Source organism: Pinus tabuliformis, chromosome X (assembly GCF_031772625.1).
Source record: "Pinus tabuliformis cultivar Carrire ecotype Pingquan chromosome X, CPIR1, whole genome shotgun sequence".
NCBI classification, from domain to species: domain Eukaryota; kingdom Viridiplantae; phylum Streptophyta; class Pinopsida; order Pinales; family Pinaceae; genus Pinus; species Pinus tabuliformis.
In genome coordinates this window covers 1049555044-1049627132 of record NC_142308.1, presented here as the reverse complement: position 1 = coordinate 1049627132, position 72089 = coordinate 1049555044, and positions in this window count along the sequence as shown.

Here is a 72089-nt window from a genome sequence, read left to right as displayed (position 1 = left end):
AACCTCCTCCCATACCTACCCAAGTAACCGGCTAACCCAGGTAAACATGTGATGAGAAGTTACTATGATATTATTCGACCTCCTAATTCATGTTAAGCAAGTGGAATAGACGGAAACACACCATACGGACCTTCAACATTAGCAATAGGACTCCTAGGAACCATACAAACCTTTCTGCTAACTAGCCCCTGAGTCCCACTAATATTTTAAGCTATTAAACCTTTGGAAATTCTCATGCTATGGGCATGCCAACGTCTAGATAGCTCTAGACACTCCAACAAGCCTACATGCCTACATCTAGGGACTATTTTCAGCAAACCTATGCCAGAGTCTGGGGAATTTAAGGCACTTTTCAAGCCTAGAATTCTGGCCACTACCTAGAACTTGTTGTAACTTCCGGAATCCATTAAACACATGATGGCAAGTATAATAAACTAAAAACTAACTCTAGGACTAGGCCTAACCATCGCCAATTGTGATTGACATTATGTCAAACACTTGGCATCAATGCAATATATAGGTGTAAAAAATGAAAGTGAGCATAGGGGTCTCATACTTATCTGAGATTCACTATAAAGAATTGTTTCCTTATCACATTAGCTAAATTTTCATCTATTAAGGCATTGATACATTGTTCATACATTTACAAATATAAACATGATGAGAGCCATACATAGCCATTTTCATAATAACTATTCATAACCAACATAATAAAAACAAAATTACCAAGGAAACAACAACCATATAATCCACATATAAACCAGTATAATACTCATGAGATAACAGGGAGAAATAACCTCATATTAATGATAAAAAAGCCAACCCGATATGGGACTACCACGTTACACCCGACCATAGACATGGTTGAGCCAATTCTCTCTTGAGTCAGTCAACCCCATGCCATATTCCAAGCATGAATGTGGGATCTCATAAAAGACATCAATCAAAACCAACTAGGGCTTCTAAAGGCTAAACCACCTCAACCCATCAAACTGTGATTCCACCTCATAGTCGAACATCACAAAACCATCACGAGATTGGTCTCTACCCAAGCCTTCCAGGGCTCCAGAGAATTTGTTCCAACCTGGCTTCCAGAACTAGTAACTCAGCCCATGTCTATTGTCGGGCCAGAGTGTTTGTCCAACCAAGGCTCCAGGACTAGTAACTCAACCCGCAATTGTTGTCAAGCTCTAGAGCATTTGTCCAATCAAAGCTCCAGGACTAGTAACTCAACCCACCAAGGGCTCTAGAGCGTTTTTTCAACCAAGGCTCCAAGAGTAATAACTCAACCCAATTTGTTGCAGGGCTCTAGAGTGTTTGTGCAACCAAGGCACCCGGACTATTAACTCAACCCAAGTCATTACAGGGATTCCAAAGCATTTGTCCAAACAAGGTTGCAGTAACTAATAACTCAACCCAAGCTAAAGGAAACATGAGAGCCAACCACAACAAAACAAGGAAAAAAACCCACAATCTCCATGGCTATCCAGGAAATGGCAACACTAGGAAAAACCAATCTCAATCGAGGAAATCCTCCATGCTAATGATAACTCATAACCAAGAAACCACATGCATGTTCCATGCATGCCAAAAATAGTGAGGAAAACATACATGCAAGTCAATACCTGCAAGTAAAACCTGTTATAGATGTTGATCTTGATGTCCTCTTGTGCTTGCCTACTCTTCCTTTTCCTTCTTGCTCCAAAAATCAAAGTATGCCACTCTCTCCAAGTGTGCTCCAAGAAAACTCTAAGTGCCCAAGAGTATGAGAGAGAGAGAATAGAGAGAAAGCTGCAAGATTAAACTGACCAAGCTTACCCATTGATCTTTATAAGCATTTTTATTAATGAGGCCTCTATTTTCTTCAATTTCTATTATTTCCCTTTAATTTCCTCCTCAAATGCAACCTATGACATTTCACCTTCCTTTTTCTCCTAATTTCCATTATTTTCATAAATAAATGTGTCAAAATGCCACTTTTCCTTTCCAAAGCCTTTTCCATTGCCTTTACCAATTTCTTTAGCCATAATAACATAAATGAACACCCACTAGGATGTTTTTCCCACCATTAAGATTGGAATACATGTCCCATCACCATGGTCTTATATATTTATTTACATGAAATTTTTAACCATGGATGTTATAGAACCCTCCTTGTTGGGGGAACACCATCCTCGGCGTTCAACAACACCCATAACAACAAGACTGTTGAAAACAAAACATGTTTCCCATGGAGATTTATTACACAAATAGTTGTAGTATTTACAATGACCATCTACTAAAACAAGACGAACATACCGTTTACTGGAGCTTTATAACACAACTCATTATGGTATGTACAATCCACACATTTGCTTCAACCAACAAATAACCATATTGTCTATGGAGCGTTATAAACTAGCTTGATACAATATTTACAATAATATACACATATAAACATTTTCTCGACCAACAAATAAAAGGATACGATGTCTGCAACCATAACAAGGGAATGCAGAGGCTCACACCTCCACCCTCAAAGTAATACTAGGATTCACCTCCTTCTGAGGAAGTCCAAAATCCACTGTCAAATTCAAATCTGCATCCAATGTCCAATGTTATAATCCTGCGCCACTTGTCCTCTCAGTGAACAGTTACCAGCTCATTTTTCCAGCGCACACTCCCAGTGTGCATCTGATTTCGTCTAGCAATGCTAATGACCAAAACAAATATATCCTCATTCTTCCCTTCTCTGATACACAATCCCTCGGGCAATCTGGTCAGCCCCTTTTGTTTAGTCACTCACCTTCCAAGTTCCACTGCACCCCCATCCTGGGTAGTCCATCCCTTGGCAAGGCTTCCTCACATAAGAAGATACAAAAACCAAGGCATATCCTTGCCTTAAAACCATCATACTGGTCATAGCATGCTCATGGAAATCAGTGGACACTATTGGGTAGTAGTGTCCCACATTGGCCCTGCTCCTGAATACTTTACCAGCATATTGTTGCATTATCTAATTCCCTTTGTTGTTTCAAATTCTTGCAGTTGCTTTCAACCACCAAACCAGGCATTTCTGTGCTTCCTATACCAAGCACATAACTTCCATTAGATTTAAAATAAATTGAAATAACTTCAAATCATACCTCATTGGTAGCCCGTCAACAATGTGCACTTTCAATTTTTTGTTCGCTTCCTGTTACAACATGTCAAACTAGAAACTTTGACCAAATCATCATGTATAAACATATCACATCAGGTTAGCTCAAAACACAACCATCATAGATAAAAATCATAAATCACATGTAACCATCATGAACCATAATAAAAAAATCACATGTAATCATCATAAACAAGAATAAAAAATCACATGCATAATAAAACTGATATAAAATACTGATACTTATCCTTTGATCAATCCTTAGCTTCTAATTTTGTCCTTATTCAGTACGCACTCCAAATCGGTTGCCACACCCGAGAAACACCCAATGCCTTCTTTTCAACCATGTGCACATACACATAGTGTGCATTACAAACATACAACTACAAATGGCATACAACACCATGCAATACATGCACCTACACCTGACATACAACGCGTACACCTACACCCGATGTACAACATAATACATATACATACGCAAAGTACAATACCACGAATACACATGTCACGATACCACGACCACACAATGCACATACATAGTACCGCATGCCCTCAACACAATATGTATGACATGCACACAATACCACATGTACACTAGTACCATATGTAAAACATGTACACAATACCACTTGCACAACGGTTACACAACAACACATGTACACGACACGATCTGCAGAATACGTACACAACACCACATGTACATCATACCACCTGTACAATGTGTACAAAATTCCAGACGTACATAACACCACATGCACGACATGTACATGAAACCACATGTACACATCACCATATGCATGACATGTACAGAGTGCCACCTACACACAATGCCATATGTACAACATGTACATGGCACCACATGCTCGCACATCCACTTGTACAATCATGCATGCAACACCATATGTACATAGCATCATATGTATTATTGTAGCTTTTAACGGCATCTGCAGCACTAGTGCTATGGGAGACATAAAAATCTTCCTAGAGACAACCTCTGGGTTGATTTTAGACCAGTGCTTAGGACATCTTAAATAGAGGAGTGAATGGAAGATTATTTGTGAGGTTTTTTTTTGCAGCACTCCAATTGTCATGTAATAAAAGATAATAAGAGGGCTTGGTTCAATAGGCCTTCATTAAGGTAGACTCAAGCCAATACATGGATCCAAATGTGGGGGGTAGATCGGGGCAATCTCAAAGAGAAATGTCTTCTTCTGGTGGCTGACACACAACAATGAGACAACTTAATACTGAAATTGTAGTGAAGGTGGATAGGAGGAGAGGAAGAAGGGAAATAGATGTGTAGGGCTGTAAACAAACAAAATCCTCTGCAACAATGTTCTAGCAGAAATATGGAAGAGGGAGGAGGTGAAATGGTAGAAATAGCAGAGTTCTAATTAAGGTTTCATGCTAGATATAACATGGGTAACATTATCTGGAAACATCATGAGTAAATCTGCGCTAACACGGGTTAATCGAATAACACGAATAAATTTGTAATTATTATAGGTATCGTGGGCTATTGAATAACACAAGTAAATCTGTAATATAACGCAAGTATTGTTCTCTATTTATCATCCTAGATAAATCCATGAATTGGAGAGAAACCAACAACTTCATTACACTATTTTATAGAAGGCAAAACACAAATGAAATGAGATTTACAAAGAGAAAACATACTACACATTGATTTTCTTGGAATCACCAGGAAAGTTTCATTCATACTTAGAGGTTCCAAATAACCAATCCATAACATTCAACACAATATCAGTCAAGTCCCCCATGAATAAGGAAACAAAACCAAATGTGGCATCTTAGAACTCAGGCCCCTGTGGGTGCAAAATTCTGGAACCCTTGTTGAGTCTTTCTTCCCACTATTTATAAGAAGAGGAGGAGCTTGGGTTTCAGTTACAAAAATATATTTTCCACGGCTCTAGTTGTCTACTAGACTAGATGTCTCAGCATGCAAGGCTCTGTTTCCAAAAATTATTACAATTGCGATCTCGTCCCTTCTTGGAAATAAACAGAAATTACATAATAAATAGAAATCATGAAAACTGAAAGATGATGGAGGAGATATTCCTCTGCTGCTCCTGAGGAGGTCTCTTCCATGATGTGTCGGTCAGTTCACTTGTCACTTTCAGATTAACCGCTTCAGTATCTCATTCTACGGAGTCGGGAGTGGGTGGACTGTGAAAGCTTGTTGCAGAGTGGAAATGGAGCATGCCGCGGTATTCCTTTTCTGCATGATAGAGTGGAGCACCATGCTAAGGCACTAAGTCTTCCTGAGCCTCCCATACTATCATTTACTCACAGCAGTCGTGTAGTGAAGCCGTCGAATCCATTTTTGTGGCCTATGTAGCCCTTTGTTTCTTGCTGCAGGGGATTCTACAAGATTAGGCCATATCGGTATGCCACTGCACCATGTCTTCATTTAACACCTCAGCTGCCAACCCATCCACCCTTTAAAGATCTGTAAAATGCTATCGGAGCATTGCTGCATCAAGACCTTTACTCTAAAAGGTGCTGCATAACAGTGGGTTCTTGTGTTCCTTAGCCCCCCCTTGGTTTAGTCCCTGCCTACATTTCTTCTCATACAATTCGGGGATATGACCAGGTGCTTAGTCCTCGAGCGCTAGGGCCTTTGGACTGCCTTCCGGGGGGATTTTTCCTTTGTTAGTAAGAATATCACATACTGGCTATTTGTATTGCTTTGTCTACAGCATTCCCCTTGACCTTTGTGATCGTCGATCTGCGGGATCGGTCCCACCAAAGATATCACAATCGTAACACAGGAAATGGGGACCTTTTACCTCCTTTCATAGCGCTAGCCGATTATCTGGACGCGAACTTCTTATAAGATAGAACACATGAAATATCACATCCAGGAGGATCCCCCGCATATCGCAATACGAGAGAAGGAGAAAATTTACCTTCTTTCATAGCGCTGGCCGACAGTTCAGATGCGAAATCCCCCTAAGATGTAACACATAAAATATCACATCTGGGAAGTTCCCACATATCACAATCGCAAGCTGGAAGGGACTTCGGCGGAGGAGAAACTTTTACCTATGCGATCGCTGATTGCTGATTTGCGCCTTTAGTGCATGGCTCTTGGTTCTTCGCACCTTCGTGTGATCGTGGGCTAGCCCCCTTTTGAGAGCCCTTTTTACTGCAAATTGAAATCGCAAATCTGTAACTGGAGTTGCAACCTTTTACCTTTTCCAATCTTCAATCTGCGGATTAATGACGTCATCAGTGCCACGTGGCACCTCCTGAGTGGTGACACATGTCACTCAGATATGCCCCCATAGGACCCCTGAAAAAGCAGAATTTGCATGCCACGTGTCCTCCATACTTCTGCGTCATCTCCATACTACCACGTCATACTAACGTCAGCTACCCCATGGATCTTAGGACCAATAGGATTCTACCACGCGACCCCCTGGAGGAGAGAGAAAAGGGTCCATCCACCCTTGGTTTTTCCTCGAATTCTTGTTATGAAACCAGCTCAAGAAAAGATAGAAAAGATAGATCAACGCCTTAGAATTCAGCCTCTTCGAGGGGGCAACCTCCTTTACATTACATAATGAACAATTCTTCGATGATACAAATGAAAAGACCTCCTTTCTATATATAGGAGTCTAAGGGGTCATAACATAATCATAGCCGACATAACAATAATAATGTAAGGGCACAATAATAACAATAGTGGGCTTCTATGGGGCACAATAGTAACAATATGGGCACTACATGGGTACATCAATATAATAAGTGGGTTGTACTAATAACCATAAGGGGTTACACTAGTAGTATAGGGGCCTAACATGCCCCTCTCCTTCAAAAAGCGTTGTCCTCAACGCTTGAGTAGTTCTTGATGCTTCTGTATAAAATTCTTGTCCTCCCTTGTGGAATCTTCAGCGGGTAAGTTCTTCCACTTGATGAGAAACTCTGAAATTGATCGATTTCGTAGCTGTCAGGTTCTTGTTTCTGTGACTGCTCCAGGTTCCAATATGATTTTCCCTTCCTCTTCAATTTCTGGCAATATTGTTTGAATTGGGATCTTTTGCAACTTTTGAATAAGTGGCCATACTTCTTTGTCCTTCTTCCATTCATCCCTTGCTTCGTTTATCCAATCTGGTTGGATAATAGAAATAGCACAAAACAATGCTTCCACATCCTCATCCTTGAAGAGTCTTCCCATTCGGTAAGGTCACCATTTTTTAAGTGCATGTAGTATTGCCAACATTTCCTTCTCATAAATAGCTTGCTTGAGATGTAGCAATAAAAATACCCAATCACCTACATCAAAACATTTTTCACTACGATGTTGATCTACCTGTTGCTTCATTTTATTTTGCACCGAAGTGGTGTTATCCTTTAAAAGTTGGATAACTTCTTGTTGATGCTCGATGTGATCTTTCACTGCTTGAACCTTTTTCTTTTTGATATGTCCTTCTATCTCTAGAGTTTTAGGAGTGGCAATTTCTTCCAATCCTTTACACGATATGGTCGAATTCATTTCTTGATGCTCGTTGTGATCTTTCACTTCTTGAACATTTTTCTTCTTGATATGTCCTTCTATCTTGATAGTTTGAGGAGTGGTAATTTCGACCAATGAATTACAAGATATGGTTGGATTCATTTCTTCTTTCTCAATGTGATCTTTCACTTCTTGCACCTTTTTCTTCTTGATATGTCCTTCTATCTTGAGAGTTTGAGGAGTGGTAATTCTTGCCAATGCTTTACAAGATGTGGTCTGATTCATTTCTTCTTTCCCTGGGGTGGGGTCCTGGCGTAGATCCTCTTCTTTTGATGTTTTTTTATCCTTTTCTTCCTCCTCTTCATATTCTATGTAAAGTAATTTCTTCTCAGCACACTTATGACCTTTAGTGCATTTTATATCACAATTGTAACAAAGCCCCTTTTCTATTTTTTCTTCCAATTGTTGTGGTGTAACCCTTGTAGGTTGTGGAAGGCTAGGAGAAACAACACTTCCATCTTTACAGTTGTGAGGGGTATGCTTCCTGGTTTCCATAATTTTTCTTTCCACTATGTCACAAAGCCCTTTTACTCTTTCCAATTGTTGTGGTGTTGCTTTAAAGAAGGTGTTTCTCTTTGTATCCTCATAATGTGCTATCATTTCCTCCGTGAAAATTGACCACGTAACAAGTCGTTTACGAGAACAAAGCCCTTCATACCATAAAAATTGATCAGGTTCTAAATATGAAGATGCAATACATACCTTTTGTAACAGTGGTACACCATGTAGATCAAAATATTGCTCCATCTGAAGTATCCAATTTACCGGATCCTTGCCATCAAACTTCCTCATCTTGCTTTTTCTTGATTTTAGGAGCTCGATCTTGAAATGACTGTAACTCTGTACTTTCAGATCTTTAAGTTCTGAAATTGTGACTTGTAGTAGCCCTCTATGTCCTCTTTCCAATGCCACCAGTCTAATCCAAATTGGATTCTCCAAGAAAGAGTTATGTGAAATCTCCCATAGTGACTTGATTATAGACTAGTTCAGTAGAGCGAACTTGTACGACGTGCCACGAGTCACTGTTTCAACCTTTGGATCTGAAAAATTCATACAAGAAACTACAGTCCGTCCTCTTTCTGTACCTTCTTACAAAATTTGAATCCGATCCCGAGAGAGAAAGTTATGACGATTTTCCCCGGGTCACCTATTTGGAATGTAATTCAGGAGTCTGCAAAAAGACCAAATTCCTCAGATCATATCTCCGCAAATATAATGCGAAAAGCTCTGAAATTCGGACCCAAGGTTCAGCGCGATTATTCTCAAATGGGTTTTTTTTGCAACTTCTGAAACATCGCAGAAAACAAGTTATAGCGAAAATTCCACGATGACCTGTTTGGAGCAGCGAAACCCTAGAATCCAAAGCTTTGATACCAAATGTTATGAAACCAGCTCAAGAAAAGATAGAAAAGATAGATCAACGCCTTAGAATTCAGCCTCTTCAAGGGGGCAACCTCCTTTACATTACATAAATGAACAATTCTTCGCTGATACAAATGAAAAGACCTCCTTTCTATATATAGGAGTCTAAGGGGTCATAACATAATCATAGCCGACATAACAATAATAATGTAAGGGCACTATAATAACAATAGTGGGCTTCTATGGGGCACAATAGTAACAATATGGGCACTACATGGATACATCAATATAATATGTGGGTTGTACTAATAACCATAAGGGGTTACACTAGTAGTATAGGGGCCTAACAATTCTTTTGTTAAATAAAATCACCCCCCCTCAACGCTTTAACCCTAAAGCTCAAATTCTCAGTGATTTTGCACTATCGACTTATTTTTCCCCCGCACTTCCTTAAGGATGGCCCATCAGGTCTGTCGATCACCGATTTTCCGGTATCGTAGGGTCTGATATCGCGGGACTGCGAGATGTGGGATGCTGGATGTGATATGCGGGACCTGCGAAATGTGGGATTGCGAGATGCGGGACTGCCCACCACTGATCGCCAATTCACTATGCCTAGGGGGCTTGCTGATCAATGATATGCGGGACTATTCTACCTTAGACCCGCTAATAACCAATTTGTGATATCGGTGATTGGTTGATCACAGATTTCTTTGTGTCCTCCCCCTTTAAAGGCAAAAGAACCTTTGAACTTTAATAGTCCATATCTTATGATCCAGAAGTCCATTTTTAGACTTCCATATACCATTGCAAATATCATTCCGAGTAATATGCAATGGAGATGGTCTGATTTGGCTTTGAGTGCTTATGTTGCCAGGAATATGGCTTCAAACGTCACTTCGCTTTGGCAACTTTGATTAGCTGAAAACTCATAATGCAGTGAGTGACAACATTGGCTCCATTTAGGGAAAATTCCTTGCTGGAAAGGTGCTAAGAACCTATAGACTAGTATCCTTCACCAATGGGCATGGAGTCAAAAATATATGAACTTACATAAAATCTCCATGAAACTTTGTTTGCAGGGAGTCACTTCCTCCTCAAACTGAAATGTAGAAATAAAAATTCTAACCACTAGAAATTAAATGCTCATTGAGTGAGATTATTTATATACATTCCTACTTATGCATAGGGCTCAATTCACCTAAGTGAGTTCAACCCTCTAATGGAGCCAGACTAGCATTTGGGTGCTGGACCTAATGCCTTCATGTTGCTGAAATTTAAAAACAAAACAAGCATGCACCATGAAAAATCTACAAATAAGAAGCTTTGATGCATACTCTAGAAACAACCTTTGATGTTGGCAAAATAATATGCTCATGTACTTAGCTATAGGGTCATGGAATTGACAAGGAATGTTTGCAACTGCCTCTTTTTCACAAACAGTCTGTTGACCAATGTCTTCTTGGTCAGGGCAACCACACACACTATTTAGCTCCTCAGCCTTAGATTTTTCAAGAAAAACTTGTTGATCTTTTACTACCCATTCTTCAAAGGGCCAACCCTCTTGGAAATCTGCAATAGATTCTTCATTGTTAGAACTGTAAGAGTTGTAGATCGAAGAATCTACTGAGAGTTCCTGGTAGGAATCCTTCTGCAACAGGCAGTAACAGACTCTGCGTGGTCTTTCAACTTTGGGCTCTTCTTGAAAAACTTGTTATTGGGAGATTTCTCCCCACTTTCTGGTAAACAATTCCTTCTGAACTTCCGTAACCATCTCATCCTCCTCTAAATAATATGAATCGTAAATCAGAGGAGGATCTTGATCTTGTTCTCCAGCTAAAGGGTGTGCATTGTAGACTGGAGCCTCTTTCTTAACCTCTTGGTAGGCGTCCTCTTCTTGTACATCTTCCCATGACTGGGATTATGGTGGCTCTACATCACTTGACTCTCCATCAAAGTCATATACATCATAAGAAGGAGAAACATCCGACTCGACTAAATAAGATCTATGAGAGTTCATTTGCAGCTCGATGATGTTTCCTTCTTCTCTTTCTTGACCACTAGGTAATGCTTCCCGATGTGAGTGTATATCTTCTTGGAATGGAGTCTTGCAAACATCTTCATCATGATCATTACCCTCAAGGATATTTTCGACATTAAAATGTGTGCAAAAATCTTCAAACAGAGAATTTGGTGGATATGATCTTTTGCAATAAATATGGAATGCTTTATGAAAACATTTTAGGGAGGATATGTTGCCACGAGGTATTGTTCTATACCAAACTCTAAAATATTCTTCTAAAGAGTACATGAACAATTTCATTTGTGCATCTTCAAAAATAATACCCTGTTGCTCCATGAATTCATGAAAATCCTTAAGGTGTTGGTCTGACCTTCTATCTGTGTTTCCACTAAATCTAGGCAAATAGGTATTCCATTCATGAAATGAAGGGACATGATTGGGATAACCAGCAATAGAAGAAAAATTCAGTGGGGCAAATTGGTTGGCCAGAAATGCAGGAATGGCCATTTTGAAGACCCCCTAGGTGAGTGATCTTAGTTTTAAAGGTAGGGAGATCTTTCAGCTGCTGTAGCATCAGAGTGAGTATGAGGCTGCTTGAAAGCCAGAGCGATCAAATAGAGAAATGAACAGTGGAGTCGCTAGGATGTTTACCATAAAATTGAAACAATGGAGTCGCCAAGGTGAGATATCTTTAACCCACACTTCCCTTTCTCACCTAATAGAGGGAATGTAAAAAATTGTTGTACCCAGGGAAAAATAGTCTAATCCGTTTCCTGACAACAACACCAGAAAGATGTTGTGGATTTTTCTAGCACCACCAGCACAAGTGTTGTGGGAGACATAGAAAGCTTCGTAGAGACAACCTTTGGGTTGATTTTAGCCCAGTGCATAGGAAATCTTAAATAGAGGAGTGAATGGAAGATTATCTATGAGGGGTATTTTGCAACACTCCAATTGTCACATAATATAATATAGTAAAAGGGCTTGGTTCAATAGGCTTTCATTAAGGTAGACTCAAGCCAATACATGGATCCAAATGCGGGGGGTAGATCGGGGCAATCTCAAAGAGAAATGTTTTCTTTTGGTGGTTGACACACAACAATGAGACAACTTAATATTGAAGTTATAGTGAAGGTGGAGAGGAGGAGAGGAAGAAGGGAAATAGATGCATAGGGCTATAAACAAACAAAATCCTCTGAAACAATGTTCTAGTAGAAATATGGAAGAGGGAGGAGGTGAAATGGTAGAAATAGTGGGGTGCTAATTAAGGTTTCATGCCAAATATAACATGGGTATCATTATCTGCCAACAACATGAGTAAATCTGGGCTAACACAGGTACTGCAGGTTAATCGAATAACACAAATAAATTTGTAATTATTACAGGTATTGTGGGCTATTGAATAACACAAGTAAATCTATAATATAATGCATGTATTGTTCTCTATTTAGCAGCCTAGATAAATCCATGAATCAGAGAGAAACCAACAACTTCATTACACTATTTCAGAGAAGGGAAAACACAAATGAAATGAGATTTACAAAGAGGAAACATATTGCACATTGATCTTCTTGGAATCACCATGAAAGTTTCATTCATACTTAGAGGGTCCAAATAACCAGTCCATAACATTCATCACAACATCACTCAAGTCCCTCATGAATAAGAAAATAGAACCAAAAGTGGCATCTCAGAATTCAGGCCCCCACGGGTGCGAAATTCTGGAACCCTTGTTAAGTCTTTCTTCCCCATATTTATAAGAAGAGGGGGAGCTTGGGTTTCTGCTACAAAAATATCTTCGCTAGAGCTCCAGCTGTCTACTAGACTAGTTTTCTTGGCATGCAAGGCTCTGTTGCCAAAAATGATTACAATAGGGATATGGTCCCTTCTTTGAAATAAACGGAAATTACATAATAAATAGAAATCTAGAAAACTAAAAGATGATGGAGGATGTATCCCTATGTTGCTCCTGTGAAGGCCCCCTTGATCAAATCGTGTCTTTGCCATGATGTGCCGGTGAGTTAACTTGTCTCTTTCGGCTTAACTGCTTGAGTAGCTCGTTCTCCAGATTTGGGAGTGGGTCAACTGTGAAAGCCTCTCGCGGAGTGGAAATGGAGCATGTCGCGGTAGTCCTTTGTTGTGTGACGGAGTGGAGCACCATGCTAAGGCACTAAGTATTCCTGAGCCTCCCATACTGTCATTTACTCACAATAGTGATGCAGTGAAGCCATTGAATCCATTTCTGCGGCCTATGTAGTCCTTGGTTTCTTGTTGCAGGGGCATCTACAAGATTAGCCCATATTGGTATGCCACTACCCCATGTATTCATTCAATACCTCGACTGCCGACCCATCCGCCCTTTAAATCTCTTTACAATGCTATCAGAGCATTACCGCATCAGGACCTTTACTCTAAAAGGCATTGCAGAACGATGAGTTCTGGTGTTCCCTGGCCCCCCCTTGGTTTAGCCCCTACCTACATTTCTTCTCATATGACTGGGGGCTTTGACAAGGCGCTTAGTCCTCGAGTGTTAGGGCCTTTGGAATGCCTTTCGAGGGGCTTTTTCCTTTGTTACAAAGAATATCACATACCAACTATTTGTAGTGCTTTGTATGTGGCATTCTCCTTGACCCTTATGATCGCCAATCTGCCCACCAAATATATCACAATCACAACACAAGATAGGGGGACCATTTACCTCCTTTCATAGCGCTGGCCAATTTTCCAGATGCGAACTCCTTATAAGATAGAACACATGAAATAATGCATTTGAGAGGATCCCCCGAATATTGCAATATGGGAGAGGGAGACAATTTAGCTTCTTTCATAGCGCTAGCCGACAGTTCAGACGCGAAATCCCCGTAAGATGTAACACATAAAATATCGCATCCGAGAAGTTCCTTCATATTGCAACCGCAAGCCGGAAGGGACTTCGATGGAGGAGAAACTTTGACCTTTGTGATCGTTGATCGCCAATTTGCACATTTAGTGCATGGCCCTTGGTTCTTTGGACCTCTGTGTGATTGTGGGCCATCCCCCTTATCGGAGCCCTTTTTACTGCAAATCGCAATCGCAAATCTGTAACTAGAGTTGCAACATTTTACCTTTGTCGATCGCCAATCTGCGGGATATATGACGTCATCGGTTCCACATGGCACCACCTAAGTAGTGACACGTGTCACCCAAATATGCCCCCATAAGACCCCTAAAAAATCTGAATCTGTGTGCCATGTTTCCTTCATACTACTATGTCATCTCCATACTACCACGTCATGCTAACTTCAACTTCCCTATGGATTCTTAGCACCAATAGGATTCTGCCACGCGACTCCCTTGAGGAGAGAGAAAACAGTGCATCCACCCTTGGTTTTTCCATGAATTCTTTTGTTAAATAAAATTGGCCCCTCCCAGTGCTTTAACACTAAAGCCCAAATTCTCAGTGATTTTGCATTATCAGCATATTTCACCCCAACAATTCCTTAAGGATGGCCCATCGAGCTCGCTGATCGCCAATTTGTTGGTATTGTGGAGTTTGATATCGCAGGACTGTAGGATGCGGGATGCGATATGCGGGACCTGTGGGATGCAAGACTGCCCACCGCTGATCGTTGATTTACTGTGCATGGGACCTGTGGATCACCAATATATGGGACTGCTCTGCCTCAGACTCGTCGATAGCTGATTTTCAATATCGGCGATCGGCTGATCACAGATTTCATTGTGTCCTCCTTCTTTAAAGGTAAAAGAACCTCTAAACTTTAACAAACCATATCTTCTGACCCGGAAGTCCATTTGTTGGGTCCCTATAATACTAGTGATTCCCCCATTACTATTGTAGTTGTATCCCTTATTAATATTGTTGTGCCCCTATTGTCCCATATTGTTATTACTGTGCCCCACATAATCCCTCTATTGTTATTTGTGTGCCTTTATGTTATTATTTTTAGGTTGGCTTGGTTATATTGTGATCCCTTAGACTTCTATATATAGAAAGGAGGTTTTGTCATTTGAATCATCCAAGAATTGTTCATTTCTGTAATATAAAGGAGGTTGCCCCCTCGAAGAGGCTGAATTCTAAGGCGTTGATCTATCTTTTCTATCTTTTTGTGAGTTGGTTTCATAACATTTGGTATCAAAGCTTTGGATTCTAGGGTTTCGTTGCCCCAAATAGGTCATCATGGCATTTTCGCTATAACTTTTTTTTCTGTGACATTTCAGAAGCAAAAAAAAAAAACCCATTTGAGAAGAAATTTCGCTGAATCACAGGTCTGAATTTCAGAGCTTTTCGTGTTATATTTGCGAAGATATGATCTGAGGAAGTTGGTCTTTTTGCAGATTCCTGAATTACATTCCAAACAGGTGACCTTGGGAAAATCATCATAACTTTGTTTTGAGTATCAAATTGAAATTTCGTAAGAATTTATAGAAAGAGGACGGATTGTAGTTTCCTGTATATATTTTTTAGACCCAAAGGTGAAAACAGTGACACGTGGCACTTCATACAAGTTCACTCTTCTGAAAAGGTATATAATCAGGTGATCTTGGGAGATTGTGCATAAATTTTTCTTGGAGAATCTAAATTCGATCAGACTGGTGGCATTGGAAAGAGGACACAGAGGTCTATTGCAGGTCGCAATTTCAGAACTAGAAGATCCAAAATTACAGAGATACATCAGCTTCAATATTGAGTGCCTACAAAGTGAAAATGGTATGTATTTTTTTAAATATTTGCATAAGCTTGGTTTGAAAAATCAGTTTGAAGGAATTCAAAGGGAATAGTGAAGCATTATTATCGGTAATTGATGCCTTGAAGAAAGAAAATGGAAACACCTAGTAAACAACCTGAACGCTCTAGCATGACTCATGAAGAAGAGGAAGAAATGCTACATGATATATCAAAATTATGAGACCAAGTGCAAAAAATGTCACTCTCACAAAAGCTAACAGAAGCTAAGATAAATGGCGTGGAATCTAAGATAAAGGGCGTGGAAGCTAAGATGAATGGCGTGGAGGCTAAGATGAATGGCATGGAAGCCAAGATGAATGGTGTGGAAACTAAGATGGATAGCATGGAAGCTAAGATGGATGACATGGAAGCTAAGATGGAAGCTAAGATGGACGGCATGGAAGCTAAGATGGATGGTATGAAAACATTGTTACTAGAAAGGCTTCCTAATGGAGAAAAGGTAGGAGAGGAAACTCATAATGAGAACACAAGGAATGTTAATCATGACTTGAAGAATGACAACATGGAAGATTTGAAGAAAGACATTGAAGGATTGAAGGAAGGTTTGACAAAGTTGCTACAAGAAATGCTTCTTAATGGCGAAAATTTTGTAGAGGAAACTCATGATGAGAAAAAAATAAATGTAAATCATGATTTCATAGACTCTAACATTGGAACAAATACCCACCTTGTTCCAAAGATCGATATGAGGAAGTTTGAGGGTAAAGACCCCGTAACATGGATACTATAGATGGAGCAATTTTTCAATCTCCATAATGTGCAAAACACGCAAAAGGTACGCATTGCAACTTTATATTTGGAATCAGACTAGTTTGTATGGTATCGATGGCTTTGATCTCGTAAACAAATTGTGAATTGGGAAATTTTTACGGAAGAAATGACAGCACATTATGAGGATACGAAAAAAAACGCTTTTTTTAGCCAATTGATAAACCTCAAACAAAAGGGTTCAATGAGGGAGCACATTGAGGACTTCCAAAAATTGAATATAAGGGTAAAAAATATTCCAGAGGAGCATAGGATTGATATGTTCATAGGGACTTTAAAGGATAACATCCAACATGAGGTTCGCCTTTGGGAACTTGACTCATTGGAGAAGGCATTCAGGTTGGCAAGAAAAATGGAAAGAAAAATTATGGCAACAAGGAAGCCTACCACTCACAACTATAAGGATGGAAGTGTTGTTTCCCCCAACCATCCACAACCTACAAGGTTGACACCCCAACAATTGGAAGAAAAAAAAGCAAAAGGGCTTTGTTATAGTTGTGATAGCAAATACATTAAAGGTCATAAGTGTGCTGAGAAGAAATTATTTTACATAGATTGTGAATAGGAGGAATAAAATGAACAAGAAACACCAAAAGAAAAGGATATACACCAGGTACAAACCCTAGAGAAAGAAGAAATGAATCCAACCATATCTTGTAATGCATTGGCTGGAATTTCCACTCCTCAAACTATCAAGATAGAAGGACATATCAAGAAGAAAAAGGTAATGGTGTTGATTGATTCGGGAAGTACCCATAATTTTATTCATTTTAATATAGCCAAGGAATTGAATTTCTTCTTATATCCAGCACCAGAGTGTCAAGTGATGGTTGCAAGTGGAGGAACCATAAATTTCTCTGGAAAGTGCCATAATATCAAGCTATCCATGGGAGAATATGTATTGAATAGCCCAATTCTTTCCATTCCAATGGGAGGTGTTGATGTTGTACTAGGAGTCTAATGGCTACAATCCTTGGGTACAATAACTTTTAATTTTCAAGAACTTTTCATGAAATTTTCTGCGGATGGAAAGGAAGTTGAATTAAGGGGTATTGCAGGGAAACCAAGAAAGATAATAAGCTCTAAAGGTATGACAAAGCTTCTAAAAAAGGAACAACGAGGTGTAATTGCACAATTATGTTTGCTAGATGTTTCCACATCGAAATCACCTATTTCTCCAGATCTCCAAAACGTCTTGGACAATCATTCCAAGGTATTTGAGACTCCCAAAGGTCTCCCACCTATTCATGATTAAGATCATGCTATTCATTTAATTCCAGGAAGTGTTCCTCCAAACATCAAGCCGTACAGATATCCTTATGCCCAAAAGAGTGAAATTGAACGTATGGTTGCAGAAATGCTAGAGGCTGGTATAATTCAACCTAGTCAAAGTTCTTTCTCTGCTACAGTAGTATTGGTGCACAAGAGGGATGGATCATGGCGCATGTGTCTGGATTATAGGGAGCTCAACAACCTCACTATTAAAGATAAATTTTCCATTCTTGTCATTAATGAATTATTGGATGAATTGCATGGATCAATTTACTTCACCAAGTTTGATCTTCGTTCAAGATATCATCAAATCAGAATGAATATTGAAGACATTCTGAAAATAGAATTTAGAACTCACGAGGGTCATTATGAATTTTTGGTCATGCCTTTTGGCCTTACCAATGCACCTTCTACATTTCAAGGTTTGATGAATTCCATTTTCAAACCCTTCCTTAGAGAATGTGTGTTAGTATTTTTTGATGATATACTAATCTACAGCAAGTCTTGGAAGGATCATGTTTAACATGTTGACTGGGTGCGACAACTATTGGAGGAGAAACAATTATATGCAAAAAGCTCCAAATGTTTCTTTGGAGTACAAGAGGTGGAATATCTGGGTCATATTGTATCTCATGAAGGTGTTAAGGTATACCCTAGCAAAATTAAAGCCATTAAGGAATGGAAGATCCACACATCCATAAAGCATCTGCAGGGATTTCTCGGGTTGACAGGGTATTATCGCAAGTTTGTTAAGAATTATGGGAGAATAGCAGCACCTCTAACAACATTATTGAAGAAATATGCATTTTCATGGACTCCAAAAGCAACAAAGGCCTTCGAACATCTTAAAGAGGCAATGTGCCAAGCACCGGTCTTGGCTACACCGGACTTCACAAAAACCTTTATTGTGGAATGTGATGCTTCAGGAAATGGAATTGGTGTTGTTTTAATGAAAGATGAAAGACCCATTGCTTTCAAAAGTCGTCCAATCAAGGGAAAGTATTTAGACAAAGCTATTTATGAGAAGGAAATGTTGGCAATACTACATGCACTTAAGAAATGGCGACCCTACCTAATGGAAAGACACTTCAAGGTAAAAACGGATCATGATAGCCTTAAATACTTTCTAGAACAAAGATTATCCTCTGAAGAGCAAAAAAAATGGGTCACAAATATGTTGGGTTATGACTTTGAAATCATCTACAAAAAAGGGAAGAAAAATGTTGTGGCAGATGCACTCTCAAGAAAGGATGAGGATGTGGAAGCATTGTTGTGCGCAATTTCTATTATCCAACCAGATTGGATAAATGAAGCAAGGGAGGAATGGAAGAATGACGAAGAAGTGTGGGCACTTGTTCGAAAGTTACAACAAGATTCCTGTACATCTGATACATTTAGCTGGAAAAATGATTCGTTATGGTACAAAGATCACTTATACCTCTGTAATAATTCACAACTCAGACAAAAGATTCTTATGGAATCGCACACTTCTCCATATACCATTGGAAAGCTTGTCCCGAGCACTATGCAATGGAGAGGGTTTGATTTAGCGTTGAGTGCTTTTGTGGCTAGGAATATGGCTTCAAACTTCAGTTCTTTTTGGTAACTTTGATCAGCTGAAAACTCATAATGAAGTGAGTGACAACATGTACAAAACACCATATGTACATAAAATTGCATATACAACATGTACATATCACCCTATGTACACAACACTGCATAACCAACATGTGCACAACATCTTATGCACACAACATTGAATATCAATCATTCGTACAATACAATATGTACACAACACCACATATCCAACATGTGCACAACAATAATACCACACTATCTCTACCAAGCAACCTTGCTTCCAGTGTCTCTCCGACATCCATGCTTATCCTAGCATGTTGCAGACCACACTTCTTTCATTTCGCTGATTTATCCCTCGGTATACCCTATCCATAACCTAAACATGGGAATAATACAAGCATACAACATCAATCCACATGATACTAACCTCATATATTTGTCAGTACTGCTCTTCCCACTTGATTCCTCATAAACCAGGAACCTCTTCATGTCATTCTCCTATGTAACCAATCATTCCTCCACAAGAATGATCCCTGATGACCTTTTCGGACAGTGATATAGATACATGGATACATACATACATATACATAAACATTAGCATAAACAATCATGATCTTGTGAGACAACAATATGCATACATACACATACACACATATAAACATCAACATAAAATAATAATGATTTAGTCAGTCAATGACATACATACATACATATGTACATATAAACATTAGCATAAAATAATCATGATCCATGATGACCCTGTCAGACATGACATACATACATACATACATACAAGCATGTATACACATATAGAATAATCATAATCGTGATCACAACGTAATTACTAGATATCATAAGGTCAAGGTTAAGAGAACTCCCTTTATACATGCAACGCATGCGCAACATCGAGAACAACAGTTCCCAACATCGCCAAGGCATATGACACCTCAAATCCATTCACCTTACCTTTCTTGATTTCTCTTTCCCATCATTGTCCCGTCATCGTCTATTCACACAAATGGACCCAACCAGTCAAACTAGGTGTCATATTATTGCCTTCAACTTCCTTTATACATGCACCGACTTCATCTGAGTCTTACATTACCTAATGGATTTCATTCATCTCTCTCAAATATCCACTAACTTTCCTCTTTCCCAACCAATTCCCAATACTCAGAGCTTAAAAGGAAACCACAAGAAACAAACAAGAAGAAAACCATGAAAACCAATAACAATATGACACCACAAACAAAGTGGCATGATCATGCACTAGACATAACAAAACTGCAAATCAAGCGCGAGAAAATCACAAAAGACCAAAAGCACAAGACTACAAACAAATACCATGACACAATCCCCATGGTTCTTAGTCCTTCCAAAGGAAAGCTCAAACTAAGCCTTCTTCAAGATTTGATAGAAATCTCTTTTCCATGCAATCCCTTGCATCATATTTCCGTGAATGCATAACTCTTAGTGCATAAATAAACATAACAATATAGTGATTACCTTACCTTGTTGTGCCAAGCACATTGGTTGCAACTAAACACATCCATGCCATATCTCAAGGGACTCCAATTCCCTTGACAAATCCACCTGCAACTAGAGACTAGCTAATATACCAGTCAAATACATGTTCATGAATATAGCACATATCCACATAATGTCAGACAAAATCAAGGTTAAGAATACTTTCTATATTCAAAGCACTCATTTGTTTGTAATTAGGGTTTCCAAACATAGCTAAAGGAATTATTTCCCAATTCCTTTCTTCTACCTTTTACTTTGTTGGAATCAAGGCTTACTATGTGCTGTCACATCACCCAACTGTTAGTTATATAAACACATCAACTATTACCTTGTCATGCTAATACTAAGCATGTTTCCTGCAACTCTTGACACATGTCAACCACACATTCCAAATATCAAGACAACCATATTTATCAATTTGAAATCAACCCTTACCAAGACTAATAATCATGTCATGATCCATATCCTACTCATAGTCATTAGACATAATGCTAAAACTATCACCTACTACACTCAAGTACATATCAACTGTCTCAACACATGTATTAATACAATCATCTTAAAACAAGATCATTGGAACACATACTCATATTATGCAATTCATCAAATATTCAACCAACTTGCAAACATACCATGTTATATAAATCAACTAGACGACATAATATACACCAAAGACTCAAACACCAAGTAGATGTCATAATCAAACAGTCAAGCACAAAGTAGACGATATAAGCAAGTTCATACCTTAGTGTATATCAAGGGAGGAAATCTTGTCTGCAAAATCAATCCAAATTGGTATGATATAACTTCACAACATATAAACTCAACCACAAACAAGGTCATGATATCCACAATAGTCTCTAGCTAACATGTCCACATCATAAGCTCAAAAACATTTATCATTCATACATAATAATCACATCTTCACAGTGCGTGTAGATTAGTATGACATAATATAAAAAGATATTAAATCATACTTGACTGTCATAACCCTAACCATTCGCATAGATCAATCCAAATTACTATGATACATATAACATCAAGATCTTAATGTAATAACCCTAATCATCAAGTTACTAGCATATAAAAACAACAAGTTATATATCATGCTCATCAACAACATATAACCTAATCATCAAGCTAACTATCATATAACAAAAACAAGTTCACCTATAACATACTCATCAACAACTTATAACATAATCATCAAGTTATCTAACATAAAATAAAAATAGCAATGCATACAACCACTTGTTATTATCATTGATGACTATCTGACACATGTGCATATGGTTACACTAATCAAATAGTATCTATCATGTATGTAACCATAACATCAATAGAATTAAGGATACACACAATCATAATGCACATAACAATCCTTAGCCTACATACTTGCATACCCAACATACAAACTTGTATGACGACATGCTCTTGCCCCGAGGTCCAATGCTGGAAATTCACTTTGATGATCTGCATCTCCTGCTCTATCTCAACCAACACATTAGCATCATAACATACCAATATTATCATGATGACATAATTGCATATAATGACCTCATGCACAACAACCTTCACCACGACAATGCATGCATAATGACATATAGACACCAACATACGAAACAAATACATATACCACCGTACTTTCATGACGACACATCCCATAACAACACCATCAACCTTCACATGGTGACATCACTACAACTATGACCGAAACCATGCATATGCAATAAGCACATAGACCACAAGGATGATTAACACACATGCAACCAACATGAATGCATGACCAACACACACCACCCATCCAGTCTGAGGAGTGAACCATGCTCTTATACCACTCTGTAATGCCCTCCTCCCACATCTACCTAAGTAACTGGCCAACCAGGGTAAACATGTGATGAGAAGTTACTATGATATGGTTTGACCTCCTAAGTCACTTTAAGGAAGCAGAATAGGACTCCTAGGAACCATCCCAACCTTACTGCTAACCAACCCCTAATTCCCACTAAGCCTTTAAGCTATTAAACCTCTGGACGCTCCCATGTTATGGGCATGCCAACATCCAGATAGCTTTGGATGCTACTACAAGCCTGCATGCCTGTGTCCAAAGACTATTTCCAGCAAACCTGTGCCAGAGTCCAGGGAATTTAAGGCACTTTTCAAGCCTAGAATTCTGGCCACTACCTAGAACTTGTCATAAATTCTGGAATCCATTAAACACGTGATGAAAAGTCTAATAAACCAAAAACTAACTCCACGACGAGGCCTCACTATCCCCAATGAAGACTGACATTCTGTCAAACACTTGGCATTAATGTAATCTATAGGTGTAAACAACATATATGAGCATAGGGGTCTCATACTTATCTGAGATTCACTATGAAGCATTGTTTCCTTATCACATTAGTTGCAGTTTCATCCATTAAAGCACTCACACATTTTTCATTCATTTACAAGTAGAAACATGATGAGAGACATACATAGCCACTGTCATAATACATATTCATAACTAGGATAATAACAACATAATTACCAAGGAGAAACAACTATATAATCCACATATAAACCAATATAATATTCATGAGGTAACAGGGAGAAATAACCTCATATTAATGATGCAAAAGCCAACCTAGTATGAGACTACCACGTTCCACCTGACCGTAGACATGGTTGAGCCAAATCTCTCTTCAGTCAGTCACCCTTGTGCCATATTCCAAGCATGAATGTGGGATCTCATAAATCACATCAATTAAAACCATCCAGGGCTTCCAGAGGCCAAACCACCTCAACTCATCAAACAGTGATTCCACCTCATGGTCGAACATCAAAAAACCATCATTAGATTGGTCTCTACCCCAGCCTTTCAAGGCTCCAAATCATTTATTCCAACCTGCTTCAAGGACGAGTAACTCAACCCACAGCTATTGTCGGGATCCAAAGAATTTTTCCAACCAAGGCTCCGGGACTAGTAACTCAACCCACTAAGGTCTCTAGAGCATTTGTCGAACCAAGGCTCCAGGACTAATAACTCAACCCAAGTTGTTACAGGGATCCAGAGTGTTTGTCCAACCAAGGCTGCAAGACTAGTAACTCAACTCAAGCCATTACAGGGCTTCCAGAGCCTTTGTCCAACCAAGGCTCCAAGAACTAATAACTCAACCCAAGCTAAAGGAAACATGAGAGCCAACCACAACAAAACAAGGAAATAAACCCACAATTTACATGGTTATCTAGGAAATGGAAATTCTAGGAAAAGCCATTATCAATCCAGGCAATCCTCGATGCAAATGACATATCATAACCAAGAAACCACATGCATGTGCTATGCACACCAAAACTAGTGAGGAAAACACACATGCAACTTAGTACTTGCAAGTAAAACCTGCTGCAGTTGCTAATCCCGATGTCCTCTTGCGATTTCCTGCTCTTCCTTTTCCTTGCTCCAAAACTACAAGTATGCCACACTCTTCAGGTGTGTTCCAAGAAAACTCTAAGTGCCAAAGAGTATGAGAGAGAGAGAATAGAGAGAGAGCTCCAAAATTGAACTGACCAAGCTTACCCACTGATCCTTAGAAGCCTTTTTATCAACGAGGCCTCTATTTTCTTCAATTTCTGTTGTTTCCCTTCAATTTCCTCCTCACATGCAACCTGTGACCTTTCAACTTCTGTTTTCTCTTAGTTTCCATTATTTTCATAAATAAATAAATGTATTGTTTGCAGACTAGTTTGGGTACTTCACCTCTATTTTTAGTCTCTCTTAGGCTTGGATCCACTTGATTTGTCTCTTTAAGGAAGGAAAAATACCCCTAGGGTTTAGAGTACACCTTCACATTGTTAGGAAGAGATTTGCTAAGTGAGGAGTCTAGGGTTTTCAACGGTTTCAGCCACTAATTTTCAATGTCTGATCCATTACTTTTTAGATATTTTGGATAGGTTTCTTTTACCTTTTATCCCTTTAGAGTTTGGGTTTTCCTTTTCCCCCTTAGGAGCCCCTTGAGAATCTAGGTTGTAGAGCTTCACACCTATCCTTTGTAGCATTTTTCACCTCTGATTTTTTCTATTTGTCTACACCATTTATAGAAGATTAGTGCCTTTAGATCCCATTCCCTTGACATTAGATCTTTTAGGCCTCTTTATGTGTCTTTGAGTATCCATTTTTCCCTCTCTTTATTATCTTCTTAATAGCCCTTGTGGATGGGGTTCTATGTGCTTGATTGGTCGTTTACTTTCTGTCATTTCCATATTTATTTGTTTCAGATTTTTACTTTTAGCAGCACATGGCATCATGAAACATGCTTAATTAACTCATCCACTTGACAAATTATTTTTACACAGTCACACTCTAAGTGAACATGAGCTTGGTTAACACCACCAAGCCAAGACTTGGAACACAACATAAATCAAAGCACATAGATTAAGCCCACTTGGGCACCATGGCGAAGTAGGATCGATGGGATAGGCTTCCAATAACACCCATCAATCACTTTCATTGAGACATAGAGGTTGAAATATTAGGAAGCTTAAAATCCTCACCATCCCACTGTCCAAAGCCGGAGTGAGTCAGAAACCCTATTCAGAGGGGGTTAGGCTAGGTCATCGTGCGAGCGGTTCTCCTCAAGGCTACCCAACCCATGGCAAGGAATCTCTTGTGGTGGTTGACTACCAAAAAGCTCAAGACTCGGCCACACTCATGGGATGAAGGTAACCATAGTGACCAATCTTAGGAAAATACCCTATAGGATTGGTTGTGGGAAGTATTTAGTTCTCTACCATACCTTTCTCTAGATAACTCTACTTGCGGGGATGAGATTATGTTAAGTAATATGTTCTTTGGAAGGAAATCTGAAATAGTAGATCTAGGATTTTTTGAGGATTTATATCACCTATAGGTTAGAGGTATTTGTCTTTGATAGGGCGTGCTTGCTTGTATTAGAGTAATAGCATTAAAATAGTTAGTTTACACTTGGCACCACTGCAATAGGTATTTTCTTGTTGTTTGTTGCGCTTTTATTCCTATCATCACCCTTTAGTCCTTAGATCGTTATTTTCTAGACATAATCGAGCCCCCTAGGCATTTTTCGCATTTAAATCGAGGTATGGACCCTCAGTTCCCGCTAGGACATATTACGCCTCCCCGTCGAGTTAGATTTCATCCTCTCAATCCTCCTTCAAGTCATCATTCTGATTATGATTCTTTTGATTCATCCAGTTCATCCTTTGATTCTGCGTCTTCTCAACCCTGTATCACCACCATGTCAAAAACCAACGTGGGTGCGGGAAACTAGGGTGGTAACCCAGGTACCAACCAGGGTGCCCCCACTAGCAGAACCCCTATAGGTGTGGTCACTCCTACTCCCTTGCTTTCCTTTATGGTTGGTTTAAGTCTCCCCGATTTTAGCCAGCTTATCAATGATCCTCTTCTCCATGAACCCACTTTTGGCAACTATTCCTACTAAACTCCCTTTAGACATTCCAAATTTTGAAGGTAATCCTGGAGTAGATCTAACTAATCATGTTCGCTCCTTCCACATGTGGTGTTCATCAAATTCCATTACTGAAGACTCCATCCGTCTTCATTTGTTCCAATGTACGCTCACTGGAGCTACTGCTAAGTGGTATGTCGATTAGCCTAGAGCCACTCATTCCACTTTAGCGACTCTTGCCACATGTTTTCTGTCATATTTCCAGTTACCTCTCCGTTATGATACTGGTACCGAAATTTTGACTTCTTTCTGATAAACTTATGCCACTGTCATTCCCGACCATGTTCAAGAATGGTGTAGAAGGATGAGTATATATAGAGATCATGATTTCGAAGACCGAATCATAATGGATTGGTTCCTTAGATCGTTGTTGGCCCCTATTGCTAAATATGTCGCATCACACTTCCCCCAGCCTAAGGAAGAGGTACTCCAAATAGCCTTAAAATTTGATCGGATCTACACCTAGTCATATTATGTTTACACTATCATCCCCGATCTGCCTCGAATTGATGTTGTTAATGCACCAGGGACATTTCATGCTACGGATGGCATAGTTGGACCCATTTCACACCCTCAACCATATGCTCCACCTCAGGTGAGTTATGGTCGACCTCAGGGAGGGACCAGTTCCACTTACAATTATCCCTCCCCCAATCATCCACCAAGAAACCCTTATCCAGGTCCTAGCATGCAATATGCATATCCCCATTTGCATCAATAGATGCCAGGGCCAGCTATTGCACTGCATGTTTATCCCAATGTTTCTCCATCTTCGTATTATCAGTATGCAAAACAACCACCTCCTCAACAAGGACAAGTGTATGCTCAACATAGTGGACCCAATGCCCCTAACCCTAAGAAAAGGAGCAGGGGGAAGGGTAATCGAAACTAGGGTCCTCCACCCAATGTCCCTCAGGGTTCTCAACCTAATCTCATAACCCAGCAACAAGGCGGTCATCCCAAGCAAAACAAGGCTCTTTGTATGAACAAACCTTGTGCCTTTTGTGGTGTACATGTTCATTATACCCAATGACTGTCCTCTTTTACCTCAGATGCAATAATTATGGGAAGCTCAAGTAGCTTCTCGAGGATCGCAGCCCACCGCTACTCCTCCCCCACCTGCTTCATCTCAACTGGTGGGGCTTACCAATCCTTTCCCTCGCCAAGGATATATAGCTACCCAACTTACACAAAGTCAGGAAGCTCAACTAGCTCCATCATTTGGTCACCATGATTATCAGATTCTTATGATGAATTCTGGTGAGGTTAATATCGAAAAAGTCAACCTTCAGACTCGATCGCACCAATATGATAAGCCACCTGCTAAGCCTGTGATTGAGTCCCAACCCAAAGTTTCCACCGAGCCTCTATCGTAATCCAATGGTACCTCACAAATCCCTCAACCTAAGGTCGAGGTTATTCCCAATATCCCCAAAGGTTCGTTATGTCAAAATGTTGCTTCTGGCAAAGCCACCAATACATATATCATAGTAGATGGCTTGACGCAATCTTTTGCTGCCATGTCAATGTTGGAAGTCCTCTAAACATTCCCATCACAATGAAAATCTCTACTATCTGCCTTGCATGTGGTGGATCCTCAAGGCGATCAAATGATTGTCTTTCATGTTGAAAAGTCAGAAAATCCTCCTTTCCTTCATTCGTTTCATTTCAAATACCAGTCTCCATTAGAAACGCCACTATTCAGCAGTGTATCATTGATGAAGGTGACTCCACCTGTGTGATGGTTTCCAGTGTTTGTAAACAACTTGGTTCCCTTGAACTGTATCCATCCTCCATCACTCTTCGGGCATGGGATGGTCATCCCTCAAAGCCCCTTAGCTTATATCGCAACTACCAATCACAGTTTCTAGAAAGACTGTATGTATTGATATTCAAGTCATTGATGCTCCCCTAGACTATAACATCCTTTTGGGTCGTAGTTATACTTATGCCATGTCCATTGTCACATCTGTGGTTCATTGTAAGATGTGCATTACCCACAATGGAAAGATTGTTACCATTGGTCAATTGACATACTATGATCCCAAATCCTAGGCTTGACCTTAGTCCAACATTTCTTTCGTGGCTGACAATAAGACTGTCTCGTCTGTCTCTCTAGGAGTCTACAAATATTCCACTTTTCTTGGTGCTTACTATGGTCCACCACCTACCCCTTCTGAACCTAGCTCATCTAGTGTTTTCATGCTCCAAGAATCGTGGGCCACCCACAAACGGTCTAATATGCCCTCACAGTAGACCGTATCTCCACAACCTATTGTGCCTAACTAAAACCCATCTATCAGTACTACTCCTCAAGGATCATTTCCTTCTGTTGGTGTCTCTCCTAATCCATTTCCATCTAGAACCATTCCCCTAGGCCTTAACCATCTCGGAGCAGTTCCTTTAGGCCATTATCCTTCTAGTCAGATATCGTTCTTATTTCCACCTCCTAGAGTTTATTCTACACCTGTTATGGCTACGTTGATTTTACCCAACGTTACCTTAGGGATCCCAATCTGGTATATCGATACTCCCACAAACACTCCATCTAATCAACTTAAACCACACTTCTTTGAACCCAGTCCAACCTGTTGTTCCTACCCTTGCCTTTGCTTTAGCTCCACAACAACCTCAATAGGAACCTACTCCTATTGCAAAAGCATCTGGTAAGGGGGGGAAATCCTAGAAAAAGGGAACCAAATACAAGGCCCCCCTAGCAACTCCATCTCCACCTAAGCTGACAAAGCCTCTTCCTCCTTGTACTTCATGTGATGTTGCCCCTTGTGCTTTGTTTGATGTTGCTAGTCATGCCACCAATAACTGTCTTGAACTCCCTCATGTTAAATATGTGGTCACTGATACCTTCCCTGATTCTAACATTCCCGAGGTTCATGTCACCTTACTTGAGTCAACCAAGAAGAATAGATCATTAAGCACAAATCACCCATGTGATTTGTGTGATAATTATGGCCACTATTCTCGTCATTGTCCCTATCTCAAATATTTTTTTGATACACTTCAAGTGCTTCGCGAAGTAGAGTTTGCTCATAGTGATTCCACCTCTCGTCTACCTGTGGATTATGGTCCCACTCCTACACCGAAACAGGAAGTCTCTCAAACACCCATTGTGATCCCTCCCTCGGATGTCGAGATGACAAATAGTATCGCTCCTATTCTCTACCTATCGTCATCCTTGAGATTGATGCATTGGAATTCCCATGGTGTCTCCTATTTCGATTATGTTGAACCTTCTTCGACAAACACCCCAGTCTCAACATTGGTAGATATTCCATCTACTTGTAATATGTCCCCCAACCTTGACAATGCATATGCGAACCTTATCTCTCATGAAGATGCTTTAGGTAGCTCTTCGCCATCATGTGGTCCTTCTTCCTCCAGTCCACCCATCTTCCATTATAATGAAGACATCATGGAAGTTATAACCACCCCTGATTATCCTTGGGATGATATGCACCATCATGCATACTTCCTTCCGCAGCAAACCCATGACCTATATGTTTTGGAGTCCAAAGACTTCATTGACGGTGAAGTCGATTGGTTTAAAATTCCCATTCCTACACCGGTTGAAGAATGAAATACCGCTAACATTTCCCCTAACATCAAAATCAACATTTCAAACAAACCAGGGTCGAAGAAAACATTATCTTGGGGGCACAGTGCACCCCAGAAGAAATTGATGGTTACACCAAGTTATTCAAGGAATTCCGTGATGTTTTTGCCTAGTCTTATTCTGAAATTCCCGGACCTTGATCCCACCATTATTGAACATCGTATCGACACTTGGCCTGATGCCATACTTGTCTGCCAAAAACAAAGGCATATCCATCCTTCCAAACGTGAAGCTAACAAATCTTAAATCGATAAGCTCAAGAAGTTTGGTTTCATCTATCCCATTGAATACACCACATGGGTGTATAATCCTATTGTTGTTCTCAAGAAACAAGGCACCATCCGTGTCTACATTGACTTCCGTGATATAAACAAATCTTGTCCCAAAGACAACTTTCCCACACCCTTCATAGACCAGGTCATTGATGAGTGCGCAGGGCACAAGGTTTTATCCTTTATGGATGGATTCTCTAGATAGAACCAGATACGTATCCATTATGTCAATCAGTTGAAAATTGCTTTCACTAGTCCGTGGGTAATTTTTCTTACAAGGTCATGTATTTTAGTTTGAAGAATGTTGGGGCCACTTTTCAGCATGTCGTGTCCTACTTCTTTCACGACTTGGCTTATATTATCCTTGCATAACTCGATGATCTCACCGCTCGTTCCAAACTTTGGTCGTAACACCTTCATGATTTGCATACCATGTTTTTGCGATGTCACCAGTATAACATTCGCCTAAACCCCCTAAATTGTGTCTTTTGTGTTCCTACCAGACACCTTTTGGGATTCATTATATCCAAATATGGTATCACTCTTAACCCACTCAAAGTTCAAGACATTCTTGAACTTCCTCCTCCACGTACCCTTCACTAGTTACAAAGCCTCTAAGGAAAAGTTAACTTTCTTCGTCGGTTTGATCCTGAATATGCCACCACAGCTCATGGTTTAATTAGACTCCTTCTATCTACCATTCCATTTGTTTGGTATGAATAAGATCAATAGTCTTTCGATGTCTTCTCCCTTGATTGGTCCACCTAACTTTGAGAGGGATTTCATATTGTACATCTTTGCATCCACGCATTCGGTTGTTGGGGTCCTCATACAAGAGGATTCAACAGGTATTGAGCACATCATATACTATTTCAATAAGAATCTTAACGGCCCTTGTGTGTCCTACTCCCATGAAGAAAATTTAGCGCTGGTTGTCGTGTTCTCTATTCAGAAGCTTCGTCATTATATCCTTACGCGTACCACCAAAGTTGTGACCAATTCCAACCCCATGGATCCTTAGTGGGAAGTATGCCCATTGGACTGTTATCATTCAATAATTTGATCTCTAATTTGTCACGCCCAAGAGTAAGAAAGGTTTGGCCCTCGCTGAACTCATTTTTGAATTTCCCAGTGGTGACCCTAATCCATCGGTTAATGACGAATTTCCAAATGAACACTTACTCTTCATTACCTCCGATGATCCTTGGTATGGTGACATATTTACCTATTTGTGAACCCATAATTTCGGCCCCCACCTCACTCGTGATGATCGATGACGTATTCTACATCAATCCCCTCACTACCTCCTCATCGGTAATGATCTTTATCATTGCGGTGTTGATATTGTACTTCATCGTTGTCTCACCCATGTTGAAGCTAAGAAAGTCCTCAATACCTACCATGGCAAAGCTTGTGGTGGTCACCTCTCTGGAATGGCCACTTCCCATAAAATCATGTGTGCCAGGTACTTTTGGCCTTCTCTCTTTAGAGATTGTATTGAGGCAGTCAATCATTGTCCCAATTTCCAATTATGCACCCCTAAGGCGTGAGATCCTCCTATTACCCTTCATCCATTTGTCACAACCAATCCTTTCTGTAAATGAGCTATTGACTTTATGGAGTGTTGACCCCCATCCACTAATAAACACAAGTATATTATCATCATGGTTGACTATTTTACCAAATGGGTTGAAGCCATGCCCACATTTAATAACGTCGTGGCTATGACAACCCTCTTTTTCTTTAACCATGTTATCACTAGATTCGGGGTTCTGAAATAATTGGTCTTTGATCACGTCCAACACTTTGAAGATGATATATTGCATGAGATATCCTCTCTATTTGGCTTCGAACATCAATATTTGTCATCTTATTACCCCAAGGCAATGGCCAAGTTGAAGTTGTCAACAAGATCCTTAAGACTATGCCTCAGCGGATGGTGAATAAACACAAGACAAACTGGAATTTGATGCTCTTCCCCACTTTGTGGGCCTATAGAACTTTTGTAAAGACAACCACCAGATTCACTCCTTTTCACCTTGTTTTTTGGGAGGAGGTAGTTTTACCAATCGAGTGTGAAATCCCTTCCCTTCACCTTGTCGTCGAACTCCTCCCGGAAACCAAACCTTTAGAACAATAACTCAACATGCTTAAGTGCACCACTGAATACGGTCGTGTTGCATTGCAAACCATCGAAGTGGCCAAAAATTGCACCAAAGCTCAATATGATCACAAAGTCCACCCTCATACCTTCCATGTAGATGACCTTGTTCTTGTGTTTGACCAAGCTCATGATGTCCTGGGGTGTGGATTTGAACCATTATTTCTGGAGCATTATATCATTCATAAGTGTTTGGGCAATGTAGGTTTTAACCCTGTACAGAAATTAACGACATACGAATTCTAAAACACAGAAAATAAACAATGCAAGAGCATAACACATAAAACACATATACACAGAGATTTTCCCCTGGATCCCAAAACTGGGACTACTAGCTTGATTTTTCATTATGTTCCTTTCAATGTTATAATACATATTTATACATGCCAAAGCATCCAATACCATGGACCTAAAACCATCGTGTCCAATACAATGGACCGAAAACCATCGCGTCCAATACCATGGACCGAAAACCATCGCGTCCAAAAACATGTGTGAAAATCATGCAGAAAACCATAGGTGGGTCCGCCCATCCTAACATAGGGTCCAAAACCAAAATTTTCCGAGGCGTTGCCCTAGACCCCATAAAGTGGGGTTACGAGTACGCCTCAAACACCCTGTGACCCCCCCCCCGCTACACAATCAGCGCAATGAAGGGGGGCTCTGCCCCCCCTCTAACCCCCCGGTTAACTACGTGGGCTAGTCGTGGAAATAATATAACACAACCCAACATTTTCCCACTTGTTGTTTTCTTTCCATAGGGGGCCACAAGAGAGCTTAGTCATTTTTCCAGCCCTGAAACACCCATTGTCTCTCTACACCAAGAGAACTTCTTAGAGCTCACAGATTTTGTCAATGCATCTGCAATATTCTTCAAAGTGTCCACCTTTACCAACAACACCTTTTTGTCTTCTATCATATCCCTCACAAAGTGATACTAAACATCAATGTGCTTTGTCTTTGAATGATATGCGGGGTTCTTTGCCAAGAAAATTTCACTTTGGCTATCACAGTCTATCCTTATAGCTTCCTGTACTAACCCCATACTTGAACACAATCTTTGCAACCAAACTGCTTCCTTGATTGCATGAGTGGCTGCCATGTATTTTGCCTCTGTAGTTGATAGTGCCACTATAGATTGTTTCTTACTCATTCAACTGACTGCACCTCCAAATAGGTTAAACACATACCCACTTGTAGATCTTCTCTGATCCGGATCTCCAGCCCAGTCTGCATCAACAAAGCCACGAATATCTAACATTCTGTCCAATCCTAGTCTTCCTTGGTAGCACAGACCATAATCACTAGTGCCACGCAAATACCTGAAAACCCGCTTCACTGCTGTCCAGTGCTCCTTCCCTGGTTTTGACATAAACTTGCTCAGTACTCCCACTGCATGTGCAATGTCTAGTCTAGTACAGACCATTGCATACATTAGGCTACCGACTGCACTTGCATATGGAACATGAGACATATCCTCTTCCTCTTCTTGTGCCTTGGGACACTGTTCAGCAGATAACTTTACGCCTATAGGAATAGGAACCTTCACCGATTTACTATCCTACATATTAAACCTCTGCAATATTGTCTCAACATACTTCCTCTGGTTTAACCAGAGCTTCCTCTTTTCCCGATCTCTTTTAATTTCCCTGCCCAAAATATAGTTTGCAGCACCAAGATCTTTCATGTAAAATTTGGAGGACAATTGGGTCTTCAAATCCTTGATAATTTCTTTGTCATTTCCAACCAGCAACATATCATCCACATACAAGACCAGATAAATAACATAGTCACCAATTAATTTAAACAACGCACAGTGATATGCTTTGCTTCTAGTGAAGCCAAGTCCCTGTATAAATGTATCAAATTTCTGATACCACCTCCTTGGTGACTGTTTTAACCCATACAGATACTTCTTTAACTTGCATACCAGTTCTTTCTTACCCTTCATCGCAAAGCCTTTAGGTTGCTTCATGTAGATCTCCTCTTCCAGATCCCCGTGAAGAAATTTTGTCTTCACATCCATTTGTTCTACCTCAAAATCAAAAGCAGCAGCAACAGATAAAAGTAATCTAATAGAAGTTACCTTGGCAATAGGAGAAAAAATATCATCAAAATCAATTCCTGACACCTGGGAATAACCTTTTGCTACCAACTGAGCTTTGTATTTCTCCACCTTTCCTTCTGCATTTGTCTTCTTATTGAACACCCATTTGCTGCCAATGGGCTTCCTTCCAGCCGGCAACTCCACTAGATCCCAAGCCTCATTTTTATACAAAGATGCCATTTCATCAACCATGGCCTCCTTTTAGAGTTTTCCATCCTCTGAATCTATTGCTTCCTTCACAGTTCTGGGATCATCGTCAGTAATAGATAAAGAAAAAATTGAACAGAAAGCAGATGGACTATACCTTTCTAGCTGCCTTCTTTCTTGAACTGATCTTCTCACACTTGAAGTTTGTGGCTCTTCATCCTCTGATTCCTCCTCTACTGTAGAGTCTGATTCTTCCTGCTTAACCTCAAACTCTATCTTCTCAGGTTCCTTTGGTTGGACTTCATGTTTAATAACATCTTTTACCTCTCTGAACACCACATCTCGGTTGTACAGAACCTTCCGTGTGACTGGGTTCCAAAGCTTATACCCCTTTAAACCATCCTTATACCCAATAAAGATGCACTTTTCAGATTTATTATCCAACTTGGTTTGTTTCTCCTTTGGAACATGTACATATGCATCACATCCAAATACCCTCAGATGTGAAAGAGAGGGTTTCTTACTAGTCCATACCTCTTGTGGAGTCTTATCCTCCAACGCTGATGAAGGTGACCTGTTGACTAGGTAACATGCAGTATCCATCGCCTCTGCCCAGAATTCCTGTCCTAACTCAGCACCACTGAGCATGATTCTTGCCCTTTCCATCAACGTCTTATTCATTCTTTCTGCAAATCCATTTTTGCTGAGGTGTATATGGAGTAGTCTTCTATTGTGCTATACCACACTTCTTACAGAATTCTTCAAATTCCTTGCTGCAAAACTCTCCACCATTATCTTCCTTCAGCACCTTTATCTTCTTCTCTGTCTGATTTTCCACGAGAGCCTTAAATTCTTTAAACCTGTCAAAGGCTTCAAATTTATTCTTAAGGAAATATATCCATGTATTCCTTGAGAAGTCATCTATAAATGATACATAGTACACAGACTTACCCAGTGATGGAACTTTCACAAGTTCAAACACATCACTGTGCACAAGTTCTAATATCTGTTTCTCCCTCTTACTACCAGAGGGAAACTCACCCGATTCTGCTTCCCATACACACAATTTTCACAGAAATCAAAATCCAGAGAGCTATTACTCATACCTTCTACCATACCTTTACCATGAAGTATTCAAAGGCCCTTCTCTCCAATATGTCCAAGCCTTTGATGCCACAACATGGTCTTCTCTCCAGAGACCACTAGCTTTTTTGCTCCACTTTCAAGAACTACAGAACTATTGCACCCATCAATAATAGTGCTACCTTGTAGCTTGTACAGAGTTCCAATTCGAACTCCCGCATCAATATCAGTCCTCCTCGAACCATTTTGTAGGTATCCTTCTCGAACACCGTTTTTACACCTGCATCATCCAGCTTACTTACAGAAATTAGATTTCTGGCTAATGTAAGAATATGCAGAACACCCGGAAGTGTTCTAACCCTTCCGCCTTGCAACTTCAACTTTACTTTTTCGCCACCAATGATTCTAGCCTTCCTATCATCCCCTAAGAAGACATCACCACCATCGTATTTCTCATACTCGCAGAACCACTCTCTATGGGGAGTGAAGTGAAAGGATGCACCTCAGTCAATCAACCATGCCTCATGATCTACATGTGTACTTAAAGAAGCCAAGTACACATCCCCACCTTCATCTGAGGTGGTTTTCACCTCTGCAGAAGGAGCATCATTAGATCCCTTTGCTTTATCAGGAGCTTTAGATTTACAGTCCCTTTTGTAGTGCCCTTCCTTTCTACATTTCCAGCACACCACCTTTATAGGTTTTCCTGGAGATTTATATCTCCCTCTAGATTTAGATCTCCCATTCGATGACTTATTTTTGTTTCTGTTCTGGGACTGTCCTCATACAGACAAGGCATCACCATTTTGGCTCTACATATTTTTCCGTCTCATCTCCTCCGTCAGCAAGGATGAGACTATTTCATCAAACTGCAAGGCAATTGCATTGCTACCTATTGCAATAACCAGACTATCCCATGAATCTGGTGGAGAACACAACAAACTGATGCACTTATCTTCATCTGAAATTTTAATATCAACATATGCTAACTGAATTACCACAGTATTTAATGCATTCAGATGCTCTGTCACCGAGTCTCCTTCTTTCATCCTCAGGTTATAGAGCTTTTTCCGCAGGAACAGTTTATTCACCAGAGACTTAGATTGGTACAAAGTCCCTAACTTGTCTCACAAAGCCTTCGCCGTAGCTTCCCCTGATACATTCAGCAATACTAAATCTGAGACACACAATCGTATTGTGCTCTTTGCCTTCTGATCCAACTTCTTCCATTCTTCATCGGACACTCCCGTTGGTTTAGTACCCAGATCTACCACGATCCACTGATCTTTATCCACCAACAGATCATCCATCTTGAGTTTCCACAACTCAAAACTCTGACCATTAAATTTCTCAATCTTTATCTTTCCACTGCTCGCAATCTTCTTTCACCACCAGAATCGATCTTGCAGATCTTCCACTGAACAGGGTCTACCACAGGCCCGAGAAAAACCCCTCAGCAACAAAGGCATCCCCTTGAAGCCAAAACTGCTCTGATACCAAATGTAGGTTTTAAACCCTTACAGAAATTACCTGAATACGAATTCTAAAACACAGAAAATAAACAATGCGAGAGCATAACACATAAAACACATATACATAGAGATTTTCCCCTAGATCCCAAAACCAGGACTACCATCTTGATTTTTCATTATGTTCCTTTCAATGTTATAATACATATTTATACATGTCGAAGCATCCAATACCATGGACCGAAAACCATCGCGTCCAAAAACATGTGCGAAAATCATGCACAAAACCATAGGTGGGTCCGCCCATCCTAACATAGGGTCTAAAACCAAAATTTTTTGGGGCGCTGCCCCGAACCCCATAAAATGGGGTTATGGGTACACCTCAAACCCCCTGTGACCCCCCCCCCCCCCTGCTACACAATCAGCGCAACAAATGGGGGCTATGCCCCCCCTCTAACCCCCCGGTTAACTATGTGGGCTAGTCGTGGAAAGAATATAACACAACCCAACAGGCAAGGGGGCATACCTTTTAGAGGATCCAAAAGGAGAAATCTTTCCCAATCCTCAAAATGCACTCTACCTAAAGAAATTTTACCCATAGCATTTCCCATTGAAATGCGTGTATATATTTATTTCTTATTGCATTTAGGTAGTTTGCATCCCCCTCATTCTCACACATTGTTTTCTTACATCTTTCAGATGGATCCATCATCCACACCTTATATCGGTTTTTCCAATGGTGCAAGTCGCTTCACCAAGAATCTAGCCTTGACAACTTGGGCCATTTTTACCCCTTTTCATTCGTTAGTCCACTCCAACAACATTTTCATTGGATCTTCCACCAATAATAAGGTTGAATATGATGGTGTGATAGTTTTGTTAGCCGATGCCCTTGACCATCGCATCCTTCACCTTCATGTTTGTCTTGATTCCTTTCTACTTGTCATGCAATTGAATGGCATTTATCATGTGCATAATCATGTCCTATTTAGAAAATATATACGAGTTAAGATTTTGGTGTGTGAATTTGAATCCATTTCATTCAATCAAGTTCCCAGAGCCTAGAATCACTATGTATATACCATTTCAAATAAAATTCTAAATTGGCATTTATCACATGTAAGAAGACATCCATAAACAAATGGCGAACCACAATCATCACAAAAATATGCATAATCATAAATATGTATCGTCATACAGTGTTTTGAGTCCACTATTCTAAATACATCTGACATGCTCATTTGCATGTTATCATAAACCAAAAATGGGGACCCAGATGTCCCTATGTCTAATCATTATCATTTGGAGGTTCCCGAGCCAATGGCTCCATTCCCCCAACCCATAGATCTCATACTGCCTAATCGACCATTGCAAGGCACTGCGTGATTCCTCGCCACTCCGAGGGAAGACCTGTGCACTCATATGTATATCAATCTTCTAGATCATGCCACCCACCATCTGTCACCCTAGTCAGTAGCATGTCAAATCTGCATTGGATATCCTCCAGCAGAGCACCATAATCTAGTCTCTGTCGTGATGAGGTACCACCCTAATTTGTAGCTCCTGGCTCTGTGGTTCATCCTGTGTATCTTGCCGGCCTCACCAGTGCTATATATGCATACCAAAAAGTTTATAAATTAGTACCACATACATATATTTCTTAAAATAGAAATGCATCAAATGTATAACAACTTTCACTTACCATCTGGGCCCCATGCTCATCCTGGTGGAAGTGGTAAGTTAGGATGTCCCTGATAGTTCATGCCACTATATGGATAGTCGTCTATGTATAATGGCATCTAGTCCCAATGAGTGAAAAACTTAGGTCGGAACACTCGTTTGACTCCCCCTCCTCCACCTCGTCTCAATAGCTACCCCTAGTGGTGCATTCTAGGCTCCTGTGGGCCACCATCACAGATCTGAACATGAGATTGAATAGTGGGGATCTTCTCAAAGGAGAGTGAGCATAAAACTATCCCAAATGAACAACTATCATTAGTCCTCCATCTACATAATGTCAATTGTCATTTCAATGATGACAACATAATCTTGGCCCACCCATAGTAGTTCCCTCCCAGTACACTCTCCACTAGCATCATCTGCCCTCCAGTGATATGGTGGAAGGCAAGACTACCAAAAATCCATAGCAACACTGTGGCTGTAGCTCGTGTCTCTAGCCTCTCCAAGTCATTTATCTGTATGGTTGTTCCCTTTGCACAACTCCTCGATATAGAGTGACTATCAACAAACTCATATATATTCCTCCCACGAGGCCACACTAGATGTATCTCCCCTACCACCCCAAAGGGGGCAGTCCTGTCCGAAAATATATGTCTTGGATCGTGATCTTGAACCGTGCCCTTGTACTACAAATGCCTCCTGATCTAGGTCCTAGTAACTCACTATTCTCAAGAGCAAGGGCTCACCAGCCCTCATCATGGGGTTCTCTAAGAACTTCAGCACGCCATATCATGCCAACACCCCTCTCACTACTTGATTCGCCTGAATCTTAGCACAGAGGGACTTTGGATCTCGTTCTATCCATGATATATTTAACTCTACCATATTTGAAAAATACCATTATGTTTTGTTAGTCAAGAGTCAAAGACATTCATGTCTGGTGCCTAGCTTCAACTTCCGGCAGACCACCAGTCCTGCCCATCTTATCAGCCCAAAACACAGTTTTTGCCCTCAAAACTATATCAGACACACTTGTGGGCCCCATTTCTACACTCAAGAGCGAAGATCAAGCCCCAAAAAGTGTGTTGTGACCGTGAGGATGAGAAGGGGTCCCCCACAGAGAGCTGGAGCCCTAATATGAAAATCTAATCCACCAAAAATGATGAGTAAGGTTAGGCCACCTACCTCCAACTTGTAGATCCTGATTTCTGCCGTCGGTTTTTCTGCTATGATCTTCACAAGATTTAGGGCCTTCTTCTCCTCTCAAATTTCTTCACAACTCACTATGTAAATGAATTGGATTTGGAGGCAAAAATCCCTTTTATAAGAAAAACCCTATATTTTTCAACGCCCATTGCGACCAAACCATAGCTCCGTTTGATGAACCATCAGCACTGCTGGAAATATCTCACCAATTTTATAATTGGTCTATTTTTATTTTTTGTAATTTGACACTTCACTGGGAAGCCATTTTTTGCATGAGGTCTCACTTTTCCTCCTCTTAAATCTGAATTTCTTCATTTGAGCCACTTGTACTCTGGTACCACTTTACCTTTGCACTAGTTGACTCACAAGTCAATTTTCTTCATGAGTAACCATCATTTACTCATGTTTTCATGGTCCCCTTCGGGCCTCTCCCATGTGGCAGCATCATCGACTCACCCTTATTCAGAGCATCAAAGATGAGTCACCCTTGTATTTATGGATTTTGTTTTGCATTCCCTTGTGTCCCGTTACGATATTTCATACATCATCGTGTCACATCCCTCCCATTTTACTCATGTTTGGCCTACAATTGTACTGCTTCGTCTTTGCTAGTCAGTGGCTATCAGGTCAACCATCCTTATTATTATGCTCTATCAAGGGAAGTCATTCATATGCCACCCATCTTCTTTCAATACATCATCATCCCTGGTGTCAGTCCATCAATCACCCCACTGTGATCCCTCGTGCCTTTGTTAAGGATTCCTTATTTCCTTAACTTTGGTAGGCATTCTTCTGTTGACCTTAACACATTTATTCTAGAAGAGTGGTCTAGAGGGCGATGTACCTTGGTTCCAGCTTCCATCTTTGTTCTGTGCCTTGCAAGTAAAGGGACTCATTATTTCCTTTTGACTTCGTTATTTCTCACGTGCTTGACATCAGCTCCTTATCACATGATTGATATTCATACACTTGACGGTTCGGTGATCCAAACAATTGTCCCAGTGATTCACGGGTGTGTGTGAGATGTTCCAGAACTCATGAGGGGGTGGCCCTTCAGGTAGCCCCCCACATGCCCGAATGACCACATATGTTGATCTAGCCTCAAATGCAATTACGCCGATGTGATGGGTTCAGTTTCCGCTAGTTGTAGCGCCCATAACACGAATGTCTCCTTTAGACAACCCATTCAAATCTTCAGAGCCCTTTCCCTGTTTAGCATGGATTCCTTGGTTGTGCTCCCCCTCACCATTTCATTGCGAGGGGTATTTTATCTCATGTACTTAGATGTTATTGTATTCAGCCCTGGCCTATGGTTTTCCAGACGCATTATGTATATGGGATCCATTGTATTATTTTTTGGCCCATTGATGCCAGTGTATCATGTGTCATGTACTTTGTAGCTCGGTCCCACATTGTTGGGCACACCATTATTATTTGTACGGAGTTATCTCAGTGGGTAGGGGTGTAGAGCCTCTAACTTGCACCTTATCATCCATTATTACCTACAGTTTTTCCTCACTTATCTCTCTCTTTTGCCTTATTTTCCTTGTAAACCTACCCAGATCATTACATTAGATGTCTTTAAGCATGATCAAGTGAACTTTGCTAATGTGTGACTGTTTTGTTTAGATTTTGACATATTTACAGAGATTCCGCAGCTGTCTCGCAATTCCGCAGCCTTTCAGCGATTCCGCAGCCATCTGGTGATTCTGCAGCCTTTTTGTTAATCTCAAGGTTCCACGTGTCATTTTGCAAAACGAACCACATGGGCACGTGGGAATAAAGGTGCTCAAGGTTCCTGTGCTATTGGTTCGGTCAGCCACATCATCTACACCTCCGGTCAACGAGGGTCAAGCCACGGTCAACAAAGGCAGCTTAAACTGTGTTGCGTAAGCTGTTGGGTCACGTCAATGCAAATGGTGATTTGTCCATGTTACGCAGGTTGTGGGAGACATAATCCAACTCTGGATTCAATTCCCATGACGACCAAAACCTCCAGCTCATCCACGAGGCTCATTACATGTTGCTGAACCTTTAATACGCATGACAGATTAGTTAAATTTCTGTTTTTAGCTTTACGCATTAGGTAATCTTTCAGATGCCTATAAAAACTAGCGTCTGCGTACACTTAATGTTACTTTTAGTTGCTGTGTTTTATGTACTCGTTATAATTTTAGTGCATTTCAAAACTCTGTTTTAATAGTGCTGTTCTAGCACTCTTGACTGTACTTTTCTGCATATGGAGTAATAGAAGACAGTGCTGTTCTGAAGTTTTCAAACACTTGAGTCTTCTTTGGGTTTTATGGATGGAGGGCCCCCGTTCATGACAGCCCTTGTATAGTATTTTATGTTCATAATCTTGCTATTTCCTTATTTTCCATTCAGCACTTTCCTTTTATTTGAAACATGTACAGCTTGATTTACCTTCATTATCATTTCATTTGCAGCCTTTACTTTGACTGATCAGATTTGTTTTTCTGCAGGTTTTTAACCCGGGATTGTGTGTGTGTTTGTGTATTTGCTTTATATCTAGTGGTAGTTTCAGTTGTCATATTCATAGTGCTGTCTTTTACTCTGTTTTCTAGTTTAGCTTTTAGTTTAGTTTCTCAAGTTGTATGCTAACTGATTAATGGTCTCTTTATCATAAATTGTTTATCTTTAAGAGAGCAGAATACTAATGAATTACAGCTTGTTTTGAAGTAGTCTTGGCTTATATCACTAACTCTTTTTCCACTTGTTACACATAACAATGTATGTTGGAAGCAGAATGATGGAGAAAGGCACAGTGGTGTTATAATTTGTCATTTAGAGCTTTATCATTTCTTAGACTTATCTTTAGCTACTTCCTAATCGTGTTTTACACAGTACTATGTGTTAGAAGCAGAGAGTTAGGAAGAGATAAACATTATCATTGGTCTTTGAAGTGATTTTCTTATCTTTTTATTTGCAGCAACATGAGTAGTGACTAATGCCATTAGAAAGTGGTTCTTTGCTTTCAGTTCATTTCAAGTTATTTATTTCTTTCAATCTCTTTCTTTGCAAAGTTTACAAGGTAGTTAGAAACCACCAACAACACACACTCACTCACTTAGAATTCACCTTACACACACTATCACTCATCTGTTTATAAAACTTCACTCCATCTTAGGAAGATAAATTAACCACAAACAACACCCCAAACGACAAAAAGATCTAAGAGGTTGCTTAAGTACATATAGTACACCTTCACTTCATCAGCTTACGAGCTCTTGGTTGACAATTTATGATAGCAATTTAGATAACACTAAATTGACTAAACATTTTGGCGCCGTTGCCGGGGAAGTGAAATTAAGTAGCCATATTCTTAGAAAAAAAAATAAAAATTTCAAGGAAAGAAGTTGATAACCTATCAAAGTATGCTCTCCTCTTGCACTTCAAAGTGATCTGGAGGATCAGAAAAGAGAAAGTTATTGATTTGGTAGTTTCTTGAGTATGCTCTCTTCTTGCACCTAGAGTGACCTGGAAGATCAGAAAAAGAACTATTAACTTGACTTGAAGAAAAATAATAATAAAAAAAAAAATGACATGCATAGAGCTAGAGATTCTAGGGGAAGGTTTTTAGCTAGAGCTCGAAGTTCAATTTTTACAAGTCCATCTGCTTCAAGGGATAGACAAGAGACACCTCCCTTATCTCCAACCGACACTCCTAGTCCTAGAATTCCTGGAATTCAAGAGCCAAGAGTTGACTCTCCCACACCTTCTATTGAATTTGAACCAGGAAGAGACTCTTCTCTTTCTCCTTCAGAAAGACCAATTGTAATTAAGGAAGTAGAATCACCTGAAGAAGAAGGAGAAATCTCTTCTCATTCACCCTTTGTAGAGGAACCAGAAGATTTTGAAATCCCTAGGAGAACCATCATGGCAGAGGAAGAAGGAGGTGGTAGAGGTAGAGGTAGAGGAGGAGGAGGAAATAACAATAATAATGGAGGAGGTAGAGGTCCCCTTGGAGGAGGAAATAGAGATGGGGATAATTCATTTGGGTTTCCCATTGTTAATGAGGATTCCCGAGCCACTATGAAAAACATATCACCATCTGTCCTCCCAAACTTCCATGGGTTAAGAACTGAGGACCCTGAAACATTTTTATTTGAATTTGAAGTTGTGTGTCGAACTTATGACTATCTGGATGATACTCAGAAACTCAAATTGTTCCCCTCAACATTAAAAGATCAAGCTTTGAAATGGTTCATGGGGTTACTCACTCAATCCATTAGGTCTTGGGATGAAATGAAACAAACCTTTTTGGATAGGTATTTGGACTACTGTATGCCTACTAATCACAAGGACGAGGTATTTAAAATGATGCAAAGAAAAGATGAGAGCTTAGAATATTTACTTGAAAGATTTCAATATAACTTGAAAAGAGCAAAAATGAGTAGCTTGGATGAAGAGACCTTAAAAGCCCTCTTATTAAAAGCCATTAGGGATGAATGGATAGATATCTTAAACATGATGGGGAAAGGGGATATTTCTCAACTTTCACTCAATGATATAGCAGAACTTTGTATCCATCTCTCAAGGGGCAAATCGAAAACTCAAAAAGGGCCTAGAGATCCTTCTCTCCTTAGAGCAAATAAATCTGCAACAGGATCAGTAAGTAGGGCTGAAATCGGCAATATGCTTGATGAATTCAAAACTGACATCTTAGGGAGTCTTAGTGAACAACTAGATACCCTTAAGATTCACAATAAACAAAAAGCAGAAGCTGAGGCTTTGGCCATCTTTTGCCCGAAATGTAGAAAGAAACATGCTTTAAGGGAATGTCCCTTGGACACACACGTTGTAGAAACATGTGTAATTTGCTCAGAAACTCATGAGACTAAGGATTGTCCTTCAATACCTGGCCTCAAAGCAGTCTTTCAAGAGGATCCAAGTACACTTGAATCTCTCTGTTTTATTGCAAGGAGACCTTGGCAAGGGCAACAGAATCAAGGGTTTAACAACTCTATGAATTCTCAATCCCAACCAAATTGGAATCCTTGGCAACAACCTTGGCCTCAACCTCAAAATGCTTTTCAAGCATGGATGCAAAGCATGCAAAATCCTTATGGGAGATTTGCTCAATTCTATCAATATCCTCCATCATTTCAGAATCAGCAAGCTCCACAACTTCCAAATCAAGGTCAACAACTATCATTGCCATACCCTCAACAACAACAACCTCCTCCACAAAATCAAAATTCTCAACTCTCGCTTCAATCCCAGCAGAAGTCAAATCAACTTCCCTCTCAGCCATTACCAAATCCAAATAATAGGAACCCTCAAAATGCTTACATGATGGAAGGTCAACCATTCCCTACCTATATGGTTGTTCCTCTCAATGAAGTACAACTCAGATCAGGTAGAATCCTAGACCAACCTTCTACAAGTGTTCAACAACCAAGCATTTCTGAGGAAGAATCTCTCAAAGTCAATAAGGGTTCTGAAGTATCACTTCAAGACCAAAATATCCAAAAAGAAAAAGAAAAAGAATCAACCTCTACAACTCCCATAGTTGAGCAACCTACATCTTTAGCTACACCTCCTTTTCCTGAAAGATTACAAATTGACAAAGGAGTGGAAAAGCAAATTTGGTTGCCTGACTATAGTTTTCTAGATGAATTGAAGAATGTCTGTATCAAGATCCCCTTGTTACAAGCCATTAAGGAAATTCCCATTCTAGCAAAGACAATAAAGGAGTTGAGTTTGAAGAAAACAGTAAAAAGAACCAGAGATACCAAAAGGATACATCTAGTTGGAAAAATTGCAGACATTATGATGGGTAAAATTACCATGCAAAAGTATGTGGATCCCGGTAGTCCTATTGTCAAAACTCATATTAATGGGGTTGAAATCCCAAATACTTTGATTGACTTAGGAGCCGCTATCAACATCATGAGTAGACAGACCATGGATCAGTTAAAGCTTCCTAACCTTCTCTTTACACCTACTTTGCTGCAACTTGCAGATAGATCAATTATTAAACCTAATGGTGTATTGGAAGACATTCCAGTCTCTCTAGATTCTTGGGAATATCCAGTTGATTTTATGATTTTAACTCCCAAGAACAAGCTAGGAGGACATCCTCTTATCTTAGGAAGACCTTGGCTAGCAACAGCTGATGCTTTCATCAGTTGTAGGTCTGGGGATATGTATATATCAGATGGTAATTCCACCAAGAAATTCAACTTGTATCCCCCAGCAAGAGCTATAACAGAAATAGGAGAAGATGAGTGGGTAGATGATGAAGATACTATACAACCTATTCTAACCATCTCTGAGATTAGTGAAGACAGTGAAATTCTAAATACATTAGAAAATTTTGAAGTATCTTTAGAATATGACTCTACACATTTTCAGATAGATGCAGACATTGAATATCTCTCCTCTAGACAGATGTCTCTCTTCTCAATGGAAGAGTTTGGTAGTTCTACAATTGAAATCCTTCCAGGAAAAACTTTGAACATTAACAGAAACTTGGAAAGACCACAACAAGAAGAGTTAACCAAACTTTTGCAAAGACATTCCACTGCATTTGCATGGGAATACACTGACATGAAAGGAATCGATCCTAAGACTTGTATTCATCACATCTATATTGAAGAAAACAGCAGACCTATTAGGCAACCGCAAAGAAGGATGAATCCAAACCTTAGGGAAATCGTGAAAGAAGAACTTCAGAAATTGCTCAAGGTAAACTTCATTTACCCCATTTCAGATAGCCAATGGGTCTCTCCCTTGGTTATAGTGCCCAAAAAGAATGGTAAATGGAGAGTTTGCATTGATTATCGAGAATTGAACAAGGCAACCTTAAAGGATCATTTTCCTCTACCTTTTATTGATCAGGTACTAGACACTTTAGCAGGTAAAAAGTATTTCTCATTCTTGGATGGTTTTAGTGGGTATAATCAGATTCAGGTAGCACCTGAAGATCAAGACAAAACCACATTTACTTGTCCTTGGGGAACTTTTGCCTACCGAGTACTCCCTTTTGGATTGTGCAATGCACCCGCTACATTTCAAAGGGCTGTACTAGGAATCTTTTCAGATCTGATTCATGATTGTGTAGAGGTATACATGGACGATTTCACAGTTTATGGTAATACATTTGAAGAAGCTTTGGAAAATTTGGAAAAAGTACTGATAAGATGTAAGGAAACAAATCTTTCTTTAAGTCATGAAAAGTGTTTTATGATGTTTACTGAAGGGATTGTTTTAGGACATCATATTTCAGGAGATGGGATTAAGGTTGATAGATCCAAAGTTGAAGTCATCTCTAAGTTACCTGTTCCAAATTGCCAGAAAGATGTTAGAAGTTTTCTTGGGTTTACTGGATATTACAGAAGATTTATTGAAAACTTCATTAAGATAGCATCTCCTCTTTTCAAATTGCTTACCAAAGACTGTGAGTTCAAGTGGGATCCTGAGTGTCAATCTGCTTTTGAAGCTTTAAAAACTAGAATATCTTAAGCACCCATCTTAAGGGGGCCAAATTGGAAACTCCCTTTCCACATTTCTACTGATGCTTCAGATACAGCTCTAGGAGCTGTTTTGGGACAAAAGGATTTGATCCCTTATGCCATTTATTACACCAGTAAAAATTTGACTCCCACTGAGTTAAATTATACTGTTACAGAAAAAGAGTTCTTAGCTGTGGTACATGCGATCAATAAGTTTAGACACTACATAACCGGCTATGAAACCTTTGTCCATACTGATCACTCAGCCATAAGATATTTAATGAACAAACCTGTTACTAATGGTAGAGTTACAAGATGGCTTTTACTCTTACAAGAATTCAACATTACTGTGTTAGATAGACCTGGAAAACAAAACACAGTAGCTGATTTCTTGTCTAGAATCCAAAACACTAATGAAGATTCTCCAGTAGAAGATAAGTTTCCAGATGAATACTTGTTTGCAGTAACTACCAAGACTCCTTGGTATGCAGATATGGCTAATTATCTAGTTACAGGGAAGCTACCTCTACACTTATTTCCTAATGAGAAAAGGAAAATCATTCAGGAGAGTTCACATTTTTCTTGGATTTCTAATGAATTGTTCAAAACAGGGCCAGATTGTATAATCAGAAGGTGTGTTCGGGAAGATGAAATGCCTGACATTCTTAAGGCATGTCATGATGAACCATGCGACGGGCACTTTGCTGACAAGAGGACAGCTTATAAAATCCTTTCTCTAGGATATTATTGGCCTTCTGTCTTTAAAGATGCAAAGCAGTATGTTAGAAGGTGTGACAGCTGCCAAAGAGTTGGGAGACCAACTCCTTCAAATGAAATGCCACTACAGCCTCTTGTATGCATCGAACCCTTTGAGAAATGGGCTCTAGATTTCGTTGGACCAATTAATCCACCATCAAAGCAAAAGAAGTATATACTGGTTTGTACTGATTATGTTACTAAGTGGGTAGAAGCGAAAGCATTGCCTTCTACCACTGAAAATTCAGTTGTTCAATTTCTTTTTGAGGATATTTTCACTCGTTTTGGTGTCCCAAGGGAAATTGTGACAGATCAGGGCAGCCAGTTTACATCTAAATTGATGGAGAAGCTGATGGAGGAATATAAGATCAAGCACAGAACATCTACTCCATAACATCCACAATCAAATGGCCAAGTGGAATCTACCAATAAAGTTCTTGAAGGCATTATCACCAAGACTGTTCATCTTCATAGAAGAGATTGGGCGGAAAGGCTCCCTGAAGCCTTATGGGCCTATAGAACTACATGGAAGAACACAACAGGACATTCTCCCTATGAACTTGTTTATGGGAAGGAAGTCCTGCTTCCCATTGAGTTCCAAATCAAGACTTTCAAGATGGCAGTCCAATTGGGAATGAGCCTCTCAGAAGCCCAAAAACACAGAATGGACCAACTAAATGAGCTAGATGAAATAAGACAAGATGCAATTCTAAGGACCGATCTACTTCAGCACCAAAGATCTAAATGGCATGATCGTCATATCAAAGAAAGAAAGTTTCAGAAAGGAGATTGGGCTCTATTGTTTGATTCAAAGTTCAAAGACTTCAAAGGAAAGTTTCAAACTCATTGGCTTGGGCCATATGAGATTGATGAAGTCTTTAGCAATGGAGCAGTTCGAGTGAAAACTATTGATGAATTTCATACTCCTCTTATTGTGAATGGCCATCGCTTGAAGATCTACCAAAAGCCATTCTCAAAAGAAGAGTTTGTCAAGTTGTTTAAAGAAGATTCTGCAATCAGGTTGGTGGAGAAGGATTCTTCTCCTCCATCAGCCTAAGTTTTGGTTTTTGAAAAAAAAAAAAAAGAAAAAAAAATGTATAGGCCTGAAAACCAGACTCTGATTGGCAGTCCTATACAGAAAATCTGAGGTGAAAATCAGGGCCACCTGACACCCCATATTTTCTAAAAAAAAAATCTTTTTTTCTCCTTATTCCATCCCATTTCATCATTAACAGCCACTTCATTCACCATCTCATTCATTTAATCACTCTCACTCCACCTCATTTCTTTCCATCCATCCATTCATTACATTTCATTCCACCAATAAAGTCATTTTTTTAGGTAGCTAAAGTTGTTTTGTGCAGCCGGAGAGTACCACTGCAGTTTCCGCAGCTGTCTGGCAATTCTGCAGCCATTCAGCAATTCCGCAGCTCTCTGCACCTGCATAAAAAAAAAAAACACAGTCTGTTTGAAAAATTTACAGTTCAGAAGTCATCAACAATAAGTGGAAAAGAGTCATGCAACAGCAATAAACCAATGAAGGGTTAGTGGAAAATGATCAAAAGCAATCCAAGCGCGGATATGAGGTATGATCTAAATCTTAAACCTACGGTTATCTCATTTTGCAAAGTTTCCGGGTTATGTTTTTTGCCATTTAATGTAATGATTACCAGTCTTTCCCATCATGCGACCAAAAATCCACGTATCCCCCAAACTTACCGGTCCTTGTTCATCACGATTTTGAAACTCAATTGCGGCTGCTCCTCCATTAAGGTTTTTGTACCTAAGTGACGTAGACTACTGTACTACGTCTCTCTACGTCATAATCCCGCAGCCAAGTGTAAACGTATGACCGATGCCTAAGGACCTAACCGTTTCTACCCATCATTTCATAACCCTCCTACGCTCGTATCATTCCATTCACGTTGTTTCATTTCCACAGTTCCCTTATTCCGCTGTGCTCACTACGCTGCTACCTTAGCCATACTCTGTTTTACTCCTTCCTCTCTGCTAATTTTGATTACCAGTGAAAGTATGTTACGGCTGTTACATTAGAGCCGTAAATCTACTGTGTTAAGGCCACTGTTGAAGCCGTGTAACCTTTTTTCCAAAAGTTTTAGAACAGAGCCGTAGAGCCAATGGGTAAACTCTTAAGGGCAGAACCAGAGGGTTCAAAATTTCTGGAGGGATATCCTCAAGTTAAAGAAGCATTACAGAAAGCAAACTGGCTCCAATGCATCCAGAAATTCAGAGGTTACCACAAAGAGGTTACGAAGGCCTTTGCACGGTCTTTTAGAGACAAAGACAATCAAGTGGAGGTAGGGGATCTAAAGTTTACAGTCACTGAGAGCAGCATAGCACAAGCCACTTCACTCCCACAAACTGGAGAAAGATGGTTTAAAAACCGGTCAGTACAAGATCAACAGTGGAAGCAAATTTTAAAGAATCCAGGTATGGATACCAGCATTTTTACAAAAGGGATTCATGTTACTTATGTCAAGGAAGAATGGACAACTTTACTTTTATTAGTGCAAAAATTCTTTACTTGTGAGGGAAGGTTTGGAGTTTTATATGTTTACCATGCCAAAGTCATGATGCATTTCTTAGGAGATGATATTAACCTTCCATATTTTCTACTCTCAAGTCTTAGAAAAATGTGTTCAATTGCCCAAAGGAACCCAAGAAACATTGAGCCACATCTGTATCATCATGGTCTTGTTAAGATGCTAGTTGAAGAACAGTTGAAATCAAAAAGAGACACATGGGAGAGATTTCTTATAAGAAATGATTTTCAAGAAATAGGGGAAACTTCTGGTGGTTCACCTCAAGTGCCTAAAAAGAGTAGAAGGAAAAGAGGAGAGGAAATTACCCCAGAAATTGTTGCCCAAGTAGAAACTACTGTCCCTAAAACTGCTGTCCTTGAAACTGTCCAAGAACAGATTGAAGAAGAAATTGATGCACATCATTCTGAACAAGAAATTGACCCTGGGCTTACTGAAGTTATTGACCAAACAACCCAAGGAATCATTACAGAAACCCTTTCAGAACTTGTCCAAGAAGCTGCTCAAAAGAGAAAGGAGAATAGGAAGAGACAAAAGAAAGATAAAGGCAAAGCTATAGCTCAAGAAATTTACCTTACTCCTGAAAATTCCAGCGAAGAAGACACTCAGCCCTTAGCACAAAGAATGGCCAAACTCCATGAGACTGCCCTTTCCAAGAAGGTGGAAAAAAAAAAGCAAAAGGCACAAAAAGAAAAACAGAGCATCACCACCGTGAGAAGGAGCAGAAGGATACAAGATAAAGTGGGGGCCACAAAGGGTAAAAAGTCACTCATCATTGACTTGAGCACACCTGAAAAGGTTGCTACAAGACTTGACTTTGAGAAAAGCCCTCCACACGCTGAGTATGTTGAGACTAGTCCTCCACGTGAGGAAAGTCCTTTTGAGCATGAACCTGAATATGAACATGGATCCGAATTTGAGTATGAGCCTAGTCCAAAGAAGTCACCAGAGGTTGACCCAGATCAGTAGAAAGTTTATAATTACCTGGAGACGTTAGAACAAGCAGCTGCTGGCCCAAGCACTGTTCAACCTTTGGAGCAGCAAGTTCATTCACTCAAATAGGAAACTTTTGAGCTTGAAGTTTTAAATCGCCATATCATACAAGAGAATGAAAAATTGAAGGAGCAAGCTAAAGTGGATAAGATGGTTCACGATAATACCATGCTTCATCTGGGCCTGTGGCAAAGGAAAAACAAAAAGCTAAAGAAGAAATGCAGAAAGCTAAATAGAGCTTTGGTCAATCTAAAGTTCAGATGCTTGTTGAGGAAACCAAGAGTCAATGTGGCCACACAAAGGAAGAAGAGAAGACTAGATGTCTTAGCAGAGGCATCTCAGCAAGTGGATTAGACAGTGTTTTTGATTGCATGAGGACATGCAATGCCCTCGTAGTGGGGGTATGTAGAGCCTCTAACTTGCACCTTATCATCCATTATTACCTACAGTTTTTCCTCACTTATCTCTCTCTTTTGCCTTATTTTCCTTGTAAACCTACCCAGATCATTACATTAGATGTCTTTAAGCATGATCAAGTGAACTTTGCTAATGTGCGACTGTTTTGTTTAGATTTTGACATATTTACAGAGACCGCAGCTGTCTGGCAATTTCGCAGCCTTTCAGCGATTCCGCAGCCATCTGGTGATTCCGCAGCCTTTTTGTTAATCTCAAGGTTCCACGTGTCATTTTGCAAAACAAACCACATGGGCACGTGGGAATAAAGGTGCTCAAGGTTCCTGTGCTATTGGTTCGGTCAGCCACATCATCTACACCTCCGGTCAACGAGGGTCAAGCCACGGTCAACAAAGGCAGCTTAAACGGTGTTGCGTAAGCTGTTGGGTCACGTCAATGCAAATGGTGATTTGTCCGTGTTACGCAGGTTGTGGGAGACATAATCCAACTCTGGATTCAATTCCCATGACGACCAAAACCTCCAGCTCATCCACGAGGCTCATTATGTGTTGCTGAACCTTTAATACGCATGACAGATTAGTTAAATTTCTGTTTTTAGGTTTACGCATTAGGTAATCTTTCAGATGCCTATAAAAACTAGCGTCTGCGTACGCTTAATGTTACTTTTAGTTGCTGTGTTTTATGTACTCGTTATAATTTTAGTGCATTTCAAAACTCTTTTTTAATAGTGCTGTTCTAGCACTCTTGACTGTACTTTTCTGCATATGGAGTAATAGAAGACAGTGCTGTTCTGAAGTTTTCAAACACTTGAGTCTTCTTTGGGTTTTATGGATGGAGGGCCCCCGTTCATGACAGCCCTTGTATAGTATTTTATGTTCATAATCCTGCTATTTCCTTATTTTCCATTCATCACTTTCCTTTTATTTGAAACATGTACAGCTTGATTTACCTTCATTATCATTTCATTTGCAGCCTTTACTTTGACTGATCAAATTTGTTTTTCTGCAGGTTTTTAACCCGAGATTGTGTGTGTGTTTGTGTATTTGCTTTATATCTAGTGGTAGTTTCAGTTGTCATATTCATAGTGCTGCCTTTTACTCTGTTTTCTAGTTTAGCTTTTAGTTTAGTTTCTCAAGTTGTATGCTAACTGATTAATGGTCTCTTTATCATAAACTGTTTATCTTTAAGAGAGCAGAATACTAATGAATTATAGCTTGTTTTGAAGTAGTCTTGGTTTATATCACTAACTCTTTTTCCACTTGTTACACATAACAATGTATGTTGGAAGCAGAATGATGGAGAAAGGCACAGTGGTGTTATAATTTGTCATTTAGAGCTTTATCATTTCTTAGACTTATCTTTAGCTACTTCCTAATCGTGTTTTACACAGTACTATGTGTTAGAAGCAGAGAGTTAGGAAGAGATAAACATTATCATTGGTCTTTGAAGTGATTTTCTTATCTTTTTATTTGCAGCAACATGAGTAGTGACTAATGCCATTAGAAAGTGGTTCTTTGCTTTCAGTTCATTTCAAGTTATTTATTTCTTTCAATCTCTTTCTTTGCAAAGTTTACAAGGTAGTTAGAAACCACCAACAACACACACTCACTCACTTAGAATTCACCTTACACACACTATCACTCATCTGTTTATAAAACTTCACTCCATCTTAGGAAGATAAATTAACCACAAACAACACCCCAAACGACAAAAAGATCTAAGAGGTTGCTTAAGTACATATAGTACACCTTCACTTCATCAGCTTACGAGCTCCTGGTTGACAATTTATGATAGCAATTTAGATAACACTAAATTGACTAAACAAGGGGTATGCCTCCCCCACCTCATTTGAGATCATGTACTCCCACATAAAAGGAGAGTTCTATTAGTTTAGTAGGTCTCGCCCCCTCCATTATTTGTTCGTCTTTGACTTTCTTCAGTTCTCTCTCTCTCTTTGACTCCCCTTTTGGCTTCTTGCTGAAGTGTAATCTACAACATATTTCGGTCATACAATTTTCTCCTAACACTCATACATGTGGGGGAAATCTATTATCACAAAAAAATCATGGCCTAGCCATTTCTAACTAGGCGGATCGAAATACACCATGTAGATTTAATTTTACCATAGTAAAATCACTTTCATTGTGGAAAATAATTTATTAAACCACTTTTATTAAATTATTTTCTGATTTAAATAAAAAAAACCCGTGATAATAATTAGATAAATCATTATATATTTAATTTTCTCTAGGAATAATTATTGAATCATTATTTAAATAATTGTTCCTTTTCACATTTGATTAAATCTCTTAGGAATAATTAAATAAATCACTATTTATTTAAGTTTCCTTATTTATGTTAATTGGAATATTTATATCTCAAAGATTTAAGAAAGTCTTAAAGGCGCTCAATGAATCTTTCATAGCCTTAATCCCCAAACAGGATAAGGCCACCTCTCCAGACAAATTTTGACCTATAGAATTATGCAATGTGATATACAAAATTATATCCAAAGTCATTGCCAACCGTCTCAAACCTCTCCTCCCAACACTAGTGTCAGAGGAGCAAACAGGCTATGTGGAAGGAAGACAAATTCTAGATAATATAATTCAAGCACATGAAATGGTTCATTCACTCATTACCAACAAACAGGCAGGAATGATAATGCAGCTAGACATAGCAAAGGCCTATGACAAACTTAGCTGGTCATACATAAGAGCAATATTAAAAGCCTATGGCTTTGATTACAATTGTATTAAATGGGTTATGGTGCTAGTTACCATAGCCACCTATTCTATTCTTCTCAATGGCTCTCCTTCCAAAACCTTCAAACCTTCTAGAGGTCTCAGGCAAGGAGATCCTCTTTCTCATTTTCTTTTCATTCGAATGATGGAAGGGTTAGGAAGAGCTATCAGAGCTAATAAGGAGGAAGGGAAAATTCAGGGTCTGAGACTCACTCAAGGTGGGGACACGGTGACACATCAGCAATTTGTGGATGATACTATGCTTCAAGGCACACTCACTGTCAAGGAAGCCAAAGCTTTCAAACAGATTCTGAGTGAGTTTGCTAGGGCAGCAAGCATAGAGGTAAGTCTCACTAAGTCAAAGATTTTCTTTTTCAATACAGATATTTCAATTTAAAGAAAGCTTTCCAGAATTTTGGGCTTTCAAAGGGAGTCACTGCCAATGAAGTACCTGGGAGTTCCTCTCACTGACAAACCACTTCACGAGGATATTTGGGAGCCTGTTCTTAATAAGCTAAAAGATAAGATCAGTAAATAGACAAATAGAGCACTAAATCTAGTAGGGAGACTGATTCTCACTAAGGTTGTTCTCCAAAGTATCCCTATGTATATGCTATCTGCCATTCCAACACTAGCAAGTGTAATTACTAATATAAAAAATATTCAGAGAGACTTTCTCTGGGGGAAAGGTGAAGAAAAGAAGAAATGGGCCTTTGTGGAATGGGAAAGAGTATGCAAACCTAAGTCCCATGGTGGCTTGGGTCTTCATGACCCAGGAATCCTTAATAGAGTTCTTGGTGCCAAAATTTGGTGGAGATGGCTGAAAGAAATACAAGCCCCCTGGGCAAAACTTTGGAAGCACAAATATGATAGCGAATGGCAGAAGAAAAATCTAATCAGAATGTAAGGACAAGTAAAAGGTTCTGCCATTTGGAACAGGGCATGGGAGAACAAAGCCCTAGTCCAAAACCACAGTTTCTGGGAGATCAGAAATGGAAACCTGGCTTGGTTCTGGGAGGATAATTGGTAGCAGGAGGACAATCTCCGAAGTGAAGAATTAGCAGACATTCACATAGATACCATCAACAAAGGACTAAGGTGGGTAAGTGACTATTGGGACCAATCAAGGAACAATGGGAAATGGAGAACATGGAAACTTCCATATTACAGTGGAATGGGCATGCTGCATACTCAAGCTATAGCCCTTCAAGGTCTTTTAGACAAGAGACAAATCTTGAACTCAAACTTGAACGATCAACTAAGATGGGGAAAGAACAAGACAGGTCTCTTCAACCTTAAGGAAGCCAAAAGAATAGATGCAGGGCTTAACCTTCCAAACACTAATAAGATGTGGAAAGAAATCTGGGAAAATCCTCATTGGATGAAAGTCAAACTGTTCAAGTGGTTGGTTCAACAGGGCAAGATTCTGACATGGGATAACCTAAGAAAAAGAGGCTTTGTTGGCCCCTCAAGATGTCACTTATGTAGACAACAGGAAGAAACTACAAATCATCTACTGAATAGATGCACTTTCACTAAAATAGTTTGGAATTGGATTGGAGAAGTCTTCGAGCAGACAGACGGAAATGCTAATGACATCACTACTACATTGAAGAATTGGCGGAAAATTTTTTCGGATAATGAGATCATTAACTCTACCTGGATGCTAACCCCAGGATTCATAATCTAGAATGTCTGGAAGGAGCAAAAGAACAGGATTTTCAAGGAGAAAGCGAGTCGGGTGAGCAACATCCTTAAGCTAATCCTTAAAAAACTTAAAGAGACTGTTCATATCCTAGGAGGTGCAGCTTCTAGCAAACCCATTGGACAAAGAGAGGCTAGAATATTGGAGAAGCTAGAGCTCAAGGTTCATCCCCCTCAGGGTTCTATACCGATTAGCAAGAATACCTCAGCAGATAAGTCTTCTTGGCAACCCCCTTCTCATAGCGAAAAACTTGTCCATAACAGACAAGAACGAGTTTCACTATCGCTAGGCTCGTTAAAACATAGCGATGGGTTTGCTCGAAGGGAAAATTATAGAACAAGCATATGTTATCCTCCTCAAGCTTGAAAAAAATAAAGAGGTACTGGTCAGAAATGACTGGGGAAAAATTGGGAAGAAAACTTGAAGAAACTTTGTTGGTAGCAAGTCGCTCTTGAACATGACACTTTCACTCCACATCCGAGTCGGGTTGGGTTGTTCCATTCACTGGTCACATCACCATGGTTCCGTCACACCATCCATATTTGGGGTTAATGCTACCAATCCATCATGTCAGTGTCGCCGAAAACTAGTGTCTATGCAGAGCTGCTAGTCCCACTAAGGCTGGTAGCTACCTTAGAAACAAACAAACTAAAAACTACTTTCATTTTCCTTTATGAGAAATAGATAAGAGAGGAATAAGGAGACCAACCTCTGTCTTGCGCTTGGTTCCTTGCTCGATTCCTCTCCTTTCTGATAGGTCTTCGCCACTTGCTTCCTCGTCTACCCAACTTCAAAGAGCACCTATAGAATCAAAGCAGCATAACACTATCCAAGAACATAGATCTATTATCATAAACAATATAGGACCAGATATATATTGACCACACAAATGCATATAACATCAATCATACAATAATGTGGAGGAAAACTTGAATAGCTTTATTGATAATCAAGAAAGAGCAAAGAGGATTACAACCAATTGTTCTGACCCAGCATCATCCTCTCAACAAGAAAGCCCTTCTTCACCTCATGAAAAGCTTAGATCACCCAACACTTATGATATTGCACCAAGAAACCAACAACACTTCCTTACAAGATACAAAATTCCAGCCTCTCTGGATCTCTGGGATGAGGGATCCATATATACATGTTTGCAAGGGAGATGAGTCAGCTTCTGAGATTTGATTAGTGTCCTCTCTCTAATAGTTCTTGATTCCACTTGGAGATTGATTATCTCTTACTCATCCCTGGGCGAATGCAGAGAGGAAAGTGTCACAGGAGAAGTTTCTGGAAGATTCCATGCTCCTCCACCTTGCGGATTGACCCTACCATTTGTCCACTCTCGCCCATCGCACCCCATAGAAGGGCTTTTCAACATGCATCGCACCTACTGTGTGTATTCAGGTGGGATGCAATGCACTTTGACCATGGAGCAGGTGAAATGGTCCAGTTTTGACCAGTTCTGAGTAGTTTTTCATGGAGAACTTCTAGGAGATGCTGTAATCAGTTGACCTTGTTCTTTTAGGGGTTGGAACAACACTTTTAGGGACTTAGGAGCCCTTGGTTTATGGACATTTATGATTGGGGTTGCAGTGCCTAAAAATGTCTATAACAGTTGCCTCGTAAAGCATGAGGTCGTTAATCTTTTGATGTCGGGTGAAATGCTTTATCATGAGGATACGAAGTTTTTTCAAGCTGGAAGGCGACCTGTAATAAGATACAATACAATACATTATCTTAATAATATTTTCATGATCTAGCTGAGGCAGGCATTCCCATGCTCAGCTTTATAAATTCATTTTCATGTACATAGGACAGACAATCGTCTGAGTGTACACTGATGGTTCTGGTAGAGCCATCATCCCTTAGATTCGATGATTATTTGTGCAGCAATGGTGTACATTTGATGTCTTTATTTTCCTGAATATATATCGCAGCCCGGATGGATGAAACTAGATCCGGGGTCTTCAATCTCGTTCGATCTTCACTCAAAGTACAAGTCGATCCATGTGAGAGATGTTCTGGAGTCGAACATGGAAAGACATCGCCTGATTACCAACCAATGATGTAAGATGTTAACAGGCGCGAGAGGAATCATTGATAATGATGATGACCCTCAAGGTACTATAGTACAATTCACGTGGTGTGAATAAGGGACTTGGCGTCGAACACCATGCAAAATCTTTCGGTCGAAGTCCGTTGATGTAAACCTGTCGCCGGAAGTGAGAAACTTGCCATTGAGGCATGCAAGCTTCAAAGTACTGAAAGGGTTGTTCCTAGATCGACTTCTTGGATAATGAACTGATGTCGACAAGAAGAGATCCGTCATAGGAGGGCCTTAGTGAATCCCACATCAATGACATGAAACGGAGCAAACGATTTTAATGGAGGTGAAAACGATCTGGTGATATAAGGTTCAGGGTGGCAGTCATGAAAGAATGAAGCGTAAATGTATTGCAGTGGGTGAGACACAGGTGAATTCTTTGAGCGACTTCTCTTGAACATATCGACGACACTGACATGATAGATTGCTAGCATTAACCCCAAATATGGATGGTGTGACGGAACCATGGTGATGTGACCAGTGAATGGAACAACCCAACCCGACTCGGATGCGGAGTGAAAGTGTCATGTTCAAGAGCGACTTGCTACCAACAAAGTTTCTTCAAGTTTTCTTCCCAATTTTTCCCCAGTCATTGCTGACCGGTACCTCTTTATTTTTGTCAAGCTTGAGGAGGATAACATATGCTTGTTCTATAATTTTCCCTTCGGGCAAACCCATCGCTATGTTTTAACGAGCCTAGTGATAGTGAAACTCGTTCTTGTCTGTTATGGACAAGTTTGTCGCTATTCAGTTTTAACGAGCTTAACGACAAAGATAGCTCGGTCCTTTTCAATTTTAGAGAGTCTGAAAAGGGATGTAAAGGAAACTCCAAAAATCCTTTTTCGTCATCTAATCCCTTAAGTCCGAAAAAGTATAAAATAATACAAAAGGGATGAATTTTCTGTAATTTTAACGAGCCGAACAAAACAAGCGCTCGATCTTTTTGTGTAATAATCCCTCAGGTTCAAAAAGATTAAAATCTAAAGGAGGGATAGCAATTCCGGTCACTTTAACGAGCTGGAGAGGCCAATGGCTCGGTAATCTTTTCATAGTTTACGCGTCAGTGAAAAGAGCTTAAAGGAGACTCATTTTTTAGGAACGAGTGATAGATTTGGGTAGCAGCTGATTCCAGGTAAGGTTTGGAATTTTCCAATCATGGCAATGTCACAAGGATGGCTAACAGGATCACTCTTCGCAGCTGTTCCTCAAAAGGGGTAAACAATCAAGTGGAGGTGAATGATCGGCCAATATAGAGTGGAGGTGATGATGAGAACACGACCAAGGCTTCAAAAGGCTGATGATAATACATTCACGATGGTTATTTACCGGAAAATGGTTCATTTTTTAATGAGCTTAAACGTTGGGGGAAACACTTGCTCATTGCTTATGTTTATTTTTTAACGAGCTTGAATTCCGCATTAAAACTGCTCGATGCTAGGTTTATTTTTTAACGAGCTTGAACTTTGCAGAAACATTGCTCGTGATAAGTTTGCATGCCCCCAGCATAATAACGCAAATCGAGGTGCATGCCCCCCAAGCTTCATTGCATTCAACTCAGTGGTTGGAATGAAGGTTTACCTCTGAGATTTGGAAATGGATTTGTTTCATTTGTTACACAATAAAGAACTATCCTCGTGACTCCTTGTTTCATTTTTTAACGAGGTCGACACGAGATAAGAACCGTCCTCGGAATCCACCGTATTTACAGTATTTGATAGAAAATCAAAAATTGAAGGATGATTAAGGTCTTCGTTGTAATCCGGGAGATGGGAACGATGGTGGTAATCTTCCCATGGTGCCTCTCCTAACATCATTGACTGAATGATTCCTTTGTCTGTAGAATGTACATGCGACCAAGGATCTGAAGAGGTATCATATTCCTTAGACCTATCTATCCAAACACTCGATGAGCATTGATTTGGGTTTGCCCCCTAGGCCAAGAAAATTGATTGCTACAATATTTCTAAAATGGGGATGATCCATGCTGACAAAATGTTTAGGAATCTTCCTAATCCATTAGATGTAGAAGATTTCATATTGCAGGTTTCCACTGTGGCCACTTCCGCCAGATTACTCGGAGGCGGTAGGGCAAAAGTACCCATTAAGGCAGGGTCTTTTAGGAGACTTACTCCGATATTTTGAAGTGAATGATTGCTTCCATGGATCATTGGATTGCTTCCCATAACTTGTGAACTGTTGGGGAGAAATGTTTGTTGGTCGACGATTGTAATTCCTCCTTGAAATGGAAATGTAATCTTCCTGAAGTAGGTTGACACAACTGCGGCCATGGAATATATCCAGGGCCTTCCCAGTAGGATGTTGTAATCGAGGTTTCCGTCGATTACTTCAACATCAATTTCTACTGTTTTGCCCCCTAGTTCAACTTGCAAGTTACTTAAAATCCCGTATGGAGTGTATGATCGTCCATCAAATGCTTTTAACATTGTTGACGATCGCGACAAGGGTGGTGAGCCTAAACTTTTCCAGCAACTCATCAACATAATACATGTATATGCCCCCTCATCAATAATTGTTCGATGAACAGTTTTGTTGAGGGCTTTCACTTGAATAAGGAAAGCTAGTTGAGCTGGTAACTGAGGGTCATATCCTTTGTGATTAAAGGATACAAGATTGGAATCCATTGGGTCAATCCCACCTATTACTAATAATAGATCCTGCTTTTGGGAGAGGTAATTTTTCGGCACCTCAAGTGTCGACATAGCGGACGACGATTGGGCTAGGTCCTCTACTATATTATAATTCTGTGCTACTTTGGCACAAGGATTAAATGTCGATTTCTGTACTACTCCCTTTGACGGCTTTATCACTGGTTCAGGAATGATGGGTGGCACAACTTCGGTCAAAGTTGTTGTCGAACTACTAGGTTGTTCATTAGCCTTGTTATTCGACAGCTGTGGATTCCCGTAATCTTTATTCCTTGTCAAAGCATCATTTTGCTGCTTTGAGATAGACAACATAAGCACTTGGGATTGGGAAGCATTTTGATTAGCAACCAGTTTGGTTCCCGGGTTTGGAAACGGATCAGTCAATACTACTGAGGTTTTTGAACTCTTAAAGAGTTTCTTAACTTCAACTTTATGTGGACAATCTCTCGTCTGATGATCCTCATTGCATATCTGACACCCCGCAGGGGGTTTCCTTTGCCCAGAAGGGTTTGCAGAAGGTTTTTCAGGAGATGACTAATCCTGATTCTTTTTTGTCCCTTTCTTTTTCTTCTTTCCCCCTGGTTGCTTCAGTTGTTTGCCCTTGTTGGTCGACACAGCATTTACCTCCGAGACAAGAAGTTCTTCATTTTCATTTTGATCAGAAATCTTACGGGCTTTCTTAGATGTAGCCTTTGTCGATTTCGTGCTTGTCGTACCTATCACGCCATCACCAGCATGAGAGTCTTTGTTTGATTTAGGAGGGGGAGGAACGGAAAATTTCGGTCTAGGGGCATCAGGTATTTTATCGTAGAGCGTGCCAGACTGAGTATAGATCAAGTCTAGATATTGTGGACGAGCAATAACTTGCTCTTCAGGGACGACTCCTCCCTTTGCCACATCTTCTATGATAGAAGGTAATAATGACTTAATAAACCTTTCAGCTAGCAACTGATCAGGAACATATGTTTTTACCATTCTGCGACGACGTCGCCACTCATGAATATGATCAGATATGTGAGTGGCCGTTGTCTGCTTGAAATTGGTAAGAAGCTCTGTTCCTGTTTCGTACCTTATTGGTAACTGAAAATGGGTTAAAAAGGTTGTGGCTAGGGTGTTGAAGTTGTCGAATGAAGCTCTAGGCAATTCGATATACCATTTTGTTGCCGGACCAGTTAACGTTCGCTGAAAAAGGCGAAGCCTAATTGAATCATCGTTTAGAGTGTTAGATGAACACCACATATGAAAGGTCATCACATGATTCGACGGGTCTTCACCCGGATTTCCATTAAATTTAGGAATATCTGACGAAAGTTTATGCAGAATCGCCGGCCACCAAAGGGCATAAGCAATTGGATCATTCATCAGCCAGTTTAGATCTGGTAATTCTAGAGTTGCTACAAAGGGCAACTGTTGATTTAGGTTAGGCGAAGCATACCCAAGATAAGATGGAATCGCCTGAGCAGTGGGTCTTTGCATACCAGCATAATGTATTTGATGCTGGTAACTTTGATAAGGTTGATGGGCATAACCATTATAATATGGTTGTTGATAACCGCTTTGGAAATGCGGTTGCCCATTACTTACAAAGACTTGTTGCTCAGGTCCTTGATATGATTGCTGGAATGGCGGTTGTTGAGATTGAACCAGCCATGGTTGTTGGACCATTTTCTGTTGTCCAATATTGGATGATTGACCAAGATGAGGAGTCATAGTACTTGATTGAGCCTTAGTCGCTTCAGATAAGGAGGCACTAACCTGAGGTTGTGATTGAGTCGTTGAGACAAGAGGCTGTTGTATTGCAACCTGAGAAACTTGGGGTTGACATACAACAGGTAGCGCTTGTACTTGTGATGCAGTCACCATAGCAGGTATAGTGGGAATATTCGACACAGGGTGGACTGGTTGTATTGAATATACAACCCTTGGTTGCTTAGGCAGTATTGGTACCCAACCGCTGGATGTAATTCCAGTTTGACCTGAACTTTGTTGTAAACTCCCATATGGTTGTTCTCCGGGAGGGAACAATGAAAAGGCATACTTCCCTCCATATGGTGGAAATCCAGTACTTAAAGGGTAGATTGGCCTTTGAAGACACATTGGATCAATTTGTTGAGTTTCAACATAAGAAATACCAGATGATAATCCAGATGAAGAAATAGGAACTGACCATGTCATCGAAACAGTGCCTGATTGGACTCCGGCTTGTTGTTGATAACTTGTCGGGACAGATGGTATACCGGCAAACATCGTTGGAGTAGCAGCAGAAGGCTCTGCCGCTGCTGCGTTAGATGACACAGTCCTGGATGTTGACGGTTGTTCAGACATATCTAGTCTATCCAAAAGATTTTATAGCGATTTCGATTGACTTTCCTCCACAATTGCGGATTACTCGATCAACTCAAAATAAAGGGGAAAATGATTCCGAATTAAATGAATTTTAGACGCTTTGACACAGCTTGTTTTTTCAATTTTTAAGAGTCAAGAAAAAACAAAAGATGACTCTAGTCGCCTTCGATTTTTAATGAGCCTGAAGTGACAAGTGCTCAGATGGACCTTTTCCTTTAAGGAGTCTGAAAAGGAACGAAAGAGACTACTCTGGAAATCTAGACAGAGGGATTAACAAACCAATCGAAAAACTGCAGAATACTTTTTATGGTACGGCAGTCAATCTTCCCGAATGCTGTGTTCAGTGCATTGCGATCGATAGGGCAGAAGACACGGCTTCCTATGGATAAAGGATAAACCCTATTGTGGTCTCCCAATATATACTCGATGGTACGTGGGAGCACAAGTCCGTACTGGCACTTATCGTCTCAAAGTGGAGGAATCACCCAACCAACAATGAAAACAACAGTTACCAGGCTTTACGACGTCGGAATACGTCTCTAGCCTAGACTTCTAAATGTTGTGCGTTAGGTTCCAAAGCATTTTTAGATTCATTAAATTTATTTTACAGTTGATCTTGCTTAATAAATTTGCCTTTCAGGTTCACCGCGTGATGTAGATGTACAATTCCTAAAATGCAATCTAAGATTATAAACAGTCATTTAATCTTCCTTTTGCAATGAAAATCCTAGCTACTAAGGAAAGAGAGATGGTGTTCTTTCAACAAAGAGTAGAGAGCACACACTATATGCACTGTCCTAAATCAAACCAACAAACAGTCTAAATGCAAATGCACATGCATGTATTTGTTTTCAGCCTTCTTAATGTGTGAATGATAAAAAGAAAGCTAAGCGCAAATCTGAATTATTTTTCAAAGCGACTTTAATAACAAGTTTTTTTTCAAGACAAAATGAAGACAATGACGACACTTTGCGATTTGGAATTGAAAACTTGCTTTCGACACTTGAAAAACTACTAATTCAAATCAAATACAAGAGTAATAGTGTAATCGACTATCGAGAACAATCGGATTCTCTTCTATGACTAAAAATGACACTTGCGACACTTTCAAATCAAGAAATGACAATTCAATTACGCTACTTCTTTGTAAAAGAGAACTGAAAATGGCTCAAAATACATAAAAACATTTACAGTTCTTTGCACAATGGAGGCGGAATAATGGCAAGGAAGGGGGTTTCAACAGAGGTGTACTGACTACAGGCAGCAAAACTCCTGAATAGAGCTGAAAAGTATGAACACAGAAGCCAAAATCTAAGAGCAGAAGAGGTCTGATCAGTGCACCTGTAGCACAGGGAAACTGAAATGCAACGCACCTACTACACTCGGGAAGTGCGATGCATTCAGGTTTCAAAGAAGACACAGTGCGATGGACCAGGGACGAGACTTTAGCTGGGTTCCGGGTCACAGTTTGCAGCTCAGTTCAGGGATTTAGGCCGAGCAAGTGGTAATCAATAAATCAATCACAGGGGTAGATCTAAGGAGGTTACTAGAGCCACCACAAGGGCAATTAGAGAGCTTGTAAATCAACTGTTTAATTCATAAACAAAACCCGGAGATAGACTGAAGCAGCATTGATCTACTTTGCACTTGCATAGCAAATGTAGTTCGAAGGCTAGCTGGCTTGACTTCAGGCTCCATTTGTAAGTTTATAAAGTAAACAAATATAGATAAACAAACAATCTATTCACTCCCCAGTGGAGTCACCATTTTGTTATCGGGAAAACTAGTGTCTATGCAGAGCTGCTAGTCCCACTAAGGCTGGTAACTACCTTAGAAACAAACAAACTAAAAAATACTTTCGTTTTCCTTTATGAGAAATAGATAAGAGAGGATAAGGAGACCAACCTCTGTCTTGCACTTGGTTCCTTGCTCGATTCCTCTCCTTTCTGATAGGTCTTCGCCACTTGCTTCCTCGTCTACCTAGCTTCAAAGAGCACCTGTAGAATCAAAGCAGAATAATGCTATCCAAGAACATAGATCTATTATCATAAACAAGATAGGACCAAATATATATTGACCACACAAATGCATATAACATCAATCATACAATAATGTGGAGGAAAACTTGAATAGATTTATTGATAATCAAGAAAGAGCAAAGAGGATTACAACCAATTGTTCTGATCCAGCATCATCCTCTTAGCAAGAAAGCCCTTCTTCACCTCATGAAAAGCTTAGATCACCCAACACTTATGATATTGCACCAAGAAACCAACAACACTTCCTTACAAGATACAAAATTCCAGCCTCTCTGGATCTCTAGGATGAGGGATCCATATATAGATGTTTGCAAGGGAGATGAGTCAGCTTCTGAGATTTGATTAGTGTCCTCTCTCTGATAGTTCTTAATTCCACTTGGATATTGATGATCTCTTAGTCATCCCTGGGCGAATGCAGAGAGGCAAGTGTCATAGGAGAAGTTTCTGGAAGATTCCATGCTCCTCCACCTTGCGGATTGACCTTGCCATTTGTCCACTCTCACCCATCGCACCCCATAGAAGGGCTTTTCAACATGCATCGCACCTACTGTGTGTATTCAGGTGGGATGCAATGCACTTTGACCATGGAGCAGGTGAAATGGTCCAGTTTTGACCAGTTCTGAGTAGTTTTTCATGGAGAACTTTTGGGAGATGCTGTAATCAGTTGACCTTGTTCTTTTAGGGGTTGGAACAACACTTTTAGGGACTTAGGAGCCCTTGGTTTATGGAAATTTATGATTGGGGTTGCAATGCCCAAAAATGTCTATAACAAGGAGCGCAACAACAGGATTTTCAAGGAGAAAGCGAGTCTGGTGAGCAGCATCCTTAAGCTAATCCTTAAAAAACTCAAAGAGACTATTCATATCCTGGGAGGTGCAGCTTCTAGCAAACCCATTGGACAAAGAGAGGCCAGAATATTGGAGAAGCTAGAGCTCAAGGTTCATCCCCCTCAGGGTTCTATACAAATTAGCAAGAATACCTCAGCAGATAAGTCTTCTTGGAAACCCCCTTCTCATGGCTTTCTAAAATTTAACATAGACGGGGCTTCAAAAGGGAATCCGGGAGAAGCTGGTTATGGAGGGGTCTTGAGGGATGAGGAAGGAAACATACAAGTCATCTTCCACAGTTATCTCGGAAAAGCAACCAACAATATGGATGAGCTCATGGCAATGGAATTATGCCTGGAAATACTACTCAAGTACAACATTCACAATGTCATCATTGAGGCTGACTCGAAATTAGTCATTAACTCAGTGAAGAGGATAAGTGTTGGCGCTACTCCTGAGAAAATTTCATAACACTGGCGGCTTCTGCAATTCTACCAAAGAATCCAAGTGCACCTAAGAAGGTTGAGAACTCTCAGGTTGGTGCATATTCGTAGGGAAGCCAACAAAGTTGCAGATTGGCTTGAAAATGAAGGGGTACAAAACAAGAATATCGACTTGTGTAGCTAGTGGGGGGAGATAATGGATGACAGGTTGAAGGAGGGATGCTCATCCAGGGCCATCAGCGATCGATAGCAGAATCAGGAAAAATCAAGAGACAGAATTTTCCGAAACAGAGCCATAGAGACAGGGTCTTGTTGAACTGGATTCATTATGAATTGTTATGACATATGTGAGATCCTTTTTAGGAAGCAGGTCTATGTTGGCCTCCTTAACCCAGGTAATAGCAAACCAGCAGTCTCAGAGGGACGACCGGAAGGCGAGATCTTCATCTTCCTTTGGCCCATGCGCCGGAATCCAAACTTTCTCGGCAAGCGCAAAACCCCCACTTGTATTCCCATGATAGATTTACTTCCCTCGTGGTGGTTTGCGGTTTATAGCATGCTCATTAGGTCGGAAGCGGTTTTTCATAATCGGGAGCGATTCCACTCACCACGCAACACGTGGCTTAGAGTGGGGAGGAATTACTACCCTCATCGCGCGGTAACTATCAGTGCTTTTAGTCCGAGCGATATGATCCCTAACCATTGGATCAAGCAAGGACAACCCACGGCCAGGAATGAACGAGCATGTTGGTGGGTCCAGAACAACGGTTATGTTTCGAGCTGTTTTCACGACCTCATGGGAATCGCGCGCAAATGGTGGATTTCGGGTGGTAAAAGTGATCGCAGGTTATGTCAAAAATGGACCCGATATGATTATAAATTATGGTCTACAGGATTCATCGGGTCCGATGTGTTTGTTAAAAGGTGAGCTTGTTGGCCACCCAATATGTTTTTCATCCACTGGATCTTTAGCTTAGGATCCAACAGTCAGTTTTGGACTGCTTGTTTGATGTGGTGGGCCCGCGTTCCTGGATATGGGTGGGCCTCACAGCCGAGGTCATAGTTTGTACACTATTTCTCCCCTTTTTTAATTGAATAGAAGGATCCGCTCTTGCCTTAGCAAAAAAAAATATATTTCAATTTCACACCATTCTTAATTCTCGCGAAATAATTAATAAATCATTTTATTTGTTAATTATTTCTAAATAAAGATATTTAACCATTTTAAATATCTTTTCCCTCTCCAATAAATATAATAAAGTATTCCAAGCGGTTAGATCTTGATTTGGTTAATATTATTTTATTATTCTCCATTTTTTAGATTAACTCAATACTTTGTTATAAATAGGAGGGTTTTTCATTCATTCTTCACCATGATCATAATCATCGTCACCATTATCGTCTTTTTTCTTTTGAGCTCCCATTCGAGTTCTCCACATTTTGTCTGGGTTTTTCACATATTGAGAGAGAAGATCATTTTCTAAAGCATCAAGGACATCAAAGGACCCATCCCATGGAGGGGGACTTACAGACCCTTCTATAGATCTCATTCACCAGGTGTTTTTTAAAAATATTTATTCATTTAAAGTCTTTCCATTTGGGTTATTTCATTAGATATTTTTCACTACTCCTTTCTATTCTAGACCGTCTATACTTTTGTTGCGGGTTTTTTCATTTTTATTGCAGATTTGAATCACTAGCAGCCATCAACTTATTGTTAGGGTCACTTGTCACCTAGTGACTTAAGTGAAGTGTTGTTGGTACACCATCCAAGAAATTTCACACTAACACAAAAATTCATTATCTTCCCCAAGGAATCACACATTTCTGTCCCATTTCCAATCCTATTATCTTCACGGCTAGAATCGTTGGTCTAAATGAATGAAAATGACAAGAGTTAGAGGGAATGTTATACATGTTGTGATTTTATGCTTTGAATCAAAAAATCCTTCAAATTTCTCCATTGTGATGTTGAGAGCTCTAAATCATTACCAATTATTTCCTATGGGGTTCAATTCTTTGATGGAGATGACCCATCATTCTATAGTTGGATGGAAATATCACCCACCAAGAAATCTTTCTACTAGCCCATCATGATTGGACTGGATTCAGCAAAATTATAATATTTACCACCAAGCTTTGGACTAGAAAAGTGCAAAGGGAGAATCTTGGCATCTCTAACAAATTTTGAAGCCTCAAACTTGGCTAACATATCCAATCTTGTGAACCCTTGAAATATTTTGCAAATTTTTAAATCACAGTTTATCATAAGGTGGCTAACCATATGGAAACAAAAACAATGAAAGGGAATGCTAATATAATCTGGAATCTAGAAGTAACACCTAGAATCCATCATTAATTCTAAGAATTGAAAAAATCCCTTGAAAAGGTTGCAAGCCCATGGGAATAAAAACCATCTATTTGAATTTGTAATTTGTATAACTATCATTAGAAGCTATAAAATACCCTAGAGAGTCACCTATATCCTTTAATCCTAAGTAAGTTCAATATTCAAAGGGTAGATTTATTAACGTAATCCAAGTGGGAATACTAGAAATGGATTCCTCCCCCACATTGAATAAGTGATGCCATGGTTTGGACAAAAAGATTTGATGGCTTTAGTACCAATGGCTTGAAAAAATGTAGCTCGCATCATCCTTGAATTACAAAATAATCTTGATCCATCCTCGAGACAACAAATGATAGATCGATGCATAACCCAAGCTTGAAGGCCAAGTATTCTTCATCTATTTATCCATTAATTCATTAAACTACAATGTGCACAAAAATTCCTAGCGATGGCTTATCCCTCTATATCTATGATCTAGCTCACTTTCAAATCCTCCCACACCACTAACGCAACTCCACCACCACAACTCTTAACCACCTTTCATTTTTTATTCACTGAATATGGGCATGATACTAAATCAACCACCTTTAAGTTCTTCGAGTTTGATTTTGTGTCCAATAAACTCTAGGTTACTCTCCTTTGCACGAGTATGTCCAACCAAAGTAATTCCTAGAGATCCCATGGGAGAAAAAGAATGAACATGAGAAACCATATGTGGCACTACTATTGAAGTAATTTTCTCCCAAAATCAACTCTTGAGAATCGTCGATATGATGTCTTACTTTAGGAAAAAAATCCTTTCAATCTAACTTCTAAGTGTATATACACATGCAAATCTGAAGAGATATCGGGGATCAAGGCGTTAGAGCCTTCTACCATATCAAGAGAATCTTCATATTCCTAGTATAAATCTTATTGGATATGTTTTTCATGAGTATTCTCTTGAAGATTTCGAAATACTTGGAATTATTTATTCTTCCATGGCCTTCTTCCAAATATTTCTCTGTTCATAATTTACTTCCTCTAAATCTAGGTCCATGATTAATACATGATAGAAAAAGGATAGAATGTATATCAAGTGGACCATACCTTGCGGTAGGTATCTTTACATAAACAAACCTTCTTGAAACTAGAGTCTGTAGTTCCTCCTTATCATCTGATTTAGATGAGTCTACCTCCTTAAATGATTTAGATCCTTCATTATTTAACTCAAACTCAACTTGCTCTAGTTCTAGTTCTTTTCATTCGTTTTCATTCATGAAAGTTCTCTCAACTTCTCTAGAGACCTATTCTCCACCATACATTTTTTTCCTTGTTATAGGATTCCACATTTTGTAATCTTTCACTCCATATTTGTAACCAATGATGAAAAATTTATTTGCCTTTTTTGTTCTATCTTGCTCCTCTTTTCCTTTGGAGCATGCACAAAAATGTTATACCCAAATACTCTGATATGTGAAACAAAAGGTTTCTTACTAGAACATACAACATGTGGAGACTAATTAACCAATGCTAAAGTGGTTGACTAATTTACTAGATAATGGGCTATGAAAATAAATTTCACCAATAATTCTTTTGCTAATTTTGAATCACTAAGTGTACCACTTTCTTTTTCAATTAGTGTCAAGTTCATCCTTCTACCACTCCATTTTGTTGAGTTGCATATATAGTAGTATTCTTCCATTCTATACCACACAAATTATAAAAAAGTTTTAATCCTTTTCCATAAAGCTCACCTCCATTATTTGTTCTGAATGATTTTATCCTTTTTCCAATTTGGTTTTCATAAGGGATTTGAACTCCTCGAATTTTCTTAAAACCTTTAATTTATTCTTCAAGAAACACAATCATGTATTCCTCAAGAAATCATTTAGGAACAAAATATGGTACATAGATCCTCCTAGTGTTGGAACAAGTACAAGAAAACACATCATTATCTATCAATTCAATGATCTCTATTAACCTCGTAAATCCATAAGGGAAATTCACTTGATTCTTACCATGTAAACAATTGTCACACAAATCAATATTTGATGCACATATAGGCATATCTTCAACCATACCTTTAACCTATAATAATAGAATTCCCTTTTCTCTAATGTGTCCCAATATTTTGTTGCCAAAGCATTGTATTATCTCTAGAGTAAGTAGGGGCATTGAATTCTTTTTTTTTCCTTTAGGAACAATATTATTGTTACACCCATTAGTGAAAGTGATTTCAAATATCTTATATAAAGTTCCATGAATAATGCCCCTCATCAACACAACTAATCCTCAAACCTTTTTGATTCTGTGCTTTTCAAATACAACATGTACACCTACACATCCATGCTACCCACATATATCAAGTTCATGGCTAGATTTATAATGTGCAAAACCATAGGAAGAGTTCTAATCCATTCATAATTAAACTACAACTTGAGTCTTCCATGTCCTATGGTTTTGGTTAGCTAATCATCTCCTGG